Source organism: Pungitius pungitius, chromosome 2, assembly GCF_949316345.1.
Source record: "Pungitius pungitius chromosome 2, fPunPun2.1, whole genome shotgun sequence".
NCBI classification, from domain to species: Eukaryota; Metazoa; Chordata; class Actinopteri; order Perciformes; family Gasterosteidae; genus Pungitius; species Pungitius pungitius.
In genome coordinates, this window is record NC_084901.1 from 2,989,408 (window position 1) to 3,061,103 (window position 71,696).

Consider the following 71,696-nt stretch of genomic DNA (forward strand, 5'->3'; position numbering starts at 1 on the left):
TGACTGTTTTCCACTCAGCGCTCCACACTTCTGCCTCTTCTGCCTCCCCTCTCCTCACCTATCCTCTCCTATCCTATCCTCTTCTCTCCTCTCCTATCCTTTCCTCACCTCCCCTCTCCAATCTTCTCCTCTCTTCTCCTCTCCTATCCTCCCCTCTCCTCACCTATCCTCTCCTCTCTTCTCCTCTCATATCCTCCCCTCTCCTCTCCTCTCCTCTCCTCTCCCCCCTTCTCCTCCCCTCTCCTCTCCTCGCCTCTTGTGGGGACTTGTGATGAGCTGTGAAAGCGCATCGATAGACTCCCACGGTGAAACCTTCCACGTCCCGGTAATGATGAGCATTCTCTTCTTTTCCTTTTTTTCCTGCACACATCTTATTCACAGGCGCTGCCTTTGTGGCCAAATGGGGGGGGGGAGGGGGGTCTGGAGTCACACATGTGAGTAAAAATCTCCCCTCACGTTGGGACCAAATAAAGATTAGAACTCACTGTGATGCTGTGTCTTATTCTAAAGGGTGCACATTATAACCAAAGCTATGTGTAGACCCACTGGGTGATTTAGGAGACGTGACCGGACTGGAGACCCCCCCCCCTGCTTCGCTAATAAACCGTCCCGGTGGTAATAACCGGATCCGATAGAATTTAAATCTAGCCGTGAATGTAAAATGTAGAGCTTGACCATCTCTCGGATTAATAATTAATTGCACCGAATAATTTCCCTTTAGATTTGGTGCTCAAATTTACAGTGTAATTAGTGTAAAATGAAAGGCGCTTCCCTCTGGTGGTTGGTCATTGGCGACGTCGGGGGGGGGGGCCGTGATTTACACTCGGTCCACGCCACCAGCGCTTCTCAACAGACCCTCCTGAGTCGGACTGAACCGTATGGCTCAACTGCAAAAATACAGAAGCAACACATGAAGAAGATGGAATAAATGCAGTGGCGGATACTTTTGAGGGATATTATTTCAATAAATTGATTGTTTAGGAGTACAAATGTTGATTGGAGTTTGGTCATGTGATGGGACGTGATTATGCATGGTCCGATAAGGCTGTGTCCGCTATGCAATGAGTGGCGCATCCCTACCGTTAGACCGTGGTAACGACGTGTCAATGATAAGCTGCACAATATGGGACCACAGTTTACTAATCGAGCATCATCAACTCGTGCTAATAATGTTTACCGAAGGAATAGATCAAGTAAGAAGTAATTTTCCCCTCAACTTCTGAACAGCTTTTGGCAAAATATACTTTTTAAATTTTTGGTCTAGTTCACATTCTGTGGAGCTGATGTGATCTTGGCTTTGCTTCCTCTCAGATGCTTCCAGCAAAGAATCAACACAGATGAACCTTCGCCACAGGGTTCACACTCTCACAAGGCTAAGTACACCACCCCCCCCTCCCTCCCCAACCCCTTTTCCACAGCAATACTTTCCAATTTCCTTTAACGCTGTCTCGCTCCACTTGGCATAATCAATTTCAATTCCTTATTATTTAGAGACAAAGGGGAGCTTGGCTGAGAATCTTTGATCTAGCGCCGGTTTACCCGCACCGCCCTTCATAATTTGCACCAATAAAGTCGACCACCTTCTCCGACCCGCCCTCGCCCTCCACCTGATTGCCTGCGGTTGCTCCCCCCCCGACTGATGGAGCTCATCCCGGGTCAGATTTGATTACTTGTGCCGAGTCGGGTTTCGTCTCGCAGACACCAGCTTTGTGTTGTGTCCGTAATATGAGACACAAACAAATTAAGAAATCTCAAAAAGAAAGCACTTCAGCATTTTATTTATTTTTTGGACTCACGCTATCTGTCATTTCCCACAGAATCAACCTGAATTTGGGGATTGTAACTTAATGACGGGAGCAAACACAAGCGTGTGCACATCTGCTCAGGCAGAAAAGACTCTTGATAGATGTTTATTCATTTTACACGAAAACAAACAGTGTAAAAAGTTTTTTGTCACATAAAATTTGATGTCTGCTCTAATCCTCTCTATTTGATAATAAAACTATGTTCACTCAGAGCTCCCTTTGGTGCTTTGCTTTATCGGTGATTTCACCCCTCGTGGGCAGTCGCCGTCATTTTCAGTTGTCTCCGTATGAAACAGCACCGCCTTATCTAAGCTGGAGACAATTTAAAAGACGGACGAGGACAGGGGGGAAGAATAAAGCTCTGAGAGGGAACACACTTTAAGACCCCCCGCTGTCGGGCCTGTAAGGGCAGAGCTTCCATTATGAGCGCAACACCTGCCCGGATCGGACAGATCTGAAACATGTCATGTGGGGTTTTTCCTCTCTCGGCTCCGAGTGGCAAAAGGCCAAATTGCCTCTCGCTGTGCATTTCGAAATCACAGGAGCTCACATGCTAACCTCTTATGCTAACCCCTAAAGGTTTACAGTAAGAGTGGGTGAACATGCGTTTGGATAATTTGTCTTTTCGGCTAAATCTGCCTTCCAAAGATAATCGACCCAAACGTTATTCTTATTCCAATGGTAGACTTTTCTCATTTTGAAAGGATCGTATTGCTTTATATATAACGTACACGTTTTGGTGATCTAGTCGTTTGATCGCTCTCATGGCAGATCGACATGTTTCAGTCTTGCAGAACTGTTCAAAATTTGGTTTAAGGTAAAAAAAATAGACACTTGGTCAAGGTAAAAAGCAACCAACATCGACCCATCCGACACCTCGCTTTGTAATAATGTAACTAAAGCAACAACGGAGGAATGATATTTGATATTTGTTCCCGGCAATAAAGATTTAAAAAAAGGGTCTGGAATCCCGTCTTTCCAGAACCGACGCGCTTTTAGCAGTTTCCCTTTTTAGAAACTTTTAAACAATCTATTGACGAAAGCTCAGCGATATCTTCCGGACTTAAACGGTCAAAGTCACCTAATTAGCAGCAGCTCAGTCCACACTTGAACATTTCAGGCTGTGCCCCACCGGTCGAACCGTCAAGAGTCTCATTATTGAGGATTTTAATAAACTTAATACCAAAGCGATAAGTATCTGTTTAAGGGAAGAAAAAAAAAAGGCTCAACACCATAAAAGGCAGGTGGGGAATGTTTGTGTGTGTGTGTGTGTGGACCCTCTAACGCACCAACGTGAGCATGGCAGTGTTTTTCGCCGCGTCCTCTCACACAATTGCGGTCGGTGTGGAGCCGCCGCCGCGTGTCTCCGTGTGAGAGGTCCTCGACGCCCGGGCGTGACACGGAGGGCCCGACCCTGCTGGTCCCTGACAAAGCTCCATTGCACATCTGCACTCTGATGCGGCATTCACCGTCCACTCCAATTATCCCACTTATCTGAATAACAATAAAAGCATCTCAGGCAAATGAACACATTGCTCATCTGAAGCTTCGGGCACAATAAGAGGTTGCGGGCTTTATTCTTGAGTGTCACCATTAATGACATATTCATGTATGCTACACCCAGAGCACAGGTTTTGATGCTTTGTCCATCCAATCCACTAATGCCATCACTTCACTTAATTGCCCTCAATTACGACACTATAAAAGAATTGAAAAGAATTGCTAATGAAGCCATTTGGAGACGTGGAAACATCCAAAAGAGGATCCCGGATTGAGGGCAATTAACCCCATAGATAACCCTCTTCGCTCCCTGATCCCCCGTCTTTATACGGAGAGGAAATTTGGGCTTGAAGTATGAATTCATTCTTAAATACTAGACTGACCAATCAATATTTGCAGATTAACTTCTGCTTTTGTGACCATAAACAGGTGACCAAACCGGATTCAGAGTGCTTATGCTTTTACTTACTACAGAGCTGATGCAACATTTAGAATCAAAATCTCATTCTCTTCACTGCTTCCACAGATTTAGACATTGGATGTAAGTGACTTCATGTGATCCACCTGCCCCGGGCCGAGCGAAAGGTGGGTGGACGGCTTCAGGTCATCACTCCTCAACGCCAACGGGTTTCGTTTCTAATGTTCATCCCGCCAAACTCGCACTTTGAAGCGTTTATGGATGAAAATCTGATCCATAAATCGATGATGTTCAATGATTAATACTTACTTAAATATCCCCAGTTGACTTAAACAGTCAAAACCTCCAACTCACTGAGTGTTGGAAAGGTTTTGATGCTTTTCAATCTATTTGTTTCATTTTGACTAAATGGGATCCTGAGGTGGCACGTGCTGTTTTTAGCTGCATAAATACAAACATCACTTAGTTTATAATATGTGTAATTTACTTAATTGTCATAAAAGCAACAACCATCACGTTGGGCCATAATTTGCCCAACGTGATAATTCGAATATTTTGTGTCATTAGCGTTATAATCAGGCAGAACGCAGCTCAGTCAGTGCTATTAGAGAGCTATAAATAACCCAAAATGTTTCACACTGGCGACATCGTCGCGGGCCACAGGCGCTTTGTTCGATAGTTCAACCACACACACGATACAGGTATCGCATCGCTGATACGACACTGATCACTTACGAGGAAATGAGAGAGAATTGGAAGTTTTGGGGGGGGGGGGGGACACCTTTGACATTGGTTACTGCGGACCATTTCAATGCAAGGTGTGTCAGGACAGTGGGGCAGCGCTGAAGCGGAGGATTTTCCTCGCTAATGGCACTGCCAAGAACAAAGACTGATAGCTCAGCGAGCCACAGGGAGCAGCGGGGCACGAGACGCCAGTGGAACATATTTCTAGACGCTGACGCGTGCAAACCGCTCCAAACTGTGAACAGGAGGTGGGGACGGGGGGGGGGGGGGTTAACATGCAGGTGGCAAAGACTGAAATGCAGCAAAAAAACGCAAAACAAACCCTGAAGGGTTGGTCTGCAGTCGCTGTTTCGCGAGCGTGTTTCATTGTCCTCTCCATCAAATTGTTGTTGTTTTTTTGACGGTTGAATGCAGGTGAAATCACCTTCCCTCCCTATTGATCCGCGCATATCTTCTGGAATTGTGTGACCAGCTTGTCGGTGACTTGCCGAACCTGATTAAAAGATAATTCAGTTCCACTACTGCTCGGTCACCTGACTTTGGCATCACGGACTCCACTTGACTTGTTTTGAAGTGTTTTTATGGGAGGATAACGTGCAACACAACTTATTGTTTCGGTTTTGGACGTCTCGTATTTTCAAGGACCATCCTCCCAGTGGTCTTTGCTATTTTTTTTTACCGTGAGATGAAAGGATGCTCCTTCAAACATCTGCTTTCGCTCCAGAAGACTTTTCCAAAAGAAACCCACGGCAGCGAGTGGCTTCAGGACACAGACTGGAGTATTTCATACTTCGGTTCAATCAGGTGGTTCTTCGGGGGTTTGGACAGGAAGTCAAAGTCACCTGAGCGCTGTTCGCAATGATTGATTGTCCAACGATCAATATGCACTCAGAGAAAGCGGTTCCTTCTGACGACAGGGCACCTGAATCAGGGAAACAATGAGGGTGACGAACAGATGTTCACCTGGACTTCTACTGTAATAACTTTAAGTAATAACTAAGCCAAATGATTCAATTGAATTACACCCATTATGTGTTAAGCAAAAAGAGGAGAGAACTGATTACAGATGCCATCCGCCCCCCCCCTCCCCTCCCACCGGCCTCACTGGATCCTGCCCAGGTAAGAAATCAATGATCTCATGTGCACTGCTTCACCAGGAGGCATCATATCTTTGCACACTATTCGTCAAAAAGGTTGAACCATAATAAAGCCCGAGAGCTCTGTTGTGGTCTTCCTGTGAGATGTGCTTCTTCAACTAAACGCCCCAAAGATTTATTTATAGAAAGGAGCACACGGCTTTCTGCTCCTATGAAAGAAAACACATCGCCATTCAATCTTTCGCACACACTCGGAATGCGTTTCGATGCACTTTGGTCCATGTTTTTAGCAACGGGGGAATCCATGAAAAACTGGGTCATTGGGTCATCGGGTCATCAGTGGGAGACGGGTGCGGGTGGGAGGTGCGGGTGGGTGTCACCCGACGCGTCTGTTGGCCCAGGCGGGAGAATTCACACAAACCACAGCGAGATGATGCGTTTCAATGGACAGCTTTTAATTGAGACTGAATCTGGAGCTATAGCTCCAGGAGGTCGAGTGCGGAGGAGAGACGGAGGAGGTGTGTTCCCTTAAAATTAAGTTGGTGTTGCCTGTCCATCTGGACGAGAAGAGACAAACACACACACACACACACACACACACACATGCTAAGAGAGAGTATTTCCCCAGTAGATGTCAGTAAAACATTCACAGCCTCTGTTTCTTTCCCCTCGCAATCTTGGCTCTGTTTAAAATGTAAATATTGTCGGGTCACGCTAAGCCTTTAACACCAGCAGCCCTTTTCTCAAATGCAACCTCGTAATGAATAAGAAAGGAATTCTCCCTTCCATAACAGTGTTTAGAGGGACAAATCTCAATAAGTGCAGCTCGGCTTTGAAGAAGGGCTTTGGCAGCTGTCTTGGGAGTGGAGGGACAATGTATACAACGCGAGGAAGAGCAGGTCTCCATGTGATCTGATGATCAACAGGCTCCCCGCGGGGGCCGTGAATTGGGCGACGCCGAGGGGAGGAACAAATGGGACCTACGCGTTTCTCATTCTCTTAATTGCCTGGTTTTAATTGTTTCCATTTCGAATTAGTTTCAAGAAGTGTCTTTAATTACGTGGAACTGTTTGGTGATTTATTTTGTCTTGCTCCGAGATATTCAGAAACTCATTCCCCCCCCCCCCCCCCACACTGACGGATTTCCCCCCCCGGACATGAGAATGAACACTGACTTTGGAGACTTGTATTTTGGATATATTGTATTTACAGGCTCTATAGGAGAGGAGGATGCTACATGAAGATTTTTTTTTGGTCTTCTTACAGAATAGGCGCTGTCCTCGGTGCTGAAAGTAAAATCTGCCACTTTAAAAAAAAAAGATGGAAATCAGCCCCTTAGTTCCATTACTTTGCTGTTAAAATCTCGTTCTCTACCAGCAGGTAAAAATTATAATGAGTCCCAGTTAAATATCCTCACATTGAGTAAATGTGAAAAGAGTATCACTGCTTTAATTAATAGGCTAAATGCGTTCAATTCCTATGCAAATGACAGGGAGTTTAAATAATGCAATTCTAGGCTCCGGGCCATTTTATACTCAAAATCACACGTTGGTGGACAAACACGGGCTGGTTTCTGCTGCATTTAAAACGCAAATAACGACTGTCGTTATCGTCGAAGAAGTGCCAATCTATGTCTATCTTTCTTGCCCCCTCCCTGTCTCGTTCTCTCTCTCTCTCTCTCTCTCTCTCTCTCTCTCTCTCTCACACACACACACACACACACACACACTCAGTCACACACATATCGTCACACTTTTCCCCCCACCTTCCCACTCTCTCCCTTACAGCCGCGGCGCGTTTCGTCTCCAAAGTCTGTCTCCAGAAGCATGTCCTCAGACATGCAGCCACGGAGCGATGAAGCGGACCAAGAGACGCCACCAGCGTGACAGCGTGAAAGCAGGTGAGCCGATACCTGAGCGTTCTTATCCACCTCCTGTGTGAACTGTAACCTGTTTCTTGATTTAAACAAACAACCCCCCCCCCCCCCAAAAAAAAACAAAGGAATCGCTATTTTTCAAGGCGGTTTATTTTCGCTCTCCCACACCAAGACGTGTAAAGTGTTGGTTCGCGCAGTGGCTGTGAAAGAGGAGAAGTGGATTTGCTTCGGGCATCTGGCTCGACGGAGGGGAATCATTTTTGCAGACACATGTATCATGGTCACGCCGCGCGTAAAAAGGCTAAATGTGGACACTCTGTCTGTTCAGTAATATTAGTTGAGTTGTGTAACGATTGTGTAACTTTATTTTCACGAACATTGAAAACAACAAAGAAACCAGAGGTGACCGTAAAATAATCGGTGGCTGCGTATAATCAGTTGAAATGTCAGGTAAGCTCATATATACATGTATACACATATATGGTTATGGCGAAGCTTTGCACGAGCAGCGCAAGGACAGCCAAATGTTTTACGCATGATCCACGGCTGTCCGTGTGTGCCATATTGCGCATCTTGGAAGCAAAGGAAGTCAGAACTTTATTGCGGTTCATCTAGAAGGAATGGTCTCACTGTGAAATGACGTTAGTGATAGTGTCGTTAGATACAGTCTAGTTATCCAACCAAATAAATTGGTGACCATGCGCTCATAAAATATCTGGTGCACGAGCGCTGTCAACCCTCCTTTCTCAGGATTGTTCACAACATATTTGCTGCCAGTGTTTGCTTTCCATGATTTATCTGAAATGAAACCCCAGTCTGCGCGCGCTCATGCCACTCTATTGCGCGCTGGATAAAAGCCTCCTCCGTGTCATCTCATTCCCGCCTCCATAAAGGAGCGCGTTTCTCCGCAGATTTCCTCTTTTGATTTTCCATCTTTGCTGCAAAAAAGTCTAATCCTCCACCCCGCTGAGATTTAGACTGCTCGCTTGTCTACTCCACTGGACTTCAATGTGTTTGCACAGCGGATGGAAAAACGCGTGTTTTGCATGCTCTGATTCACGCGTGTTCACGTCAATTAAAAAAACCCAGATGATGTGCATTGAGATCGACGGATGTAATCAGAGCGGATTTCGCGTCCTTATTGCGCAGAGGCGCAACTCGACGCGGTGAGGTTTGGCTCAGATAGTGTGATTTGGGGTTTTACGCGCAGAGCGGATCTTCGAGAATCACGCTGGGAGCTTGTTGCCCGTCCTCTGCTGGAGAACTCGACGTTCAAACGATGAAGCTGTGGTTCATCGCGCTCCTTCGGGCTGCGCCTCTTATTTTTTTTTGAACCGTGGTGAAAATGAACTCCGATCGGTAGACGTCTGTGCGGATGAAAGGCGCGGAGTGTGGGTCTCTAGTCCTCCTGTCGTCTGGCTGGATTAACCAGTGCAGTGGGACGAAGAGCTGCTCGTGATGGATGGAGGTGGGTGCTAGTTTTGGATAATTTACTTCACTCTGACATCAAAGTCTGCGTCAGAAGAGCTGGTGGAACTAGCGTGAAAAGTGATTTTCCCTTTTTACCTGAGAAGGAAAATGAAACCACTGGTGGTTATTCGGTGTTCTCTAACATCTACATCTACAGCTTGTTGCCCTGTGATTTATTTTTTATTTTTGATAAGCTTTAAAAAGCTCCAATTCATTTGAGAGTCATATTTAGAGTGTAATATTGTCTCCCAGGGGTTTGAAGGGGGGTGTTTCCAACAGGATCCTAAACGATGCTGCAGATACAGTTCACCTGCAGCACCAACCTGTGCAGAAATGTGAGTCTCATTTGGTTGAGCAGAGTGCGGGTGAGTGCTGCCTCTCGGCTCTGGTGAAGGTCTCCGGCTGTGATGGGGGGGGGATGAATCCATTAAGAAGTTCCTATCACTTCAACGCTCGGTTGTCTTTTGAGGCAACAAGTGAAGGGTTTAGTGAAGGTTCCGTAATGTTTGTGCGCAGAGTAATGCTTGTTTGCTCATCTGCACAAATTAATCCTAATCTAAATTCTGTAATCACAAGAGTAAACAATGTCAAACTGAGCTGCTGTAGCTGAAGAGTACAAATAAAACATATTTGAGTGACTTGTTCCAGACTTCTCTGAGGTGGATACTCGATCGTGACCGGCTCCCATCTGCTCCACCACTTGACAACCGTTTGACAATGTTTTTTAACATGTCAAACCCACAAAAAAAAAAACCCACAAAGGCTTGATGACAATCACTAAAACAAAAGGACCAGAACCATTTCATTACCACGGAATGGTCCTTTCAACGTTATCACATTATAATCATACTATCGATTAAAGAAAATAGTATTATCGAGTGAAACAATCAATTTTCTATGTTAGGCACATTTGGCCTTCATTTGTATCATTTAATGTTTGAGACACATTTCAGTGCACTTTCACATCATTTAGCATCCAACAAACAAGACGTTTTGAAGACTTGTTGCTTCCACGTTTCATCCCCTTTTGACGATGGAACCTCGATGGATGATCGATGCACTATGGCTGACTGGGGGGGGGGGGGGAGGGCTTTCCTTCTTATTGACTAACTTTATTGGTATTGCATCGTGACGGACTCTGCATCGCGGTGTCACTGTGCTCGACTGTGACAGCGACAGACGGCGTGCATCGCTTTGCGTATCGCCTGCGTGATTCTATCAAGTCGCCCAATGCTTGAGTGACAGCAGAGTGACGCGTCTCAGGGGAATATCATCTGTCGTCTGACTTCCCGCGTTTTGAGAACCAACCAAGCCAAATGATGCACATCACCTCTGGTGGAAACCAGACACCCGATTGAGTGCTGTTTTCATTTTCATGCAAATCAACACTGTGTTTTTTATTATAGCTAAATGTGAATAGACACACACACACACACACACACACAATGGGGTAAACGTGTTCACACTTAGAAGCAGAGAGGAGGCGGCTCATGCCAACGCTGCTACCTACAATGAACGCAAACTTATTTCTCAATCTGTTTTTTGGCAGCCGCCGCCGCCGCCGTGGAAGAGCGTTTGAGTCAAGGTTTGCTTTGTGTTAGTTAAAGTTAAATTCAGCCCGCAGGGTGCCTCGATCCGTGGACACGAGCTTCTCGGGCTGCACATTAGCCGGAGCCGTGGAGCTGGCACGCATAGAAAGGAATCTCTAATTACCACGCTCTCAACCCGCAGTCGCCTCTGTCTGTTTTGCACTGAGCTCCTGCTCCAATCGCTGTCCTTTTTTTTTGTGTGTCCATCATTACACACACACACACACGCACACGTTATTTATTTCATACGCAATTAAAAAGCGTTACCTCTGCGCCGCGCCAGCGGCCCGAAGCCGGGGAGTCCGACCGCGTGGGTGTCGGAGGAAGGTGTAATGTAGCAGAAACAAAAGATTGGCTCCGCTGATGTGTAGACGTTTTGTGGGTGAGATGAAAAAGAGATTCTATAACGAGGGGGGGGGGAAGGTTTTATGTAACAGGCAACACGCAGCGTCCAATTGTTGGTGCAGATGGTTGGATGGAGGTCGGGCCCGGGGGAACACTGATGGCGTACTGTACGCTTTCATCAGCCCAGCGTAAAGTGTGTCGGGAGCATGCGTGATTTCCACGGAGGCCGAGTGGCGGGGGGGGGGGGGGGGGGAACAAACGGCTAGCGCGTGTAGCCGCTAGCTGCGCCGCTCATCGTCGCGACGCCGAGTGATTGCGGAAAGGGGGGGCCTTCACGATATGAAGTGCCACTAAAACCACCACCACAAGACGCGCCCTTGATTAGAAAGGAAAGGGAGATGCTTCCTTGAGGGCATTATCTAGCAGACGGTGAAGAGTGAGACAAAACAAAGCCTGTGTAATTGCATTTGTAGCAAAAGAGACGCGGAATCAATGGACTGAGCACTACTTACAGCGTCGTGTTTCATCAACATACAAATAGATGCAGTGACCCTGCAGTGGCTCGTCGAATATGTTCCCTTCGATCATCGCAGGGCGCTCCGTGAAGTCTGTGGTCCGTTTGATGTCTGAATGCATGTGAACACCTGAATGCTGATGCACACAGCAACAGCACTGGGGGCCGCGTTTGTCTGCAGATTGGATGCTTTCGCCGTGTTTGGGCAGCATCAGATATTGGGATGTATTGGGATTTCAACAAGATAGAAATAGAAACCTTGAGTTGAGTCATTTTGGTCGTTGCCATGTTGTTCTTTCGGCACCATGTTGTGATTTGATGTGACCCAAAAGGGTGGAAACGCTTGCAAGATGTTTATGAGCAGCCAAAAATGTTACAATTATCTTTCATGAATAACCTGTACGGTTATTTAGGACCGAAACTCGTCGTGGTGACACTGAATTGCAATTACAGTTTCAATGAACCTTTCCTTACATCTCAGAGGCAAAGAATAGCACAGAATGAGCTGCATCTCCATCATTGTGGCGACTGAGTCGTTTTTTTTGTGTTAATCAAGGCTGCAAATCCTCCTTGGGAACAACTTGAAGTGCGAGATACTCCATTCATCCCAGCCGTGTTTGTCTCTGCTCAACGCCGACATGGCAGAACTATTCATTTCATGTCATTGGTAAAAATCTGAACAGCAGCCCAGTTCGAAGCAGCTGCTGCAGCAGTTCTGCCCTCAGTATCTCCGGAGATCCCTTTGAATGTTCTCTGCTTTGCAAAAAAAAAGCCTCAGGTGTTCCTCAGTCTCGCTCATCCAGCAATAATTCAAGGCAGCCATTCTCTTCTCTTAATTACTCAGTTTCTCGGGGTAATTAGGGCAAGTAACTCCGAGCCCTGGCTGCGCCGCGATGGCCCGGCGCCCCGTGGAAAAACTCATCGGGCCCTCGGTGAAGGAGAGATATCAAGACACGACGGAAGAAGATGTGGGTTAATATGCGAACGGAACCCAGAGTTTCTAAAGTCCGTGGTGTTGTCGACTAAAAGGAAAGAAAAGCACGAAGGTTATGAGAATACCGCTGACGTCGAATTTTATTTCCTCCTTCGCTGCGGGGGGGGGGGCGCGCCGGGCTGTGGTGTAACAACTTGTTTGTGAATGGAAACCAGCGTGACAGGGTGCCCCTCGTATCTGACGGTGCTTGCTGCAGATGCTGCTTGCGTGGGCGTATTTGAAGTAGCCCTGTGCGACTTTTTTTTTCTTTCTTCTTCCTGCTGGCGGGCCACGAGCACTAACAAGCAATTAGCCAACAGGAAGGGCGGTTTGGTTTTTTTTTTTTTTCGGGGACAAAGCGTACAAATCTCTCTTTTTTTTTTCTTCTTTTTTTTGTTTCGACTGGAGCTTTGGCTCGTTCTGTGAAGCAAAAGACGCTGATACGAAAGCAGGTCAATAGCAGCAAAAGCAGAGGAGAACATTTACCTGAGGCGCGGGGTGTACGGCACGCGCATGACCTGCGATATCCCAATTAGACCTGTTTTTTTTGTAGATTTAATGCAGATTAGACTGCGGCGTCCTGTGTCGTTATTAAACGTAGCGAGGCATCAATCCGAGTGCAAATAAACGAGCTTCTGAGCAGCTGACGTCTACTCGAATAGACAAACTGAAAGTACTGCTGTCCTAACCGGAGGCCTGCCCGCATGAACAGGGAGGGGGGGCAATGGAAGCGCGCTGCACCCGACGTCACTAATGAATCACTGGCCCCCTTGCACTCGCATTCTGCTGTACAGTCTGGAGGCGGTTTGCTGTTCTGCTGGTCGGTACGACACCAAATTAGTTTAACAAATACTGGATGGCCTGCAAGATGCTTTGAATGGGAGGGGGTGGGGGTGGGGGGGATGGGGGTTCAAAGTGTGGTTTCGGACATTCTTGCCCTCCTCGGGGGGAGAATTTGAATTTAACGTTTTTTGCTCCATCACGTATAATGTAACGCTGGTTGCATGGAGGAAGGACTCACTGCAGGGAGCCATGTCCAGTGGACCTTCAGGGTCCAGTTTGTTTGATTAGTGTGAAAACTGCACCCGTTTGGGAAAAGTCATCCATGTTTCTTATTATCATCACCATAGGCCCAATAATGTTTACTGCCGGCAGTCTTCGTATTGATCTTCTCTGTCTGAATTTACAATAGTCACAACCAAAAGATGTAGCCGATTGGGGAATGTTTGACACTGAATCAACTCATTTCTATGCTTTTAGCCGCTAAGCATTTTAAAACCCCCCTTTTTAAAAGCACACGGTAGCTTCTGTCATCTTAGGATGCTGGATTATCACATCAAATACACGTTGAGAAACAAGATTCATGGTTGTTGAATCCTCTAGATCTAGTCTAGATAATTCTTTCCAAAACGTTTTCCCTGTGCTTCCCTAAGAATCTGACCAGCACAGGTCCATTGAACCGACCCCTCGCATCAGTGACAGTTTCCACTCAAATTAAACGCGTCTCCTCATTGAGGCACAGGTATGAGACTCAATTCCTTTTCACTCCAATAAAGCAAGGTCATAAAATCGCAACAACTCTGACCTTCTCTTTATTGCCACAGTTATGAAAGATGGGAAAACATTTTGCTGAAGTAGCCCGAGGGTCACAAACTGTATTCAATGCACAGGTAAGAGAGAAAAATGCGACCGGTTACACCCGTTTGTTTCTTTTCTTCATTTTTACCATTCTAAGCTACACCAAGAACGCTCAAAATCCAGATTGGAGCAGCCAGCTGAGTTCATGCAAAGCTCCAGACTGTGTGCACAGTCAACAGATCAACACAGGCCAGCCTGGGATGTTGTGGATCACATCAAAAGGTAAACAGAGTCTAAAGAGGCGCCGACATTATGAACTCCAGTGACAATCAACGTCTGGTGTGTTTTTTTTCTTCTGTGGTTCAGCCCCAGGCCTCAGGTATCATCCTGTGTGTCTTTAATGTAAACTGCAGTGTCCTTTTATGTGGTCAGTCGGTTCAATTTATTGGCTCCGTCCACTCTTGTCTTTTAAAAAACAAACGTGAGACAAAACCCAGATAAAGGCAGTAAAGACCCCTCTGTGGTCTGATGACATTTAGTGAATGTCTGCTTTCTTTTTACCCCCCAAAAAAGATAACTTGTCTTGTTCGGGCTGTGCCTCGAGGGGGGGGGGGCGTACAAAGAAGAAACCACTGGAGTGTGTCGACATACACACACTATTATTCTAAGATTTACAAGAAACGGGGTCAGGAGGTACTTTCCAAGCGTAAACATGACCGGCTTATTTAAGAAAGAAAACGTGTGCTCGTGCGGAAATGACCGAGTCGTCCGAGTCCTGGACGTCTCACTTTCTCCTCCCGGGGGGGCGGACACTCCACTCCACTCCACTCCCCCGAAGTCTGGCCTGACATTCTCAAAGAAGATCCCCGAAGGTCCGTGTAACCCGTTCCAGGTGAACGGTTTGACATTTCAAAAGAAATGCCAGCGAGAGGGAACGTGGGCACCACTAGGTTGGCTTCTCCTATATATTTTCCCCGGGAAAAAAGCCACATCAACCCTCCCCACCCCTCCCCCCCCCAACCCCCCCCACCCAGACGAGCAGCAGACTCTCCGTGTCGGAGCACGAAGCCCCGGCCTGAAATGCTGTTATTTGACTTGACAGGAACACGACAGGCAACAGAGTCCAGAGAATACACGGTGTCAGTGGAAGGCAAACGGACTGCGGGATGGACCCCCTCCTCCCCCCCCCGAGTTGTGATGGCCGCTGAGGCACCGCCGCACGGGTTAAATGACCACAGCGGCCCGACAGATTAATTAAGCCCACCATCTTGTCAGGTATCGCATTCGTCGGGAATTAATCCGACGGGAATGGGATACCCATTTCTCCTCTCGGAGTTAATTGCAAATAATGGTGTCACTTTTCATGGCGCCGCCCCCACCCCCCCACTCCCTCCCCTTGAGAGGAGCTTGTCCAATTATCTGTTGGCTTGTGATTTATTTGGTCACTTCTCTCCTGCTCTCCGTCCCAATGCCAGCATCCTTCATTCACACACCCTGAGTTGCTCTCCCCGTCGTTTCGCTTACCCTCGCTCCTCTCGTCTTCACATCTCCCCTTCTCGCTGCCGTGTTTGCTCCCTCCCTCTCTCTCTCTCTCCAGAGCAGTAATGGTCTGTTTCACCAACGCCGCTTGCTCAATAATGAAGCCGGCGCCCTAGAAAGCCAATGTTAATGTTGACTCTGGGATCTCATTCTGCTCCGAGACACACAGCACTGACAAAACGAATGCGCCGGCTCGAGCCCCGACGACCGGATCCGAGCCCGTTCCTCAGAGACGGGGGAAGATTACACGTGTCCGTAGGATAAAAACGCAAACCGTCAGGAGAGCTGTCCCCCACCCCCCCCCTGACGTGTTGTTCCATCCACCTGGTTGTCAACAGCGCCTGACGAGCTGTCTGCCACGCTGACCTCCCCCCCCGGCCTCTTCGGGAAACCATCTGACAGGTGGAGATGCGTTTGGGCGACCCCTGGCTGACGCACGTGCGTGCAGTGGGGGGGGTGGAGGGGGAGTTTCCTCGGTCTAGAGTCGCCCCACGTTTCTCCTGTCGGTCCGTCAGTCTGGTGGATCCCGTCGGGCAGCCATGCGTGGCTCCTCCTCCATCACGAAGATTGTCTCTGTCTGCTGTCTGCCCCCCACCGACCCCCCACGGGGCTCCATCTGTAATCTGTTTGAGTACAAACAATGCAAACAATATCAGGCCTATGCTTGGGTTCCACCAAATGTGAGCCTGCACATTCTGCACGTAGAAACAACAGCGGGCGTCCAAAGACCAGGACAGGAACCCCCCCCCCGAAGTGGAGATTTTATACGAGGCGCCAAATACATCTGCACAATTTGTTGAGAGAGAGATTGCCATCGACAGAGAGCGGAGGCATCACTCAAACCCCTAGGGGGGGGGTGGTAAGAATGCCCCCGCTTCCTCCAAGTAAAAGCTGTCACTTTGCTTACTGCGGAGAACGTGACCGAGCGGCGTCCCGTCGGCTGCTTGCGCCTCTTCCGCCGCCTCCCTCGATTCTGCCGATTGATGGATTGAGCCGCCCCCGAACCCCCGCGTTTTTTTTTTTCATTGGCCCCCGTGACCGTCCCCCGGGGGGGGGGGGGGGGAGGAGGGGGGCCCGAAATACACGACCCGAAACCTGCCCGTCGGCGACTGAAGTTATGACATCATGATGGTCCTCGTGAGGCGCCGCCATTGTTTTCGAAATGAAGGCACATCAATTTCATGGGCTCCACTGCCCACGGGATGATTTGTGGTTGCTATTATCCTCGGAAATCGTTCCGGAAAATGGCTGCAGTGTGAAGACAGGAATTGGAGATGGGGGGGGGGGGGGGGTGCTGGAAATGGCTCATTGATTGTGTATGTAACCAGCAGGAGCAGGGTCAGTGTACGGAAAATGTCAAATTTCCAAGACAGGAGTTCCGAATTTTCTTTTGGGAAACACGGAGGCGCCTCATAAATGTGACATGCAGGAAAGACGCAAAGAGGACGAGGAGGAAGAGTGAGAGCAAGAAAAGGAGGGAAAAGAGTGACCGTCGACCCATTTACAAAATCAGCATGCAGGCGCCATCCTTTTTTCTTTTTCTTTTTTTTTTTTTCATTTTCATTTCCGACCTTCACTAATTCATTATAAAAACCATTTGAGAGCCGGAACGCTCCGTCTGTTGCCACCTGAATCTCCGAGATAGAAAGGGCTGACTGTTTGACACAATAATTCCAAAACTTGACCGCGCGCAACGACGCATTTAGTTTGGTAATTCACTTCACTGCCGACTTCTAAAGGCCCGATGAGAAAAATGCTCATTAAAATCGCGTCCTCCGTCCGGCAAGTTGAACCCAAACTCTCTCCGTTCCCCTTAAAAGCTCGAAGTCTTCGGCAGCAACACACAAAGAAATGTGCGTCCGACGTGTGGTCCCACGTTGTGGTTGTCGGCGGGGTGCAGAAGGTGTGGGGGGAGGGGCGGAGCCTCTCACTCTGCACACCTGCACTGAAGGGCTTCCACTCACAGATAAAACACACACACACACACACAGCTTCTCTTTTTATTTCTTTAAATAATCGATTCCAAAAGGAAGCACTACGTATTCATTCGAGAGCAGACTGCTGGATGAAACCTCCCCCCCGGGGGGGGGGGGGAGGGGGGATTAAGGAGATGAACAAAGTTTCATTTCAACAAAGACAAATGTTTCCTTATTTTATTCGTTGTTGAATTTGCGCAACGCACATGTGCAGCCTGGAGGCTCGGTTCATAATTATGAGGCAAAATTGTCTGCAAATGGGAGAAATTGTTCTATGTCAGACACTGGAGCAGCTTTGTTGCTCACAAAAGTGAGACTCTCAAGTATAGACAAGAAAACCAGAAGGCATTCGGTCCACATTGAAGTCCACACTGGCCGTCGATCCCTGATAAGGGATTTATTCATGTGTTCGATTTAAAAAGTTCATATTTCCTCTTAATGCTCCAATAGGTATCAAAGAGCAGTGGAAATGTTCCCCTCAATTGCTTCGAAACCCAGAAAATCTCCCGCAAATGAACGGCAGCATGTTCAAGGAGGATATTCAACTTACCAAAGAGATTTGACACCAGGGGGGGGGGGTGGGGGGGAGCAAATCGTTTAGTCTGCTTCGTCTTCATTTCTCTGCTTCCTTTCGCCTTCATTTCTGTAAAGATATCTCCCTCCTGTTCATCCATTCAAGTAAGTCTCCTTTAATAAAAACTTCACCATTTCATATCTGACCTTGAAAAGAACCCAAACCAACCGGCTCCAACCCGAGCCGTAATGTGATTCTTTTTAATCCTTGACCGGATCTCTCAGAGGCGACGTCTTTGATTAAAAATCACGCTTTGTGTGAAGGGAATTTTCATCTCGTCTCCTTCTGAGGGCTCCTTTGCATTGTTTGACTGGCTTTGGGATTTTTTGTGTTATTAGATTGTGAATAAGACAGAAAGAGAGAGGTGGGCCGTTCTTTTTCACGCCTTCGCAACATCACCACGGCTGACACCCCTCCGTGCCGGGAAGACAGCCGCCTCCCCCCCGGGGCCATACCCCCCCCCCCCCCCCCAACGAACGAGGAAGCAGAGACGAGGACACGTTGTTTACATAGTCCCGTCTGGGTGTTTACTCAAGTCGTGCTCAGCTCTGAAACCTCGCCCTTTTTCTTGCTTTGTTCTGAGCATGACCAAGAAAGGGAGGAGAAGAAGACCAACAGCAGAGTTTCAGTCGCACGGATGTCGAGGAGAGGCTGAAAGAGCTGGTCGATGCGGAGGTGGTCGACTAAATCGGGTTTTTCCGTTTTTCTGATCCATTCAAAAGCTCTTGACTTTTTTTCTCACTTACTTGAATCTCAAGTTAATACTTTTTCAGCCTGCAGATGCATTGCAACAGACACACAGACCAAAGGCTGAAGAAAACAGAGTCATGTTTTTTCTGGCAATATCTGGTCTTTTATTTTCCCTTCAGTCACAGGCGACACACAATAAACAAGAAAATGAAAAAAAAAAAACATCCATTCAGAAAGAAAAGTCAACAAGAGAAAAGTGTTGTTGAGTCAAAGAGGCTTCTCAGTGACTCTCTGAAGCTGAAGCCTCGACCTCATAACAGATTCATCACGATCCAATGGAACGGGCACATGCGTCATGCTGTGTCTTTCAACACACCCATTCTCATGATATTGTTGTCTCATATACATTTGAACTACTTTAAATTATTGTCTTTCACTTTGTAGTCAAAAAAACGGGATTCAATGCATCAATTTAATGACCTTTTTTGTGCAATCAACTAAAGTTTGTTCATCTTCTATTCACGACGAAGTTTAGATGTTCTCAACAAACTTGCTCTATCAAATAATTAATAAGTTATCATTCATCAGTTAATGGACTCTATTATGACTTTGGGACTCGAGACTCGGTCCCACCTCTGATAAAAGGTCACGCTGGCTTCTGCAAATGCCTCAAAACGCAGTGCTTAAGTACAGTTTACAGATTCTTGATTGGCGGTTTGCTTGATTAGCACCTGGTTAACAACGGCCCCCCCCCAAGGTCAAACACGTCCACAAATAGCTGTCTTTGTTTGGCGTGTTTGCCTTCAACCTGAGGCTAAACGCACAGGTGCAGAAACCTCCCACTCACTGAAAGCCGGTGGAGACACTGATTGAATAAACTCGTCCCTGCGCTGCGTTTTACCGACTTTTCATTTTGGACGCCATCGCAAAAAAAACCCGAGCGAGCGGATCCCGTCGTACGTATCGGCGCTCCGCAGGTTCTATGGAGATGCGAGGGAGGGGAGGGGGGGGGGGGGGGTCGGCTGGGAGACGGATGCGTCGGCCTGTAAGTGGGCTGGCAGCCGGCCTCCGAGACGGTTACATAATCCAGGCTTTTTTTTTCTTCTTCTTCTTCATCCAGACAGATGACGAAGACACGGCGTAGACGTCCAATGAGATCTGTGACCGTAGTTCAGCCCCCCCCCTCACCTTCCCAGCACGGTGCTGACATCGCAATAAAGCGGCGGCCCACACTTTAAAGGGGGAGGCCGACAGGGGAAACTGCATTAGGGCCCCCTCCCTTCGGAGTGTTTAGAAATGGAAACACGGAAAGGCTCGTTTCGGCTTGGCTTTGCTCGCCGGTCCTCGTTGAGATGAAGGAGTCACGTGACACAGAGGGGTGTTGTGAGGTGAAGTGAATTATCAGTGATTAGGGCTGTATTGTTGTCTGGAGGTGAGGCAGAGTTAGAAAATGGCTCTTTTGAGTCTCCATATTAACAAAGAAAATCAGCGAATCCCCACAAATAAGAAGCATTTTTTGCTTCAAAAATGACTGATGTTGTCAATCAGTGATGCAGATCAACACATCTGATCAAATATAACAGCCGTGCTGAAACTGAAGGTCTTGGATCTCTTTCACGCGAAGGTACTCTGTATTCTGTGCCCGTATTGCTTGGTTTCTGATTGCAATTATCAACGTGGAGGGTTTAAATTCGCATGAAGCCGATGTCTGTGAGCAGGAGAGAAGCCGGTTGGGACCAGACAAGACGAGCCGATTCAGGGGGCCAGTTTTTTTCTTTTTTTTTTAATTTTTTTAGGCCATCCTCGGATTTGTCTCATGCTCGTTTAGCGCTCGCTGTGCCAAAATGCGCCTGCATGAATACGTGCACGGGAGCACCAAGCAGCAGGGGTGCATTTCACCATTCGCTACCGTTTAGAGGATTACATGGTTACTTCTACTCCTTTTTACTCGCTTGAATTTAGCCGTTATTGTAAATACACCTTCAAAAGAGAAGTGTATCTTGTGAGGCTTTTGACCTAATTAAGAGGATTGGCATCCTCTCACTTTGAGCTGCGGTGGTCGCTAGTCGCTCAATCCAAAACTCCTCTCCATTTTGTTTGCCAAAAGTGTGATTAAGCGTCTCCGGGTAACGGACCGAAAACGAGCGGGCGGCACGAGCGGCTTTTTAGAAAGGGTCCATTTTGGAAGCACAGCGGTTAATTTTTCCCGCAGACGCCACGTCGTTATTACTCACCAATGCTAATGCACAATCAATCAATCACATCTCTCGCCCAGTGCGTTTCACACCATTCCACCCCCACATGCAGCCAATCTCCTGAACATTAACTGAAATATGCTCGTCAGGCCGCCATCAAAAAAAAAAAAACCCGCACTGTTTAGAGATTACGCTCCGAAACCGTTAAGTCCCCATTCAAAAGGCCTGAGTACTGCTCGGATCCAGGAGATACGATCGGGCCGACCGTCCGGGTGTGTGTGTCCGGGTTTGTTTTAGCGGTTTAATGAGGTGTAAATGTGATTTGTGATGCGATAGTTATCGGATTGCAGGTGTGACAAGACAAGACGTGTTGAGGCCAGAATCCAATAGCACGCACAATCGCACCTGAATACATTGATGGGTGCCTGTATCTCTACAGGGGGATGACAGCTCAGCTCAGTGTGGGTCCTTGGAGAGCGGCGAAGGAACGCGGCCACTCTTCTCCGCCGTATCTGCGTCGTCTGTGTGTGTGTGTGGGTGTGTGTGTGTGTTTTTGTGCGCGTTTATTTCCGACTTCTCGGACTCGCTCGTCGGAGGAGTTTGACAGCCCTCGGGCGATATTTTAAGCCCACATCGTCATCTGATGAATACTTTTCCTCATCTTGTAATATGTGCAGAAACGCCGGAGGGGGGGGCCTTGGAACTCCTCTCCCCGACCCTTGTGTTTCTGCGATGTCTGATCAGACAAACGTTTTACCCCCCCCCCCCCCCCCCCACCATTAGCATAATACATGTATCGGAGGAGCAGACACAAAGGTTATTAGGCCGGTTCTCACCACGGGGGAAATCACTTTGGACAATGCCTCACACTGCGATGCGTCACACCTCAACGCGTCCCAAAACCTCGGGCTTCTCCAAACCCCTTCTCCCCCCCCCCCCCCCTCCTCCCCCTGGTGGAGGCCCGCTAGTGTTTGCATTCTGGCCATCGGCCGCTCCCTCCAGCGGCGCGTTGAAAAAACAGTTATTAGCGTGCGGGGCCTGGGTTAAGAGATATCTGAACTGCCTCAGCTCCAGCAAGGTGCTCCGGTGGACATTTGCATTTCAACATGAGGTGTGCCTGCTCCTGGAAATATGACTGAGTGCTGCAGCACTCTTGGATAATGGTCTCAGGCGGCAGGGGGGGGGGGGCTATTGTGTATGTGTGTATTGGGAGGTTGAGGACCGTAATTTGCATAGTGTGGACTCAAGCTTCAATCATCTCCATGTAGGAAACGCATTGGGACTGATGGATCCTCTGACCAGTGGCCACATGGGTGGAGCACGTGCTGTTAAAAAGCGTCCCGTTTCCGTGGCATTGGGTTGTCCTTCATGTCACATTCCCACAAGAAAAATGATGTGTTTTCGCAAACAAAAATATCCCCATCATTCCCAAACCTTCAAAGGAACGCCTTGACTGCAAAACCCCGTGAACACTACTTGTTGCTGTTTGTAAGGAGTGGCTTCCTGTGGGAGCTTGAGGAATGATTTGTTCTTCTTCTCTCTTTGTTTTTTTTTTTATTTATTTTTTAACAGTGGCCATGGCTGTTAACCACGAAGGTGGCGCCAGACGCGCCCGTCGCTTCCTCCCGTCAAAGAGAGCCTCTCCGGTGCTTCAGTGAGCGCACACACCACCCTCCCAGCATGCCACCCAAGTGTGAGGAGGCCCGACGGACTGCCTAACACCTGCTGTAAGTGCTCACACACCCCCCCCCCCGACGCGGGCAAGAGATGGCTGTTTGGTGTCTACAGGTCACCCCCCCCCCCCCAAGCCCAACATTGTCGATTGCGTCGTTGCCATCAACGTAACGCACATCTTGTGTATTGTTGTGTTCTCTTTAAAGTGACGGTAAACTACGATCTCCTCAGGTAAGTTTTCATTCAGATGCATTGTGGGTCCATCAGTCTCTTTTTATTCAAAAGGTGCAAAGCACGTGAATCCTTCTCTGAAATACTTTCCCGTGACTTGTTTTGTGCCACGAGATCAGGCGACACACTGTCATGCCAGACTATCTCTGCAGACAAATAGGACGTTGTGTATATCAAAGGGCCAGCACTTATCAACTACCTCACTTCACTGAGTGCGCATGGATATCATCAGTGGACAAGTCATGTGCACACACACACACACAAACACACACAACACTTTCCCTCTTCATAGCGAGGCCGTCCAGAACCATCTGAAATGGAGAGATTGAGTTGTGCGTCTACTCTTCTTTTTTTTTCTTTTCTTCTTCTTAGTGTGCAACCGTCAAAGGACTGTCGGGTCAGTTCTGTGTCGAGCCACACTCCCCCGCTGGCCCGCTACACGTTCCTGACTTGTTTTACCCGTATACGTATGCACCTTCGGTGCCAAACATCATCCATTAGCTGCAACCGGGGGGGGGGGGAGACTGAGCGGAATCCCCAGGGCGATTAATGCAATCATTTGCAGGGCCAGATGCACACGTCAAAAAACCCTCTCCCCCGGGCTCGTTGAATTTTTTAGTTGGACTAATTTACAGGTTTTTATGGATCGGAGCATTGAGTATGGGGACAACACGTCTACAGTGGAAAAGCTTCTTTTCTGTTCTTCTAATCGCATTGTGATACTAATCGAGTTGCTATTTGGCGATTTGATTGAATTACACTCAGCTCTCCACGAGAGTCGCCGCTTTGAGTGAAATTTGTCTCAATTTAAATTTGTGCGATTCAAGCGCGCCTTTCGGGAACTTGAAAATGTCTCAGACAATTCAATTTCTACACATGCAAGTATTTTCATGCCCCCCCCTCCCCTTCTTGTGCAGAGTGATCCGTCTTTGCCAGTGCATTTAAAACATTCAATTACTCCGTAGTTTTTTTGTTGTTGTTGTTGCTGTTTTCAGATGTTTTTTAGCCTCCAGTCCAGATATTGAGTGAAATGTTGATCCGTGTGCCGAGGAGAAGAGATGATGGGGCGTGGGGGGTCGCGGTGGGGGGGGGGGGGGCTGGTATTCAGAGACATTCGGTCGGTGGGGAAGCTGTATTGATCGCACCTGAAGTGACACCATTGAGGAGGCGCTCTTTGACACGTTATCCCTACAAATGCGGCCCGGAGAAGCCGAGCCGATGGACTCCTGGGGGGCCCCCCCCCCCGAGTCCCACGAATCAGTCGGCCCAGCTGTACTGCTTGAGAAATAAGTCGCTGCGTGGATGTGGGGACTGACGGCCTGTTTGATTTGAGATGAAACACCATGGTCAGAAAACGGGCCTCGTGCACATTCCAGAAACTGAATTAAACAAAAAGGGGATCAAAAACCAAATCAAAGGGATTCGGTTGGGCGTAATTCAGCGGCTAGGCGTGAAGCCGATATCGCCTCCCGCCCCCTCCGACGATCATCCATCAGGTGAAATTGCTTTCTTCAAAACATTAGGCTGTCAGCGAAAAAGTAACAAATGTAGCCATGCAGAGCAACACATGATTACAGCGTAATAACGGCCCCCCCGGGGTCGGTGGATCGTGACCTCAGTCGAAGACGAAGCATCGGGGGTGGAGAGGGAAGGCCTCGTTCCCCCCCCGCGGGTGCCTTCTGTCATGTGCCCCACGCTTTCTGTTACAATCCTCATCTAACTGAAGATGCGAACGCCATTTTGAACCGTAATGTTGTAAAGTCTTTTGAAAAAAAAAAAACCCAGATTGCGTCGATTTATCCGGCGGGTCGATCTGACCTCTGCTCAGCGGAATGATCGGCCAACAGTTCGCGGCTCTCATTCGAGCTCCGCGTTCGCTCTGATTAGTGTTGTGAAAATCCATCACTACCATCTTTCAGGAAAATTGCACGGAGGGGGGGGGGGTTTCCACAGGTCCAATCGAGACGTGGAGTGAGAACGGCAATTAGGATCCGCGGCGAAGCAAACGCGATAAAGGAAAAGCCAGGATGAATATTTGGAGTTTGATGAAAGTGAAAGCACATAATAAATAAGTTTTAAAAAAAACAGGTCGGAGCAATGAAACGGTGGTGGAGGGAAAATAGTTCGACATGCTTCAGTGATCTCAGTTTCCTCCGTCCCGCGTTGTCGCCCGTAGGTCCATGTTCCACGTGCCGCATGAGCAATTACCCGTGAAAACCCCAAGAGAGAAAGCTGGCCGCGAGAGATTAACATGCACTAAACGATAAGCACCTGCCTGATGGAGAAGCTGCACACGGAAAGACAAACGCTCAACGTATAGCAAAATCGTTTTTCCCGTAATTAAGCGCAGTGCTTTATCTGTATTGGGGCTTTGTTTAATTATCTCTTTTTGTATTAAAGTCGTTTAATCAAACCACTTTTTCTTTTTGTTTTTGCCGTCACCTCGCGCCGTGGCGGCATTGTTCCTCGCAGGGAGGGACTCAAAGGAGGCTTTAACGACGGAGCGCAGGGAATCCAGAATCCAGAAGGAGACGTCTTCTGTTTGGGAGGGAGGTCCGTGCACTGGCTCTTTCTTTAACTGTTTCAATTTTTTTTCAATTACAGTCATTTCAAATAACGGTGGTTGATTTCGGTCTAAATGGAGGAAGAAGTGAAATGTGCAGAAAGCTGCACATTGTTTGATTGCACTTTGTCTTCTAAAAAGTCCTTCACCCCGAAGACCAGGGCTCAGCTTATGCCTACTGTTGGCAGCGGGATTGAAGCAAGTGGCCGAGAGGCATGTTCCTACTTGATAAGTGAGATGTGACAGCCGACTCGGCTCAGCCTCGGGGGGGGGGCGGGCAGGGGAGGGGGGCTCTGCCTGTATAAACTAATAACGCAATGATGTGCAAATATATTCTGTTATCTTTGTCCTGCGTACAATTCAATCATTGGTATTTACTACCTACATTTTTCTTTCGGCTCCTCATCCAAAAAAACGCGGGAGGCAATCGGGAATTATTTATGTGCATGCATAAAAGTCTTTAATATCGGTACGAGTTCCCCGGTGATATATCTCAGTCATGTTAGGGTTTTTGAACCATCTGGGAATCGAGTCGAGCAGACGTTCCTGTGTGCGGACGGAGGCTCGTGTCCTGTCGCACGTCGACTCGCTCCACAATTAGGGGAATGTGAGTGACTCCGAGGTAGGGCCAGGAATAGCTGCCCCCCCCCGCCCCCCTCCCCCCGAGGCGCCGCTCGCTTCCCGACCCTCCGCTCCTCCCAGTTTGCATTGCCACAGAATCGGGGGGGGGGGGGGAAGACGCGGGGTCCTGGCAACCCGACCAATTAAGGCCACGTATCTTTCAAACGAGGGGCGATTTAATCAAAGCCGTGAGAATAATGAGCCAAAGTAAACAGCAATTACTGGATCCAAGTCATTGATTCTAAGCAAGGGAATATCTCCAAACATTTGGCGGTACATGGTGTCCAGTATTGGTCAGTTATTCACGTTCAATAGAAGAGGCACATAAGAGCGAAAGGTCAAATACAGCAGGTTTACAACACGGGTCAACAGCAATGAAAAGGGATTGTGTTCATGTGAATGTAAACTTAAAAATTGGAAGCATCCAATGTCAGACCAAATATTTGAAAAGCTTTTGTTCTGGCAAGGTGCCGGGTTTGTACAATGTCCCCTAAACATCCACACACTTACTTACACGCCCATGCTCAGTATGCGAAACAATAAATCTCACTCAGTGTTGGCACGAAACATAAATCACGGAGGTGCATAATCATTGAATATCTACATAATTCCTGTGTGGCCTCAATATTTAGACCTCCTATTATCTTAAACCCCGCTCCTCCGTCTTCGTCTCACATGTAATTATGAAATTGAGTCGAGACAGGTCTTTTCTGGCGGGATCGAGACAATACACCAACATCTATTTCGTCTGGCTACGAGTAAACAATCCAGCTCCCCAAAACAAAAGGATGTTTGTACCTAGATGCTGTAAAAGCATCAGTTACATCACGACTGCAGCGTATTTTCCACTGAGGGAAGAGCAAAGGACGCCACTGACTGGCTTTCGCCGGAGCGAACGTGCCCGTCCATTTTTCCAAACTGTGTTTCCCACCAGGGCCCCTTTTAAATGGCTCCGTATATATAACAAATCATCTGATGCATCGGGATAACGCAGCCCGAGGACCTCAAGTGGAATCCTTTTCAAACGCTAATGCGACAGCCGCTGAACTGCGGTCAAAAAGCTGCAGCCTGCGATGGCTCTCTGGGGGACAAAGTGCTCGAGTCCCTGCGCAGATCTGCACAGAACGCTGACACTTTTTACTGAAATTCAATACGTCAAACACCGCACATCTTTGACTTGTTGTCGAGAGAAGGGGGGTGGGGGTGGGGGGGGGCGTTCCACGCATCGACGTTTGAGGAGTGCTCCTTTGCATCAATCCATGTGTTATGGTGTATGTTCCTCGTTTTGTTGTCCACCTGGTAGAAGTCTCGCCAATGAGACTACTCTGAATACTCTGAAATGGTGCCCACCAAAGCTCTGCACGAGGGGACACGCGATTGTCTGCGGTGGTGGTGGTGGGGGGGGGGGGGGGGGGGGGTCGTAAACGGCGGATGGTCGTTGGCGCATTAGCAGTGGGGATACAGCCGCTCACATCGTTACGGCTCATCACTGCTGTTATCATTAGAATATATGGTCCCGTTAAAGCCACGCGCTTCATAACGCGGTACGTTATCCTGGCAGCCGGTGCCGAGAGAGAGAACCACGCGTGTGGAAAAAGGTGGAAAGTTCGATGTCGAAAAGGGGTTCGGAACGTCGGTAAATTAAACGCCGCGCCGTAAAAGTTTTTAGTGTCAAGTCGTCGCTCACAGCCGGCAGCGCTCACACTGAAGACTGCAAGGATTGTGTCCTCCAGAACTGGCTTCTCCATAAAGAATGAAGATTAATGGACTCGTCGTATATATATGAACCGTATATTAACTGCCGTACCACCGGGATCCTTCCCTAACCTCAAAGAAATATATTTTCCAAAATGTTGGCATTGGGGCATTTAAATGCTGATTTTGATTTTAGATACAGAGTTACAAGGAGAGCACAGTTGTTGGTTAGTTTGGCCGAAGGTATCCCCTCCATCGGGTTTCTGATCAAGGGGTCATTGTGATAGTGTAATAAAAATGATATTTGGTAAGACAATAAAAGCCATTTCCATTATGAAACTGCTGCTAGCGTCACATAAGGCCTGATTATGTGAGCTATGTCATCTACAGCTGAGATGCATTTACTATTAAGGGTTAAGTTTAAAAGTACAAACGCAATCCTTTAAGTGGAACTTTTGGACTTTTGCACTACGGTGATTCATTGAATAGTTTAGGTTAAGTTTAACCACCCTGCATTGACCTCGAGTAATAGAGGGAGGCACAGAGTACAGCCAACGGCATCTCCACCACACCCATTCCCTGACTTTTAGAGAGGGAACGAAGAGATGTGTTCCAGGGTCACAGCCCCCCCCCCCCGCTATTTCACACCCGGATAATCGTCCAACTGAAAAATTGAAGTCCTCCAAAAACTTTTCACAATCAACCACCAGCAGTTGAAAGTTCCCTCTGAGGCTGAATAAAACGGACGGACCTTCCCGGTCCAGACAGAAACTCAGGCTTCCCACAGCGGATCAACGTGTCGCCATGAATGCGAGCCCCGTGGAGAGTTCCAGCCATCTGCGCCATGTCCAAGGCGTTCAATATACTGTGCGACAACCCTCCCGTCCTGTGAAGGTTTTTAATTCAGCACATCAGCAGCACTCGGGTCACTTCTAAAAGCACGGAGCGAGCGGCCAGTCGCACAGAAGAAGATGGCTCCCCTTCTTGCCGCATTTCCGCAGCACGCGGAGGCGCGTTTCTCTCTCTCTCCGCCCTCGAAGGGCACTTTTGTGCAGCACATTTGCGAGAATGGAACTAGAATGAAGTGGCTGAAGCACCAGAGTGTTGACACGGGGGGCTTTTTGCATTCTCAAGTCTAAGGGGCTCCGCACTTTCCACGTGTTTTTTTTTTTTCCAACATGGCTCCAGCACCACCCGCCAGCTGTCAAATATTGGCGCGCAGCACCAAGAAGGAGTCGTAGTCTGCGGCCAGCGATCCTCAGCACGGGGACAATGACCAGATTTGGGCCGGGAGACAGGCGGAACATGCCTGGGGTCCTCCCGAATGCGAGGCGTCCGCTTTTGATTAATGCCCCGACATCACTGCGCTTTCAACTCTGGCAGCCTGATAAACTGAGAGAAAAAAATGGCTGATGGATGGCCACTTTCCTTTGAGGTGAAGCTCGGAAAGCGGGAGCTGTTAATGACGTTGATAGACCTTGCGTGCATCTGAGTTTGGGACTTGGTCAACTGTTGGTCAACTGCGACGAGATGGCGGTGGGCCCAAGTGACGGATGCGTCGATTCGTCGAGGAACAGATGCACGAGATCGCTCAATTCAAGCCTTCTTTTAACATTTCAGGTGTCGTTTCTCATTCAACTTGGCATGAAGACACGTGGACGTAACAACTGCTGACATTTGTAACGAATTTGTAAAAAAACCTTCAGAGGGATGACGGGTCGGAAGCGTCCTCAATGCACTGGCTTTGCGCTCACGTGGCGCCTGGGAGGAAAAATCTGTCGCATTTCATCAGAGAATTATCGTTTCCTTTTAGCGTTGGAATAAACAACTAACCAGCACCTCCGGGGGTGGGGGTGGGGGGGGGGGCGGTTCCGTTCTCTCCGCGCTACAGTCAACCTCGAGAGGCCGTAACATACCCTTTCATTCACCCTAAGGGCATGCCAGTTAGGAACATTTACAATGTCTGCCATTGATTTGATGTGATTCCCCGGTGCAGCTGGGTAAATTAAATGTCAAGACAGCCGGAGGGGGGAGGGGGGGGGGGGAGGGGGGGAGAGAGGATACCGGTGAAGTCGACTGTCGTGTCTGGTGAGACGGGACTTCACTCAAACTGTCTGTACTCGCCGCCGCCGCCGCTTGGCGACTGACTGTTGTTTCGTAACCACGAGGAGAAGAGAAATAAACTTGTGCACTTGAGTGATTTTTAAGTGTTGGAAAAAGGCAACAAAAAAAAGCGGGTTTACGGCCAGAAAACACGGTTCCAAGCTGATTTTGAGGTTCGTGCCAGTTTAAAAAAAAAAAAAGGGACTTCCAGGCAGGATGGAACACAGACGGCATTGCAAGGCGTGTTTCAATTTCCCGGAACAGGGGGTTGGGAGGGGGGGTTGGAGGGTGGGTGGGGGGGGGGGGGGGGGGGTCTGCGTCGTGAAACGTCATCCATCAAATTAGGCGGCACTCCAGCAGCCGGCGTGCTGGGAGCCCGGCGGAGGGCACACTTTGCACGGCTCGCTGGAGTTCACCTTTTCCCTAATCTCTGTCACACACCTTTCTCATCTCCTCCCTGTAATTACGGGCTGCATTCAGCAGCGGCGGTTGATTGGCGGCCCGGGTAATCGTATTAAGAGATCCCTCCGCTGAATGCGAGCAACGGGAACATTGTTCGGGGGGGGACTTTTTCTCAGGTGATTAGACTGGCAACGCGCCAGACATGACTCTATTCCGCCGCTCTTTTTTTTTTTGTTGCTCTTTCTTCGTCGTGAATGTCGGTTCACCTTGATCTCGGGTCTCGGGTTGTTGTTGGCTCGCGACCCATTTTTACAGACGTTTTGGCTGAGCACAACTTCTGTCCTTTGTTTAGTTTGCTTTTATTCTTCCCGGCCCGTTATCCTCGTCACGGCCAGAACAAACGGAGAAGGGCGACTGACATTTAAATGTGAAACAATCCCAATATTGCATTTGGATATTGAGAAGATGGCTTCCGACACCGCGATGGCCACAGAGAAATATTTTAGTCCCATCAAACCAAAGTCTATATGCGGGCTGGATTCACTTCTGGGACCGGCGATGCCTGATCGGTGGTGGAGGCGAAAATGCAAGGCATCAACAATTGGAATTGGTTCAAGGAACGTGTTCAGAAAGATTTAGCAGTGGATACGAGGAGCTGCGACCGCTCGGTGTTGACATGAAAGAGCGGGAAAGGTATAGACGCACCCTTTGTCCCATTCATCTCGGGCTGCTGTTTCTTCTTTTACTCATAAAGGTGTGATCTCCAAGTGGTTAATATTAGAGCAGCACCGAGGCTTTGAGTTCCATTATCAGGTTTGATCAAGAACAAGAACAGCTTAAACATATAATATTTAACCATAACTTTAAACCAAACCCTTGGCAGAACCATCAAATACTTGGGTTAGGGTTAAAATATGCACTTCTGAACTTGGGGCAATTACATCGGTGAAATCTGGGTTGAGGAGGAGCATCTCGGGACGACGGAAGCTGGCAGGCTAAAGCGGCTTGGAGGAGCTCTCTGTAAAGAGTGCGCAGCGACCCTTCACGGAAGTCTGGCCTCTCTCCGCCCCGCATGCCTGCTGCAGCTTCCCCTCGCCTCTCTTTGATTACCGCAGGGGTCGTTTCACCAGAGCTTGCAACCATTTTTTTCTTCTTCCCATTTTCATTTTTTCCATACGCACATTGACACAAAAAACATGCAGGATTCTGATGGAGCGTAATGGAGCGGCAACACGTGCACTGGCTTTTAAACGGAGAAAAAAAAAAAAACGGCAGCTTCTTTTTTGAGACGGTCCTCGTTCAGAGCCTCCAACCTGGGCCCATAAATCAAGCTGCAGCCCGCTCAGCCACACAAAGGCGGTGTAACTGAGTGTAGCATACTGATGCCAGCCCTCCCCACCCCCCCGCCCCCCGTCGTCCGGCCGCTGCCTACCAGCTTCCAGCTGGACTGACGCCTGCCAGCGCTTCCACTCACTTACCGCCGCTGCAGCCCCACGCGGCGCCTAGCGGCCGCGTTTATCGGGCCCGCTGGGCCGCGACAGCGTGAGGCTCGAGCGGTTGAAGCCACTCCAAAAAAACTCGCCCGTTGAAAGGCAAAAAAATTGAAAAAAAAAAGAAAAAACACGCACAAAAAAGCTCAAAGACAACAGATTTGAGAAGAAAAAAAAAAGCCTTAGCTGTGGGTTACTGGCTCATCCAAACTGGCCCCGAGTTTGGTCCCAGCTGTTTCCCTCTCGCTGTGCTGGTTTTTTCGACACTGACACTTATCCCCTTATGAGGCACCGAAAGCAGCACAGATCCACTCAACCGCTCACACCACCTCCCCGATGTAGGGGCCGAACGCGCCGTACAGCTGCGCGACGGCGTGAAGCCCCGCATCCGCTGCATTTCACTTCTCTGCACTTCGACGGGGAACAACACCGGCTCGGCGTTTGCTCTCCTGCAAATTGTGAGGCGGGCTGGGGGCAGAAAACGGAGTCGTGACGCGACGCGGCGGCAGCTCTCATAGCTCCAACCTGGGCCCATAGGAGTAAACAGCTCAATAGGCCCACCTGAGAGATGGATGCTTCACCTCCTCCGAGCAGCGGTGATCAAGCAGGGGACCACAAAGCCCTCCTTTCAGCTGCGGCATAATGACGCTAATGGGCAGCAATGCACTCAGAGACCCTTTATTACACTGATTAGGCCAACAACCTGAAATGTAATGTCCTAATCTGATTTAGAGACGGACACAGCTGAGCAGAGAGGGACAGGACAGTGAGAGAGAGAGAGAGCGGCATAATAGGGATGGCTTTTTGTTGTTGACGAATCCAACAAGCTAAATTGCACAGAAGTGGCAGCGTGCGCTTGCTGATATATGCTAAAACGTCATCTGTAAGAGGTTTTTTAGACGTGTGTAGTGTGCATGAAAATTAAGCCCTTTTTTCCCCCCCGAGTGCTGCGGCAGGCAGCCGTCTGCAACGGATGGGTCTGCTCACTCGGTCCCTGGGAGTCTTAGAATTAGCCGTTTAGCGTCATTCGGTCAAAACTGATTTTTTTTTAAAAATGGGTCACCAGCAGTGCCTTTTTCTCACCGAAATGCATTGTTTGCATATTTGAGGTCTAGTGCATTTCCCTCCTTTACGATCATTTTTAACCTCTGCTTTGCATCCATTTTTTGCAGCTGAAAGCCTCTGCTTCTTTCTTTTAGGGTGGTTATGGCTTTGATTCCACCAAAACGTGTGGTCACCAGTGGTGGGAATATGCACTGCGTACTTGGCCAAATATGCATTAAGTCTGGAAATAATCTGGTGAGAATCAAGTAACGTATGTCTGAGTTATGACATTCTTATGTGCTAAAAGTCAGGGTACATTTTTTTAACCCCTCACGACCCTTTATGTGGTTTAATAAAAACTGGTGTTATTTTTAGCTTTGTTCATCACATTAATTAGTAAACCATGAGAGGCTCGTTTGCAACTGAAAGCAGCTGACCAGATAGATACTATATTTAGCTGTCTGAACACACTTCATCACGTAACAGCCTACAATCAGGTCTACTCAAACATGAAATCAGACCAGATGAGCCCTTCAGGTTGTCACGTCCTCCGACGTCTTCAAATGGCAAAGTGACTAAATAATGCACCGTAGCGGTGAGATGGATAATGTGATCCAGGGTTCCAACCCAAAATCAATCGCTTCCTGCGAGACGAGACCTGCCGTGATGGATACCACCCACCCCCCCCCGTTGTGCCGTGAGAAGAGAGTGCCACTTTGCATGTTTGTGTGGACCACAGTTCATTTAGCACGGCTCCACAGGGGAGCCGGGGGGGGGAATCACAGAGAATAAACAAACAAATCAAAAGCATTAAACCAAGCGAACAAAAACAAAGGAGGTTTTTATTTTATTTTTTTCACCTTTCAACCGCAATCATCCACATCCAATGAAACGTCTTCTTTGGTGGACTCCATTATGTAGGGAGGTGTGCAGACTATTATGAACAAAATGGCTGCTGATAATTGATACATAAAACAGATAAAAGTGGATATTTAACACTCTTTTTTTTTCTCACAGCTTTTCAATGGTTTTTTTTTGTTTGCCGTTTTTAATTCACTTCCCCTTCAAGCCATCTACCTTTAATGTGTGTGACAACCCTCGCTGTCTCTATTTCTATGACTGCAGCCACATTTTGCAGCAGCCGGCGCTCAGTCGTTAGAGGATCCAATTAGATGAAACAAGCTGCTAACGACAAAGAGGTTGGGAATTGCAACAAGCCCAAATACATAAAAATATGGAACTAGACATGGAGAGGCATTTTTTTTTAATGCAAAGGCCTTGGCTGGAATAGCAAATTTCCCTGTTCATGATTTAAATGAATATTTTTGGCTGAGGCTTCATTTTTCGTTGAATCTGCATTTCTGACATTCTAGCTAACAGTTATTTATTTTTTAAATAAACCCAAATCTTTGCAAATGTTTTTCGAGTGCATCGCTTACTTCAGACTGAGCGGAAAAATGTGTTTTCATATTTGATGGCAGTTGCCTGCAGATAAAACAGCGTGATTATATCACACTATTTTAATGAATGTCATGTCTTGTATCGTGAAGAAAATACATTAATCTAAATTTCAAAATATCTCGCATCTTTTCAAATAATTGAAAGCAGCGTCAATAAATCAAGAGTTTGGTAGATGGGTAGTGCATGTCTCGTTTCTGCAGCTTGTGAGACCTAATTGCAGCGCCAAGTGGCTGCAGCTGTGAGATCGGTGGGCGGAGTCACAGTTTCAGGCTTTCATCGCAACGCCATTAAAACCACGCGGAGCGGTTGTAGCGCCGCCAGCAGACGGGGGGGGGGGGAAGTTTCGGTTTTCGGACGCCTTTTTCGACCCACTCGCGTCGCCGCGTCCTTCCGAAAGCTTCCATGCTGGGATGTGACTTGTTGAGGTCAATTGGAAACCCCTCGCTGCTCATGAATGCGATGTTGCAGTGGTCAAGGTTAAACTAAAAGAAAAGGCAAGATGCTTCTGAATGGTGTGTAGATATAGAAGATGTAGAAAAGAGTACTATAGTACCAGAGGCTAAAATCAATTTGTCTTTGAATAGCTTATTATTTGCATTCATTTTGAGCTTGACGGTAACTATAAAAGCAATAAGGGAGGGAGCGAAGCTAAAAGACGAGTAGCCATTAAAATCCACTGCTGTGGAAGCGATGACGTAATGGAAAGCATGTATGTTCGCTCGGAGTGGGACGTCCCCCGTCGGTTTCTGCGTCCCCCCCCTCTGTCCCCTCCTGTCTGTCACCACGACGAGCAGAGGCGGATTTTAATATATTCTCTGGAAAAAGGAGGATATTTTTTTTTCCTTTTCAAGCCGGTCAATTACCCATTTTTTATGTAATCGGTGCTCGTTCAAATCGAATTACAACAAAGGGAGATCGAGATCCGCCTTCTTTCCAGTAAATTATAGACATTGACAAAGTTTGAGCGGAGATGAATGGCATGAATTCATTGGAATTAATTTGACTTTGTCATTGTCACTGTCACACTTGCGGAGGCACTCTAACACTCAGAAGCTGTGCTCAATCTGGTGAAAGTGAAGTTTGAAGAGGCTCCCTGTGATTTTTTTTCTTTTCTTTTTTGAGGTCAGGGTTATCCAATTAGGCGGGGAGTAGCAGAAAGCTTTATCCCATTTGTAAAAAGAATCACTTGGAACCAAAACAGCATTTATTATTTATGCCGAGGGGCCTGATCCAATTTGCCATTCAGCCATCCCTCCGCTTGCCATTTCAGTCATGAAGAATTGTCTGGAAGTTGTGTTAGAAAAATCACATTTCAGCCCCCCCCCTCCCCCCCGAGACTTGTTGAAGCTGAAATTGAGTTGAACCAGTGAGATTTTAGATGGGGGGGGGGGCGGGGTCACGTTTGGTTTTACAAGAGCTTATTGCTGTACAAACCGAGTGCGACGTTTTGATGGGAATGTTTGTTAAATGTGAAGCACCAATTACCCACGTTTTTAATGGCGGAGGCTTTTTCCCGTGTGCACGTCTCTCTCTCCGAGCACAAAGAGAAGAGATACCGACATGGAGGAGAGGGGGGGGCACTAAGAAGACCAATTAGACGGACAAAGCCTCCCGCCTTCCCACAAAGCATTGTTTTCCACACGTCCGCAGTCAACTCAGGTGATTAGTTTGGCTGTGTTAAGCACGTGTTTTCAGTCCATTTATTCATGAGGGCGACGCTTTATCGGGTGGGCAAAAAACACCGTGACGTCCGTAGTGAGCACGCCACAACGTTGGCAGTTTGTGTTTATGCCCATTGTAATACTAAGAATAGCTTTATAAATCGTGTGTGTCGAGACCTAGCAGAAGAAAAAAAAAATCCAATCCCTTGGAGGGGAATGCCTCTTGTCTCTCCAAAAATGCTTCTGCATGCGTCTTCCAGCAGCAGAATATAAATGCGCCTCGCAGCACGCCGGCAGCTCCTCTTCCTGTGCTCCTGTTTTTTTTTTAAATGAAACCCTGTGACCATAATGTTGTTTTTCTTTTTTTTTAATAACTTTACAAAACCTCATTTATTAACTATAAGCAATCACTTTTATGGATGGTTATTGCAGGCACGACGGCCTCTCGAGGAAATGCAAATATGTGAAGGGTAGATAGAGCGGCTGGAGTACTTAAAATACAACATGTATAATTAATGCTGACGTTTGTGAAATAAAGTGTGTGTTTAAACGCTTGAAAAAAGCAATGAAAGTGGCCTCCAATAGCGTTTCCTCTGGAGTTTTGTGCAAATGTGGCCTTTGCAAAAACAGTTTTAGAAGATATTAGCTCCCTCTATGATTTTTTTTTGGGGGGGGAAACCACTATTGTACAAATGACAGGAGGGAATACACGTTTGTGCTCCAAAATTGCTTTCTTCTGGTTTGTTAAAACCGAGATAAAGCTCAGAATGAAGCGCAGAAAAACACAATCTCACAAAAAAATGAAGTAGCAGTACAGTACTATAGAAAAGATGTTAATCGTGTGATCCAGAGAGGTTAAAGCATTAGAAACTGCCACTTTCGTAAAGTACAAAAAACATCGCATTAGGATTCGTGGGGAAACTGCCAAAACATTTCCTGATGCTAAAAATGCTAGTCGTGTGTAGCATCACGCCATTTCGACTGGCTTCTCCTCAGCAGATAACAAGTTCATCAAACTGGGGACGCCACGTCAACGGGGTCCCGTCGCCCTGGCGGCGTGACACCCGACGTTTGGAACGAGGTCGACTCCCGCCGAATTGGCGCCCCGTCAGCCTCATTGACAGCGAAGGCGTCACGCTTCGTTGCCCGCCGCCGGCGCTGGCTGCTGCTTCGGTGTCGTCGTGTTCCCGTCTTATCTGCTTCGGCTTGAGTTGCCTCCTTACAAGCGTGAAGAACCGCTGGGAGGAGGCGTGTGGGGGGGGGGGGGGATGCTTCATACATCGGTGGTTCCTGGACGTCCCATAAAGGCTCAGCTGACAGTTCGCCATAGTCTGCTGGCTTTTGGTCCAGCCGGTGCATTTGAAGAAGATTGGAAAAAATTGCTCTAAACCAGAAAAAAAAAAAAAACCTTGGCAGGCCTTGAAGGATCCTCAAAAGGAACGCACATTGTGATGGAAATCATCTCCTGGCACCCTGCAAATAGTAACCTGTCCAAAGGCAACGTATTTCTGCTTTTTGTCACTTACCTCATGAAAGAATGACGGTGCGTGGGGGGAATGTGCAGCCAAATCCAGAAACAATGGAGTGGAACAAATCCAACAACAGGCGGCCACTTTATCTCGCCCCCCCTTTTTTTTTCTTCCTTTTTTGCTATCTTTGTCTATCTTAATGAGCACCGCGGCTTTTCCATCGAGCGCTGGCGCCAGTGTGATACATCACAGGCTGGGGGGGGGGGAGACAGGACGTGATGCGAGGGGAAGCAGGGAGAGGGGACGGGCACAGCGATTAAAAGTGCTTGGACGGGGGTGGGGGGGGGGTACCAGTTTGAGGGGCACCCATGACGCCCAGGCAAGTCGCCCGAGGAACCCGTTGTCCCCTGGAGATGGAGTCGCGTTGCGTGAGGAGTCGCTGGGACACGAAAAGGATCGAGGCACGAAATGGCAATTTGTATTGTGTCGAACATTGTGTTTTATAGACACATGATGCGACATCATCAGAGACAGGGGAACATCAGCGTTATTTGAACGACAAAAATTGTACAACCGAACCGTGAGCATTGTGCCCACGGGGACTTTCTATGGCGACTTGACCCGCCAGATGGTTCGCTCACACGGAACCGTCTGAAAAAGCCGTCATTAGGAACTGTTTGGGAAAACGGCAGGACCTTTCAAGAAACTTGGCAGTTCGCTGGGAGAGCCATCTGTCAACGAAACTCGTCGAGGGCGAAAAACATCTGTTTCCGAAAACGGATAAACCTTCAGCGTCGGCCTCTGCTCGTCTTTCAATGACGTTGCAAAAACAAAAACAAAACAGCTGCCGCGCCGGGTCATTTCTACAGGTTAAATAACCGCTGGTTCCCGTAGCGATGGAGAAACAATCCGTCGTTGTCGCTTGAGCTTCCCCCCTTAGTCATCTTGTCAATTGGATAAAGTGACAATTTAGTGGATAATTCTCTCCAGACTGGAATCGAGAGAGAGAGAGAGACACGAGACTCTGATACAAAGGCCATTTCTGTGTGTACCATCACATGACCTTCCTGCAACTGATCCCCCCCCCCCCCCCCCCAACTGCTGAATACTAACAATGTACTCAACACCTTGTTGAGAAGCTGTTAAACCTTTTTAAGAGTGTCAGACTGGAGTGTTATCCGCACGCTCACATTCTTCCCACTGAGCCCACTCTACTCAAAGGGTTAGTTTGCGATTAGTCATCGGTTAAAATGTCCGGTCACAGAGGCGCGTGGCCCCCCCGAGTCAGAACCACTCACTCTGCAGAGTCTGAGAGCCCACTTGCATGACACAATCTCATTATTGAAAGGGAACCAACGCCACGTTGATAAAAAGGTGACCTTTTTTTTTCTTTTTTTATCTTACTCCTTTTACGGTCTCAAACTGTGCTAGAAATCAAAACTGCTGCTTCGCATATTTCCCCAAAACACCTAATCCATTCTTTCCCCTCTAAATTTCCATAACAGGCGATGCGACAGAATAGGGCGGTTCTGTGGTTCGGGAGCTAAGAGCAGCGTTTAATTGAACAAAGCCTCGGAGAGGCTTGTGCTTCACCTGCATGAGGCGATTACTGAGCCACCGCATGAAGGCAGCAGCCCGGGTGGAGGGCGCCTCGGCGTCTGCGCTGTGTGAGACGGGTAATAAGCCAGCGACTGGCAGGGGAGACTAGTGGGACCGGCTCATTGCCATGCATAGCTTAAAGACGAAGGGACGGCAGGGGGTGGGGGGGGACCAGGGAGCAATATAGAAAAGGAAGTGGGCTATATTGTCAGTCTAATGGTAATGTACGTTACTTGGGAAATGCTCTTAGCTGATGGCCACCATAAGGTGGGACATCATTGTGCCGTATATCATGTGGCACGTGGCAGTGTCCGTGGCCAAGCAGACCTTTAGAAGCGGCTCGCTTTCCTTCTGGATTCTACCTAAATCAAGGCGAAGCATCCGCTCCGTGAGACACAAATCATCAAAAATGGCCATCTTCTTACATTAGAGGTAATTGAATTTGTGAATACACAGATTTAAGCTAAGATATATTTAGATTATTCCATTCATAGAATCACCCTTGCACAAATATGCAGGCCATCTGCTTGTGGAAATATCCTGCAGCACAAATGGTTGGGCTGGCAGCCTCTAATACGTCGTCCTGATGAGCGTGGCTTTGCTTCATGGTGGCTACAAACACTTTTGGTGATCAGTAGAAAAACCTCCGTCGAGTGCCTTCAAACCGTGAGGCAATATCAGCGAGGGTGAAGCAAATCAGGCAATGCCTTTTCCACGTGGATATCGCTTTGAGTCTCTTAGATCAAAGTTGCTGACGAGCAGATCTTTGTGCCTGAATTGAAAAACCAAGCTGATTCCATTTAAACTATAATAAGACGAGTAGCGGCTCATACTCATACTCTCGAAAAGCAATTCCCGAATTAGAAATATGGAAATTGGCTAATCAAAGCCAAATCAATGGAGGATACGAGGCACAGGGTTTTTTCAGTAAAGGGTAAAGTGTTTAATGTGGAGGCAGAGGGCGAGATGGTGAGCGTCTCAGGTTTGTCAAGCCGGCGCTGCTGCAGGGTCTCAGACAATCGACACGTCTCACTTACCTTCCAGGTTTGCTTGAGGACTGTTTTTAGGGGATATTTCCATCTACGTTTGGAAAAAAAGACCTTTTCTATTGCTTTACACACATTTTTAAATTTGTAGACTTGACTCTCGCCGGTTTTTAATCAACAGAGGGCTTAAATATACATTCTGTAATTCCATCTTCAAATGGTCTGTCACAGTTTTTTGGGGGGGGGGGGCAGAGTCGTCGGACGGGCTGCCTTGGCAGAGGTTGTGCATGTGACACTGTCAATTTTTGCACAGATGGCGTCGAGGCTGCCATAGCAAGAACCTGATCTCTTGAGGATTCTCTGAAGAGGCGATGAGGGGGGGAGAGGGGGGGGGGGGGGTGTCGCTGGATAGAGGGCACCTTAAAATGACATTCCTGTAATGCCAAGGATAATTTGTGGTAAATCAGTATGGATCTCATTTCCATGAAGTGGCACCTAAAGGTCACATTGAAAGAATTATGAGCATCTTGCTGTCAAGACGCACGACAATTCATCTAGAGAATTGAAGAGGGAGCTGCGCAGTCACTCTTGTGTTTTGGTTGACCTCATTGAAACGGAGAAGAGTCTTCGCCCTAGACCGGCACACCTCGTTGTTGTCATTTAGAATCAAAAATGTGTTCACGCAAAGACACGGAAATCCTCCAGTGTGCATGTTGAGCTCTCTCCACGCGCATGAAACACGGCCACCTCCGGGGTTCTCTGGGGAGTCTCCGGGTAGTCTGACTGTTTACAGATTATTGCGGTTTGTTTTTACACGCGCTTGAATGCCATTTCCTGCTCGTTAGTTCTCCATTAACTTCATATCCACTCAACACGAGCCCTCCCACGGAGGCTCTGGCTTTGAGAGGCGTCGTCAGTCTACAATGAAGAGGTTGCACAATTACATTAACATTAAGTAAGGTCATTATCAACTATTCCATAAGGGTCGGTTACTTGAAACATTTTTCATGGAGGTTGTGGGACCGTGGTATTGGGGGGGGGGGCAGAGGTGTCAAAAGTATTCACATTCGTTACTCAAGTAGAAGTATAGATGCTAGGTTTTGAAAATACTTTTGTAGAAGTGGAAGTATCGGCTCAAGCTTTTTACTTAAGTAAAGGTATAAAAGTACTGGTTTTAAAACTACTTTAAGTAAAAAAGTAAAAATATTGAAAGGGAAAAAAAATCCATTAAGAACAAACAGTCCGTCAGTCCGTTACAACATGATGGGAAGGTGCCTTCAGGTCACGTGACCTGCCGGATGACGGAAACATGGCGACATTCAGAGAGGCGACGCTACAACCACAGAGGGAGACTACAGTGTCTCCCCTTGGTTTACTACTTCATGGGGGGGGGGCATCACTTTTAAAATGATGGGGAGCGGTCGGTTATCAAAATATTGAACAAATACAGAATCCCTTAGTGTTCATTTCTAACGCCTCGCATTAAGACATACGTCACTTTATTGAAGACGCTGCGCTACTTGCAGGTCGCTGTGTTGTCCCAGATCATCAATAAAGTTAGAAAAAACATGTAGGGCCGACCCATGGTCATGAAGACTCATTTAACGTTACATGGACTTTGCATGAGGAGGAGGAGGCGGGTTCATGTCGCTAAATACCAACTGAGATCAACTTGTACCGCGACCACCGACCTGCCGTCCTGAAAAAGATCCCAGACTGCAGGACTCAAAACAATGTAGTCGAGTACAAAAAAAAAGGTCTTCATTCAAGCAAGGCTCGGAATCAGTCCGAAAGATGGAGGGCCTCCTGTGGGGTTGCACCCCCCTGAGTTCAACACTTTTACAGTATTCGCTTGAGCAATTGCATACCTTTTCTGGGCATGGACCACTATGCTGGAAGGTTTTGGGCTTTTTTTGGAGGAGAACGCCTTGGCCCCCTTTTTTGTTTGACCCACGGTGACCACGATCCCAAGGAGTGGCTGAAATCAGAACCTCTACAGGCGTCAAGATCCTCCCCTGACTGTCTGATGCTCCCGAGTCAGTAGAGAAAGCTTGAGGAAATTAATGCAAATGTTTAATTAGAATTCACCAGCTACAAGATCTGGATCATTTTGTAGCCACGTCTCATCGGAACACCGAGACGGCTTGGTGGGTTTGATGCTTATCGAAATCCATTTTCATTTCCTGCTTTAACATTTCTCCAAATATTAGCTGTGGCCTTGTCGGTCTTGTTGGAGAGTAGTGACACACACTTGGGATAAAACGAGCCAATATTTACCCAAGCAGGAACTTAACCTCACAACGGAGTGCAAAAAGATTCAGAAGATTGTCTCAGTGAAGCAAGAATTCTGCCTTATTTTTACCAGCCATCAATAAATATTCTCCAGTGTCAGATTGCATTGGAAAATGTTGCAGCACCTTTCTCAACAATAGTAAGCCTTGAGCTTTGGATGAGCTAGTGGAGGGGGCCGATCTATTTTCGTAAAACATATATTCATGAATGTTAATATGATTGCGTGAAGTGCTGAGTGGATTTGGACCCCGTGTGGAGCAGCAGTTCCGAAGCAAAAATTGTTTTTTTGCATTCCAGTCATGCTCCTCTACGAACGGCAAGTAAACGGACGACCTCACCCTGCACGCTCCCGCCGAGAGGGGCCAGAAATGAAAATGCATGTAATCATCGAACAGCAGGGGGACAGGTGCTCTGGGCTTTACCTTTTTTTTTTTTTTTTTTTTTGATCAGCGCTCACAGATTGGGAATCGGAGCCCGGACACACAAGGGAGGCGGCCAAATGCGTCAGTCGCATTGCAAACCACACAGCGGCCCACAAAAAAAACAAAACACACACACACAATGTTTCTCGTATTTCGGCAGACGTTCTGGCGACGTTGGACCCGTTTGCTTCCCAGAGGGCACAAGCAATTTTCAGCTCTAGTGAGCCAGGAACACCAAAGTCTGAACACAGGACAATACGCTCATTTAATCACGTCCACCCCCCCCCCCCCCTCCCACCATGGCAGCCACCGTCTTGTCAGACTAGAAAAATACATATATTCATCATTCTTAAGAGTCCTCCCCAGCTCCCTGTATCTTAGGTAGATGGGATACTGTCATTAAAATGGCATCCAACAGGAAAATCTTTAAAACAGGGCGCTAATACAGCTGAAGTTGTACGTTTTTTTTTGTATGTTCTTGTATCATTGGCCAACGATTCCAACGTGGCTCCCAATTGTGGCTTTAAAGTCTCGTCTCCCTTGGCACCTTCTCATAAAGCTGCGGCTGTTCAAATGGAGCGGTGGCGGATTACTGTAGCCGGGACCCGGCTTTTCGGGCTGCGTTGTGGCAGAGCTTTTAGGTGCGGGGCGAGGCTCACGGAAGCTGGAGGTGGAAAAAGAGAGCGTGAGGGGAATTGACTGTTGTGACCATCTACACGGATCCACTTTACTTGCTCTAATCCACTTGTGTCCAGCGAGCCACAAGTGTGTCCCATCGGTATTGTTGGTGTTTTTTTGAGGAGGAATCGGTGGACTAAAACATTTTATGGGGATTAGTCCAGCTTAGCTCCATGCCTAATGCAATGATTAGGGAATTCTGGCACAGCAGATAAGTGAATGTTCACTAGTAACTCAGCAACAGCACTCAGACCGTAAGCTGAAATGTCAAAGTCTTGGACGAGACGGCTCTGACTAACGTGTCCCCCATAACACTTATTCAATTAACTTTGGCTAAGGGGTGATTCATTGGGTTCACATTGTTCCTCTAACATACAGCATGTTGAGTAAGATCGTCTGGACCATATGACGTTAATCACAAGATTTTTAAAAAAGAGAAGAAAGTAGATTCCTAGTGCTTCATCATCATCACAGGATTCTGTTCTTTGGCAAATAAGCCAACTTTATTGAGTCTGAGTTCTACCCTTTTCCACACATTCACCTCTCAACTGAGCAGACAATTTGGTTGTATCATGCTCAGATAAACCACAGATGTTCTCTGAACATTTATAAAAGCACATGTTTTCTTTGTATGCACTTTGTTTGGCAGCATATTGGTATTTCCAAAAGGCCTTTTATTGACGGGCTGAATACAGTCGTTCGTCAAAAGCACTCGCTTGAGGAAGCTGTTGCAGCTTTTCCTCAGTCTGATGACCTCATGTCAAAGTGAGAAGTGATAAGCCTCCAAACGTGCCATCAAATCTGACCTACGGCACCAGAAGCTGCTCCGGGCGCTGTAGCCCAGCTAAAGACCAGCTAAAGACCCAAAGCAGACCAACTGCGTTGCTCTTAATACCCAAAAGGCCTTTGAAACGCAGAACTAAGCAGTGTGCAAATCAAGGTCTGCAACACGGGCCAATGTTTAAGGTTAAGATGGAGAACTAGTGGGTCACTTGGGATCAAAAGAATATTTTATAGTGCCATGAAGGGAATTTTTTGAGCAGACGTTGGAAATGGACCTTTGAAGATAAAATGTCTCCTCTAATTGAGTCAATAATTCCTTTTAAAGTTGTTATTGAAGTCTGCGTTATGTGGTGTGTGTGTGTGTGTGGGCTGTATAGTTAGACTCTCCCCTCTCTCTTTAGGAATATTCCACAGTTTGAAAAAATAAACTGTCTATTACCCGGTAGAGGGAAGATTCTAAACATATGGAATTAGAGACAAAAGAAGAAATTGAAAGGCCACAGGCGATTCATTGTGCATTATGTTGCATGTGAAGCAACTCATTATACATTTCCTGTTTTTTCTCTCTCTCTCTCTCTCTCTCTTCTGTAGGTTCCATCTGAGTAGGAGCTAGCAACGAAAGACCAAATGCCATGGACGTATTCAATTCGACCTACTGGAATGCCTCTGAGGGCAATGGCACAGAAGTTGAGGAAAAATACGAAAGCCCCTACAAGACCGTGGAGGTGGTGTTCATCGTGTTGGTGGCCGGTTCCCTCAGCCTGGTGACGGTCATTGGAAATATCCTGGTCATGCTCTCCATCAAAGTCAACAGGAACCTACAGACGGTCAACAACTATTTCCTATTCAGCCTGGCATGTGCCGACCTAATTATCGGACTGTGCTCTATGAACTTGTACACAGTCTACATAGTGATGGGGTACTGGCCCCTGGGCCCGGTGGTGTGTGACTTGTGGTTAGCCTTGGACTATGTCGTCAGCAACGCGTCCGTCATGAATCTCCTCATCATAAGCTTTGACAGATACTTCTGTGTCACCAAGCCCCTCAGCTACCCAGTCAAAAGGACCACCAAGATGGCGGGAATGATGATTGCAGCGGCCTGGGTCCTGTCTTTCATTCTCTGGGCGCCGGCCATTCTCTTCTGGCAGTTCATTGTTGGCGGGCGGACAGTGCCTGAGAAAGAGTGCTACATCCAGTTCTTCTCCAACGCCGCTGTCACTTTTGGCACCGCCATCGCCGCCTTTTACCTGCCTGTCATCATCATGATTCAGCTCTACTGGCAGATCTCCCGAGCGAGCAAGAGCCGCGTGAAGAAGGACAACCGCAAGCCGTCCGGAGCCAATCCGGAGCCCCTGTCGCCCGGCCAGAGGGGGAACAGCGCGCCGAAACCCAACAACAACAACGTGCCGGGGGAAGACGCGGCGCGTTTGCCGAGCCAGAGTGGCGACGACGCGGCCAGCCAGCACGATGGAAAGCTGCAGAACGGCAAGGGGCCCTCCTCGACCACCGCCGAGGGGGAGACCGAAGGGGACGACGTGACAAGGGAGAACTGCGCCCCCCACGCGGGGGAGAAGGAGAGCTCCAACGACTCGACGTCTGGCAGCGTGGCGGCATCCAACCAGAAGGACGAGGAGGCGGGGGCGGCGTCGAGCGCCGACGCCTGCGCCGAGACGCGCCACCAGCCGCCGCCGCGGCAACGAGCCAAGGCGGGGGGCTCCAAGCTGACCTGCATCAAGATCAAAACCAAATCGCCCAAGGGCGACTTCTACACGCCGTCCAACGCCACCGTGGAGATTGTCCCGGCCTCCGAGCGGCAGAATCACGTGGCCCGGAAGATCGTGAAGATGACGAAGCAACCTCCCAACAAGAAGAAGAAAGCGCCGCCGTCACGGGAGAAAAAAGTGACCCGCACCATTATGGCCATCCTGGTAGCTTTTGTTGCCACTTGGACTCCTTATAATGTGATGGTGCTCATTAACACCTTCTGCTCGAGCTGCATCCCCAACACAGTGTGGACTATTGGATACTGGCTGTGCTACATCAACAGCACCATCAACCCGGCCTGCTACGCTCTGTGCAACGTCACTTTCAAGAAGACATTCAAGCATCTTCTCCTCTGCCAATATAAAAACAGCAGGTCAGCCAGATAAATACGGGCCGCTTAGGAGCGAGAGGTGTGCGCTTTTTTTTTGTTTTTGTGTGTGTCGTGAAAGAAGTCCGTGAGCAAGACTGCAAGAGTGTACATGTGAAATTACTTTCCATCATTTTATTCCTTTTTAGGTTTTTTTTCTTCCGATTTCTCTCTCAATAACCGGTTGTAGCACTCTGCACAAATTGCTTTACGCCAGTTGCTTTCGAGACGTGTCGCGCGAAGGCGGCAAAGGTTGCGCGGTTTTGGCGAAAAAAGCCGAGCGCAGAGCTCAAATAAGTAGGGGGCCGAGTTGATTTGAAAAGATAAAGAGAACAGCGCTAAAGGTCTGCGCCGTGCGAAAAAACACAAGAGTTCAAATGGGAAAATAGGGCTGACTGAATTTCCAAACTCAAAGCTGTTTGAAGTTCTGTGAAGATACCTGTAGATAACTGTACATATCAGTGTATACTCAATGTTCACGGAGTATGTGTCCATCCCTGCCCCCCCTGCTTTCTGCAGGTTAGCGATCCTCATCTACTTCCAACCAGCAACATGGAGAATACAAGGGGGGGGGGGGGGGTAGCTCATTGCCTCTCACCTAGAGGCTTTTCCCATCTAGGATACATCCCATAGATACATGATGGATGTATAAAACTATCAAAGCTGAGCTTCTACACTAATCTCATTTTCTCAATTACTGCTATTGCTGGTGTTTAGCCGTGTGTGGGTTAGAATGCATTTATTTGCTCAAGTATATTCCATTTTCTGCCTGGAGCATTGAAAGATATCAAAAGCAGCATCTTTATAGAAACTTTCTTGACTAGACAATGAAGGGAACTATTTTCTAATGAAGAAATATCCCCATCCACTTCAGACACAGAATCTTTCTTTTATAGACTCATTCTCGTTGCCATAAAATATGAATCTATTGGATGGCAATACACTCGACTACTAATCTGGATCCTCCGTGAATGAACGAATTAACTGACAGCCCGTGGAAAAAGATGAGCTGGCTGTGTCCAAATCAGTGTAGCAGCCCCTCTAAGACTCACACACGTTGCATCTCATTTCTTCTATTTGCTAAATAACCGTGTGGGACTATTTTGTCTTTTTGGCAGGGAACGGAAGCTTTTTTGTCGCTTTGGTCTTCACCGTGAGTAGATCACTGCCCTCGGCCAGGAAGTAGTCCCTCACGTTTGAAACCATTTTGGACCACCACCAGTCATGCGTCATCATCGAGAAGAACCAAACAGCTGTAGGAACAACAGCCGTGAGTTGTGGCTCGATAGGGGCCTTGGCGTCAGATTGTTCAGTCGCACTCTTTGATTGGCCCGCCGATCACTGCTGCTCACGGAATGTCTGGTGTTTATTTCACGGTGGTTTGTTGCCAATGTGGAAAAACGCGTGGCTGGAGCTCAGAACTGTGGCTTATTACGGTCTGTCTGCGGGAAGTCGTTGTGTTTGTGTGTGGGTGGGAGACGTTGTGTGATTGCGCTGATTAGTAGATTGATGTCACAGTGTGTACTGTACTCACTGTACTGATGAGGATTGTGAAGATCTGTGTGTGTGTGTGTGTGTGTGGGAGTGCTTGTGTGGGTACAAATGCTGATGTGTGTTTGCTCCAAGAGTGGAGTTTACTTCTGATCACAAGTCACGACCTTGTGGTTCACATAAGGGCTATTTTAAACGCTACGTGTTTGTTCAAACCACCGCCTTCTTTTATTTAGAAAATTAACAGGAGCGTGTTAATTCTGTGTCAATCATTATATTTTGACGTAAAACATAATAAATACTCCTGTCTCATTTGAATTAGGAAAAAATACAAATGTACTTTTAGACATGTTCCGTGTATTCGCGCGTGTCATCCATCATTTCAACCCATTAGTCAATTCTCAGTCGCATTAATGTGTGCTCACCAGTCGGCGTGATGAATATTCAGGAGCATTTTCCATCAGCAGGATGCCACAGGGGCCGGGGGGGGGGGGGGCTTTGCAAAGAAGAGGCTGTCGCCTTAAACAGAAATCTGGGACAGATCCTATGAAGAGAACTCCCCGTGAGGCTGATCAGATTACGGGACGATGTGGAACACCTACAAAGACGGCCCATTACGCGCTAACATCCTGTTATTGTCTCTATATATGAGGCCATGAACGCAATGTAAATATCACATATATATACATATGAATATACACTCACCGGCCACTTTATTAGGTACCCCATGCTAGTAACGGGTTGGACCCCCTTTTGCCTTCAGAACTGCCTCGATTCTTCGTGGCATAGATTCAACAAGGTGTTGGAAGCATTCCTCAGGGAGTTTGGTCCATATTGACATGATGGCATCACACAGTTGCCGCAGATTTGTCGGCTGCACATCCATGATGCGAATCTCCCGTTCCACCACATCCCAAAGATGCTCTATTGGATTGAGATCTGGTGATTGTGGAGGCCATTTGAGTACAGCGAACTCATTGTCATGTTCAAGAAACCATTCTGAGATGATTCAAGCTTTATGACATGGCGCATTATCCTGCTGAAAGTAGCCATCAGAAGTTGGGTACATTGTGGTCATAAAGGGATGGACATGGTCAGCAACAATACTCAGGTAGGCTGTGGCGTTGCAACGATGCTCAATTGGTACCAAGGGGCCCAAAGAGTGCCAAGAAAATATTCCCCACACCATGACACCACCACCACCAGCCTGAACCGTTGATACAAGGCAGGATGGATCCATGCTTTCATGTTGTAGACGCCAAATTCTGACCCTACCATCCGAATGTCGCAGCAGAAATCGAGACTCATCAGACCAGGCAACGTTTTTCCAATCTTCTATTGTCCAATTTCGATGAGCTTGTGCAAATTGTAGCCTCAGTTTCCTGTTCTTAGCTGAAAGGAGTGGCACCCGGTGTGGTCTTCTGCTGCTGTAGCCCATCTGCCTCAAAGTTCGACGTACTGTGCGTTCAGAGATGCTCTTATGCCCACCTTGGTTGTAACGGGTGGTTATTTGAGTCACTGTTGCCCTTCTATCAGCTCGAACCAGTCTGGCCATTCTCCTCTGACCTCTGGCATCAACAAGGCATTTCCGCCCACAGAACTGCTGCTCACTGGATGTTTTTTCTTTTTCGGACCATTCTCTGTAAACCCTAGAGATGGTTGTGTGTGAAAATCCCAGTAGATTAGCAGTTTCTGAAATACTCAGACCAGCCCTTCTGGCACCAACAATCATGCCACGTTCAAAGTCACTCAAATCACCTTTCTTCCCCATACTGATGCTCGGTTTGAACTGCAGGAGATTGTCTTGACAATGTCTACATGCCTAAATGCACTGAGTTGCCGCCATGTGATTGGCTGCTTAGAAATTAAGTGTTAACGAGCAGTTGGACAGGTGTACCTAATAAAGTGGCCGGTGAGTGTATATATCCATTAGCTTGTTCTTCCTACTTGCCACACACAAAAAAAGCTGTGTTAAAGTATCTATATTGAAGTTATAGTTGCAAAATACACAATGTAGCAACACCAAATTAACTTAAACGCCCTGCAGTCAAAAGCCACTAGTTTTACACCTGAAAGTCGTTTTCCAAATAAAACGTAGCGCGCAGGGTGTAGCATTTAGCTGGAGCTATTGTCCGAATTCAAATACCATATTAAAAAGGGTTAGTTTGAGTGTAGAATCCCCTGAAAATAAAAGTCTTAAGCACCGGATCCAGAGAGGGTTTTTGTTTTTTTCTTCACATTTGAACCAAATATCCTCTCCAGCCCTCCTGCTGTTTGCCGCTCGGTCCGCGTTCATCCCTCCGATGAGACGTTTTCAGCGGGAACCGAGGCATCCATCCAAGTCTCGGCATCCAACCGTCCGTCAGGTTGATGAGTGGAGGCCCGCGTCTGCCCGACATCCGTCACACGTCTCGGCGGTGGGCAGAGAGCCTTTCCGGAACATCTGATTAATCTCCGCTAAGCTGTCGTTTGAGTGGAACCAGCAGGAGACGTTAAGTAGCTCCAGCGGGTGGTCCGGGGGGGGGTCCCGGGTTTGAGCGGCTACTCAGGTGTTTGATGATGGAAGGGCGATGGCAGTTTATCGCCTCCTGGGACCATGGGGGTGGAGAAGAATAAGTTCTGGTATCAGGTGTGAGAGAATGTGAGCCTCGTGACAGGACAGGAACGTGAGGGAGATATAACCCCCCCCCCCCCCGTGAGGTGTACGGCGTGTACGCATGCAGCGGATAAGCTCGCCTTTTTGTAGTCACGGCTACGGGGCAGGTGGGGAGGGGGAAATAGTCCGTTTCTTAACGCATGCCCCTGGTGTTCATCCGACTCGCATGAACATCGTCCGTCTTGTGGTCGAAAAGGATCATTAATGTGCCGTCAGAGCTAGCTGGGCTCCTCTTCACACGGCTAACGTCAAAGGGCTAAACTCCTCCTGGAGGACACGTGACAAGTAACGGTTGTCATGGAGGACTTTTCGGGGCGCTGCTGCTGCCGCTGAGAGAGTAATCTCTGCAATCTTGTGCAGCCGTGAGCGAAAAGGAGAGTTAAATGGGGAAAGAGTAAATTATATATTATATATCGCCAGATTGTACGGAGCAATTTGAAGTGCCTTATCCAGAGAAACAAAGTTGCTCTTTTATCCTAATGTTGTGTGTTTAGCGCGTGTGTGTTGTGGAAGTTGTGGTTGGCCTCGGATGCACGTCAAAGAGCGTGCTCACTTTTCTGGGGGGGGGGGGGGGGGTGTTGTTGTTTCTCAGCTCTGGGCTCCCATCGGCGTCTCATCGGCCGTCGTCTGACTGCGGAGGCAATGGAAGTTTGGACTGAACAATCAAAAAAACATCATCTCACTTCTTTCCACGTAATTAGTCTTCTTAAAAAAAGAAAAGTAAAAAAACGTACAGTATACAGACACAAGTGTGACTTATTTCTATACATGCCGGCTTTTTTTGGTTGATTTTATTTTTCGTATGTATTTTTCGTATGTATTTTCCTGTGTGTGTGTGTGTGTGCGTGCTTGCTGTGTTTTTTTATTTTTACTCTTATTTTTACTCTTTTTTTTCAAACGACACCCTCAGCACGAAGACATCATCACTCCTTCCTCTTTGAACAGGTCGATAGCGACAGGCTTCCAAAGACTCACCCAAACACACATTTTGCGTGGTACTGGAACTCGCATTAAATACATTATATTGCACATTTCGTTGAAGGCGTTTCTTTAATCACTGTACAAAGTACAAATGTAATATAGATTTAAATATTAGCAGCTTACAGCCAGTGAGTTTCTTTTTTTTTTTTTTCAAAATGTAATTTCAAAACTATAAAGATGTGAATAGTATGGGTGTTTCGAATAGATCGTAAGAGTAATGAACATATGTGCTTTTCTGGGGGCATGAATTACCGAGAGCCTTGAAAAATGGATCCAAACTGCATTTAAGGCGTTTTTTCGAGAGTGACTTTTACAGCCAGCAAGGGGGGAAAAGGGGGGGAAAAGAGTGAGGTTGGAACTGCGGACAGGAGCTGAAACTAGTTTCCACAGGCCCAGCGGCAGAGGGCTGAATTTTTGATTTCACCTGTGAACGTGTGAGGCCTCGCACTCGGCTTGAGTCTTACTGGACACACTTTAAAAAAAAAAAAAAAAAACTTTTGCAATTTTATCATCCCCTTCCTTTTTTTTCTTTCTTCTTCTTCTTCTTCTTCTCGTGGAGCAACAAACGCGTCGAGGGTTGAGCTGTTTGACCTGTTCTAAGCTTCAAGGGTCACGGAAACGTGGATCTAAAACAAAACAGGCAACAACAACAAAAAAAAAGAAAAAGTAAAATCCGTAGCTTGCAGCAAGTGTTAAATGTACATACAAGTGCTCATTTTTCATTGCGTATTCACTGTGGCTTGTGGCTTCTCTTGCTATAGGACTTTTTTTTTTTTTTTTTTACAGTCTGCTGTTTTCTTTGTATATATCTATATTATAATAAAGTATATGTAATTCAGATGTGGTACATTTGTAATTTACATACACGTCTTTAATAGCTACTCTCTGAATGTTTCCTCCAACCCAAAATCCCTCAGTTATTCTCCCCCCGCCCCCCCTTCCCTCCCCCACTATGATACTTTCTGTACAGTAACAATGGTATTGATTTCCTCTTTGGTGCATTCTTGATTGATTATTTGTTCTGGACAATGAATCTGAGTGTTATGACACTGTAAGAAGAACTGCAATCCGTGGTTACATTGTGCCGTTTTCTCTCAGAATGGAATTCAAATAAAGATTTATGAAATGTGTTATAATTCTTTTGATTTTATTTTGGTTTTATTTAAGGATGCACGGGGTAAAAAAAAAAAGATATTTTTTGTGCTTTTTATTAATTTATTTTTGGAAACAGGAAACAAAGGAAATGTTAACTTCAATTTAGGACTACAATAGGGAGGACTTTTTTATTTTTTTATAGCCAAGACCTGGAGAGTAAGAAATCACAGGGTATAAATTGAGGTACAACAGAGCAGCAGGAGGGAAACACGCTAAAAACATTAGCACATATATACTAATCATGCACACTCCCGTCACATTAGGTTTATTTTTGCTGGAAATCAAATCAAAATCGAATGTTTTGTTTTTGTTTTGTTTTTTTCGCAAAATGGAATTAAGTGAAGCGGTTAAGAACTTCAATTTCACAACTTTTTCATCACGTTGAGGCATGGACCAAAAACATTTCCATATTATCGGCTAAAAACAAATCCTTTCCGATTTGTCTATTCTGGAGAAAAAATGACACTATTAAACAAATTCCTTTCATATTCATTGTTCCTACCGCTGGCTATTACATCTCCTATGGCAACATACAAGCTGTTCCTTATCAGGTCATAGAAAGAAGAAAAAGTATAACATGTTGTCACTAAAAGTCACGTTTTCACTGGTTTTGGGAAAGCTCTACTGTCGACCTACGGGACACACAAAGAGGAAAACGTCTGGCTGCAGGGCGTCGTTCCGGCCCTCGTCTTCCTTCCTCTTGGGGGGGCGGGGGGGGGGGGGACACGCAACGTCATCAGTCCATTTGGGTGCGATCCCTCTTCTTGCCTTCCTTCTTTTGCTTCTTTGCATCTGCAAGGACAGAGGACAAAATTTTTTTAAAAAAAGACAACGGGTTGCAGCAAATCGTTTCAACTTTGACCTAGAGGTTTTAAATACCCCAAATAAACACAATCCCATTGTGTGTGCATGAGACGGGATCAACCCGTGGCCCCCGCTAATAATCCATCGCATCGGCCGCGTGACGCTATGTCAACATAAATGATATAGTGATGTGATACAAGAAAAATCCTGTATTCATTTGTTTTAAACGGATTGGCTTAAAATTCTTTAAGCAAAAGGCCAGGAAAAGGTGTCCTTATTTAACGAGGGAATGGTTTCCCAAATCTGCAAACTTCCATGAGCATTGAGAGCTCCGTCCATGCAAATACGGAAATGACTCCTTCTTTTCCATTTGTTGGCTTGTTTTCATTTGTATTGAATGTTTTGTCTCCCCCTTTTCCTTTCTCCCCCCAGTCTTCTGTCCCGCTGTGGTTTCTGTCAGCACATTCTGCTCCCGGGAGGAAGGATTCACTCATCTTTCTCCATATGTGGGACACTTTGTGCTGCATTTGCACGTCGCATCCGACAGCCAATCATAATCAGGCCTTCGCTGCCAGATCAAATCCACGCTGATCAGAATCCGACTTAGTGATACTGCGCATAGGCGAGTACAGTTTAATACTGCTTTATACTACCCAACAACCCGAAATCAACTCTGGCTTCCACGTTTTCAAACCCCCCTGCTGACCCCGAGGGGGTCTTGAGGGCATTCATTATGTTTGATCTCATTGTGTCACTCTTCGTTCTGTCTCTCGCACCGCAGGGGTCCGCGTTCCACCTGAGCCAGACGGCGAAGACACGCAACCCTGGATCTCGCGTCGCTCCCTGAGGCGCCTCTTGGCGTTGTGTGTCTGAATCTGCCTCCGTCACAGACACTTGCTGCACTCAGGGGGGGGGGGGGGGGGTGGCCTGGTGGCCTGTTCACAATCGCAGATTTTTGGCCCAGGCCGAGGGTTTGGATCGTCCCTGATCCCGCCGCTGTTGACTGCCGCCCCCCCCCGCAACAGAAAACAAAACACAATTCCCCTTCCTTCACACACCTCATTGTGCACAGGCACCCCCTGTTTTCCATTACCTGGCAAGCCATTTGCTTCCCGGAGCTTATCTTCCAAACGACAGACGTGGAAAATCACGCCGTGCGTCATGCTGAGAGAGAGAGAGAGATTGTCTCTCTGCGTCCCTTCATCTCAGTCACTGCCGTCCCCGCTGCACTGCTGCCCTCTCGCACCTCTTAGACCCTCCGACCTCTTAGTCCCTTCGTCCTCTTAGACCCTCCGTCCTCTTAGACCCTCCGTCCCGACCCGCCGTCCTCTTAAACCCTCCGCCCTCTTAGTCCCTTCGTCCTCTTAGTCCCTCCGTCCCGACCCTCCGTCCTCTTAGACCCTCCGTCATCGTCGTCATCATTGGGAACCCAACACCTCGTCAAGCACAGTTCCAGTAGGTTTCAAAGCGGTTAACGCTCATTTTCCTGCATGATGTAACGGGAGAGTAATCAAAGTTGAAGATCCCTTTAAAGGGATTTCCATTTGGACCGACGTGTCTTTGCCTCACCGTAGCAATTAAAATCAGCAATTTGACATGAGGTTATTTTTTCCTCTTTGAATCCTGTTCACAACACCAACATAGCAATATCAAAACAAATAATTGATGAAGGCCGACTTATTGGAGAGCAACCTTCCTTTTCTCCCACCCGTTAGGTTCCATCCCCCCACAGCTCAGGACAGAATAAATCAATGTGGAAAATGGAGGGAAATAAAACAGTCCTCCAAATTCCAAAGCACTAACTACTTTGTTTGTCATTGCCCTTTGCTCCCAATGGACAAGAGTAATGATCATGACTGCTGGAGGTCTTTAACCCAAACAAATGTCACTGCTGGACATTAGCTCAAATGAGTAATGCCGTTGCTTTTCTTGGAAAGACTACAATAGCAAAACGTTCTCCCTCCTGACTCGCCAAATATGGCAGCCCGGTCGGAGGCCCAACTTTACTTTATCTACATTACAGTAATTTTGGGGAAAGTTGCAAATTTTTGTATGGAGAGCAAAAAAATTCAGGCCTTTCACCCAAGAGACTGGCATTTAAGAGGAAAGTTAATTTATTTTAAGTTATATTAAATGTGCATCGTTATTACGTCACGTAGGTCTGCATCTCAACCCGACCCGGATTCTTTGAAACGGTACCTCCTGCTCAAATTAAAGTTTATTGTGTATGTATGCAAAGGCAGAAACTCATGAACCCATGACTGATGGCAGAGGGGTACATTTAACAGCATCCTGTAATCTTTATTTGCCATAAAGTAAAGGAGAAACTACAGATGGCGCATACAGTCCAGTTCAATCCAGTCAGACCATCCTGCCCACAATGATTTAACGATGTGCTCCACAGTGAAACGTTACAGAGACTCCTCCTTTGAAAGGCAGACGCAGCCCCTCGGGACAAACAGTCGAGACGGACAGAGGTTTAACAGCTGGCCGCACGACATCTGCAGACATCCTGTAGTAAAACCATAAAAAAAAAAAAACGCCTGGTCGGCGGTTTTAAACCGACCCCGGCCGTTTGATGAAGTGACGGCGAGGGTTAAGCAAATGGTGCAAGACCTTTTTTGTGTGCACACCATGTCGTCTGCCGGGCCCCGATAAGGGCGCCGTTTATGACCAACTGGCAGCCCCCGTGCCCCTCGTCACAATCCTGTTTGGACAAGGAGGAGCAGCCGCGGCGGGTCAGATACGCCCTTGTTTACCGAATTAACAGAAAAGGGCATCGCCACACTTGGCGTTGGAGCCGGAGTCGGCTTTCTTATCACCGGCTTCGCACCAGGCGGATGGTGACACACACACACACACACACATATGGTTATTTAATTTTCTCCCATTAGCTCGCTGGCGGCGCGTCGCCTCCACTTGGACGATAACTGCACCATTTTCCTGTCGGACGTGGGACACCCCCCCCGACTCCTGTGACTTTGACGTGACACGCGGACGCTAAAAGCATGTCATTAAAGCTAAATAGTGGGTTAAGCTATTCACCCCTGCTTTAACACTGCCATTCGCTGCCTTCAACTTATCACTTCGGTGGGTGGATTTCCTCCATGGTGCCCGAGACTGAAATAATTTGTCAGGGCTCGTGGGATTGAACAAGGGTGCAATCAGAAAACTGGATAAATAATCCATGCACACTCTCAAATACACCACGACGCACATGCTGACGCTAATTATACGCAATTTTGATTAAAAAAATGATTTCTTAATACAAATATACCGATATTTCACTTAAAATACACAAACATCTAAAATATACAAGTTGTCACCGGGAAGCGGCTCAACTGAATAAACAGAAAAACATCAGTGGTAAACATCCCTTCAGCTATAATTAATTAAACAAACCAACCAGTTTAACATCCCCTGTAACTGTTTACGAGGATTTGACGGGCCAAGAAAATGTTGAAGAGCTTTTTCCCGTAAATAAAATGTCTCTGCATCAGTTTCTAAAACCGACCTAAACTGACATTCTTATCGCTCTATACAACAACAATAAAAAAAAAGCTTTCAAACTAGTCCAAAAAGGCGACTGCGTTGCGTCAAGGGTTCAACTTCGTGTTGAAACAAATCCCTCAAGCTTACGTCACACAGGTCCATGAACAAGTGATGCTTTGGTGAAGCTCTGTTGTGGCTTGTTTGGGCGGTTGTGAACGCCGTGATAACTGTCCAAGACGTCCAAGGAAAGGCTCGTGAAAGGTGCCGTTGGATGGAGTCAGGTGATCAGCCGATTTCCATGTCTCGGGGGGGGGCCTTCTGCCCTTTGTTTGACATCAGGGCCCCGAGACGATATGCAGAACGTGCTTGTAAAGATGAAGTTATTTGAGAGACTGCAGAAAAAAGGAGCTTTGCACGCCTGCAGATCGTTGGTATACACAACAACAGCATTACTTCAAAGTCCACGAGTCCTTGTATTTGCGCCTTGCTCTTCTCAGAATGTGTACGTGGCCTAACAGAACCCGACTAAATAGTTAATGACCAAAAAAACAACAACAAACAGAATACGGCTTGTTAGAGCGTTGTTAAACACTGTTTTTTGTTTCTCGGGTGAATCTCATCAATTTAGGTAAAAATGCAGATATTTCACATCGGGACCTGGATTTCGTTAATAAACTGAGATTTACAGTTTTTTATGTGTTCAAAGGGAAAAATCCTCTCAAAACAGTGAAACGTTGCGTCTTCTGTTGCAGTTGCAGAGGACCTCGACTCATGTTTATTTGCAGGGTAACCCTCTCTTCATCTAGTAGCTCAGATTTATTGGTCTGTTTACCTTGCAGCTTGGTCTTGGGGACCTTCCCACAGGGCTTGGTGGCCGTGACGGTGGTGGCGCAGGTGGCGTCCATGAGCGCCCGCTTCAGCACGCCCGTCCTGTTCTTCTTGCCCGTCGCCGGGTCGCACTCCCCCCAGGCCTGGAAGTCGTACTTGCACTCCCCTGCGGCGCACAACGACAAAGCAGACACTCTTCATTAGGCGCCTGTAACGGGAGAGCCGTCCACCTGGTAAAGCTGGACACAGCGCAGCATCTTTTATGCAAAGAAACAGTCAATTGCAATCAGCCAATGAATGGCCGCCTTTTGGGGCCTGCGGGAGTTGTGAGTCATCCCCCCCCTTTGAATGGTCGTTTGATGAATGCATGTCATTTTTTTTTCTTGGCCGTATCCCTCTTCCTTCTATTAATAGAAGCTGTCCGAGAGCCACTGAGACCCTCGTGTTCAGATTCTTTCCTATAGCAGCAGCAGATGGCGCTTTGCGGTTCTGATCCTGTACTTCCTGTTAAAATGTTAAAGCGCTGAACAGATGAAGTCAGTCAAAAGCAGCCTGAACAACCTGGAAATAATCAACGGGCACCGGCTCGGCAGCAGGGGAGGGAAACTGCTTTCATCAGCACCTCTAATAAATGTGCTTTCATTTGGACTAAACCTCAAACCCTACAGGATGCCAGCCTGTGTGTGTCTGTGTGTGTGTTTGTCCTATACGGTCTTGTCCCTCACATCTCTGTCCATTATTTTGTTTGCCACTCTAGTTCGGGCCTCCCTCGAGGCTGTGGACACTCGTTCGTCAGCCCGCTCTCACATGAAAGCGCCGCCGAGACCCTCCGAGATTCCCCCCGGGGCGCTCATCAGACGGAGGGGAGAGAAGGGTGAGGAGGGTGAGGAGAGCGGGGGACGGAGTTGGGAGGAGGTGGGGGAGTGACAGGACCATTGTTGCAACGAATCCTACAGGGACTCACTGAGCATCCAACTTTAAGAAAAACCTTTGCCTCTATAATTTGTCTCTGGGAGAGAGAGGGGGGGGGGAGAAAGGGAGAGACGGAGGGAGCTTCCTGGGGATGATTGATCTGTCAGTACCTCGCCTTGCCTTTGATCATTTTCAAATTGTGTCTAAGTAGAAATCTTTAACGGCTTTGCTCAAATGTAGACGGACCCGGACTCCGATGCCTCGGAGAAACACGCGTCTCGGCATTATTTATCTTTTTGAAGTGCAAAAAATCCACATGCATGAAATGCAAAATCTTAACAGGTGTGTTTGTATATTTACTTGACAAAATGTACGACAACACTCAATGAGTAGGACCCAATCGCCTAAAAAGTGCAAATGTATAGATGGAAGGACATTTCTCAAAATGAGTCTTTATTTTGCCTATTTCATCTTATTCTAAGAAAGAGACGAACAGGTTGATTTCGCTTGTTCCCTTATTCATCTGCTCCAAACCGGCTGCTTTTTGCAAATCTACACGGCGAGTTAGCTGAACCCGCGGCGTCCCCCGTCACTCGCGGCGGCCTCATGGCGGAGCTGACAGGTCCCTGCAGGACATTTCGGGCTCCAAGGCTCCGTAGTCTCCAGCGGAAAAAACAAAGCAGAAGGATTATTGCGGCGTTGTGTTTTTTTTTATTTATTTTTTTATGACGATGTTCCACTTCTGCTCAGCAGACGATTTAGTTGTGCGTCTAATTAGCCAGCTTACTGGTTCCTATTGTGGGAACGGAGCCATTGTTTTGCGTGAGTGACAGGTCAGCGTGCATTACGAGGGAGCCGTGCAGCTATAGGATGCTATTGTTCTGTGCCCCCCCCAACCCTGCGATGAAGAAGTAGACATTCCCGTCCCCCCCCCCCTGACCTCCGAACTTCTTCTTCCAGTTGCAGGGGATCTTGCAGCGTTGGGTCTTGATGGTCTGCTTGCAGTCGGTGCCGGTGCGCGTCCCCTCCCTCGTGCCGAGCCCGCAGTCGCCCTCGTTGGCCACGCACACGCTCCACTGCCACTCGCCGCAGTCGGACCTGCGCTCCTTCTTTCCTGTGGGGGCAAACCAACGCCGCTTCATTTCGCTCCATTTGTATTTTCTTAAATTTTAGTACCATGAGGCAAATTTACTTTTTGTGGAATTTAAATGAGCTAAATGTTTTTTTTTTTTACACAAGTGGGAGTTATCTGACTTCTTTTAAGTTGTTTGCTGTGAGTTGTTGTTAAATTACTGCATTTCACTGTATTTTCAAACATTGCCGCGTCGAACTGAAACAAACGCAGTTTTCACAATGATGGTGCGTTTTCAAACCTTGCTTCTCCGCTTTGCCGCCTTCGGCCGCCATCACCGTCAGCACCAGGAGGGCCACCACGGCCACCCGCGTCCACTGCTTCTGTCCGTCCATTCTGAAAGAGAGGCGACCCCCCCCCCCCCCCCGCCAGTGTCAATCAATGGCGTCAAACAGAAGGTTGAGAGATTGTGAAGTGGGCCCGACGTGACACACATTCAGCCGTTTTGAGATGAGGTCGCACAAATGTGGTTTGTTTATTACCGATGTTTCTGACAGTTAATTCGAAGGTTCTGATGAACTTATCAGTATCCTCTTCTTTAATTCCTTTTGACTTGAGTAATTTCCAGTTTCATCTCATTGTTTAGCTGCTCGGCCCAAAACTATTCAGCTTGACTTAAGACTTTGAAGAAGTTGACTTCAAATCAGTGCAGTTGTGAGGGCAAGCTATTTCCAGCTAAGGCTATTAAGCAAGGTCAAACCATTCTTGTCCTTGAGAAAGCTATTCATGCCTTCATCAGCTCGAGGTTAGACTACTGCAATGCACTCTACACTGGACTCAGTCAATCACTCATTAATCGACTTCAACTAGTACAAAAACGCTGCAGCACGTCTTCTCACCAACACCTCGAAACGCTCACACATCACTCCGGTTCTCTGCTTGCTCCACTGGCTCCCGGTACGGTTTAGGGTGGAGTATAAGGTCCTGCTTTTTGTGTTCAAGGTCATCCGTGGCTACCTCAACGAATTAGTAACTGTTTACCGTCCCTCCGACTGGACTGATATTGTTATTTTTATGTATATCTGAGGTTTAAATTACTGTTTTTTTTTTTTTAACTGGCAAGCGCCTTGTGGATGTTTGTAAGGCACTCTACAAATAAAATTTGATTGATTGATTGATTGACTTTTGGTTGGCTTAATGCTTGATACATTTTTATTGGTATACAAGCCTATATAGTTGATATTTCAATACGAAATGGACCGATAGAGCCACTAGGCAATTACTCAGAGGATTTTGTCAAACAGGCTTTAAAGAATCCTACAGTAGAAAAAGATTTCACCTGCTGCCTGAACGCGAGAAAGAAGAAGCTAGATGTCGGGGATTAAAGTTGAGCTGTAACAAGATTTGTCACACAAAAATGTGGTTAGTCATCCATGTCTTTGTTTGTGAGAAGCCGCTGACATGTTTAAGTTGGTTTTAAAGTCTTAACAAAAAAACAAAAAAATCAAACATCCTTCATGTAATCAGAGTGAGGAGTTCTGTCCCTGTCAGCGGGCCTAATGCACCGGGATGAAAACCCCCCGCCTTTGAGAGAGGGAGAGGAATCCTGCCTGAGAGGAGAGACAATGTGAGGCCGAAGCAATTAACAACGCTTTAAATGCTTAGATTCCTGCAGACAGTTTGATCCTGGGAGGGAAATAATAAAAATCCATTTGTCATTTTTAATTCATCTTGAGCCTGCAAGTCCTTTAGTCGCGTCGTGCGAGGAACTGGGAATCCCAACTTTTCATTTTCCTAACTTAAGTCTTCACACACACACCAAGTCTGTTTATAAGAGGGTGATAAACCAGGTTTATTAAAGCGCCTGCTTTCTTCTTCTTCGTCTTTAACCTTCACTTGATTGATTCGATATCATAGCGTGCAGGCAAAGCCTGTATACTGTATGCACTATAAACACTTGAGACTCCACCTCGGAGTTTGTTGTGTCAACTTTTTTTTTTTTTTTTTTCGAGACTCCAAACAATTCTTGTCTGTAAAGCCCCAAAATGGAATGGAATGAAAAAAGAAAAAAAAAAGATCAGTGAAACCCGACGGTGAGAAGCGCACAAAAGGTGTTGAAAAACCCAATGAAAAGCACTCAGATAAAGATCGTTTCCAAGAGAAAGGCGCTGTGGCCTTTCTGAAGATAAGAAAACCTTTTTCCTCTGTCGGTTCGCGGAGAAAAGTCTCAGGAAGGGGGACGACGTCGGTGACTTTGAGTGGCTTAGAGGAAAAGAAAAGCAGTGGAATCGAAGGGAACAAGTTCCTCTGCAGCCGTAGAACCGAGCGGGAGGCCAATGGATTAAGACCCTCGCTGCTGGGGGGGCGGGGGGGGGGGGTTATGTCGAGCTTAATACCCATAACAGGCCGCGTTATCCTTCATCGTCACCAACGGAGGGACAACGTCTTCAGACCTTCAGAGGAAGCACGCATGAATTCGGCAAACTTCTCGGACGTGGACCCGAAGGGCTTCATCAATCATTCCCTCGACGTGTCCCCCACGGGGGCTGAAGGAGATGTTTGTAGCAGGATATTGCAGAACCTGAAGGTTTAGTGAGTTCAAACACTCACTACCTTGTAAGAAGTTTAAAAATTGCAAAATCAAAATGATTTATTTTGGTGCTTTTTGGGTGCCCTCACATGCAGTTTGTGACCATCTGGAACAAATAATTTTTTGGGGGGGATTGCGACCATCTGAACCATTCATTACGATACATACTTTTTATTCTGGGTGAGAAAGCGCCTCGTTATTCACCTCTGTGCGTTGACTAACTGATTCCTATGTTCAGCTCCATTTTAGATATTTGTCACACTGTAAAATCATCAGAGGAAAGAGAAATGAGAAAAGATCAAACGAATGTCCTGCATGATTCACTCCAAAGCCCATCGCGTCAAGCATCCGCTTGCGGTTTGGGTGTGAAACATAAAGTCTAAGCGTGAACTCCTCCATTTGGCCCCATCGATCCAGGCGTGTAGCTGTGAGGCCCCCGCCAAGGCGACGGAAGGAGGTGCAAAGCCGAAGCTGCCCGCGGATCGATGGACCTTCTATTGACTCCTCGTTTGCTCCTGCGAGCACACACAAGACCAACCAGCCCCCCCCCGTCCTCGGCCCCCTCCCCTCTCCGCTCTCTGACGTAATCCCTGCCGAGTACACAAAGGAGAATCCATCCATCGGCCTACTGTCTGATCTTTTGCGCACAAAGGCGGGAGGCGATGGAGTCGGCGGGAATAAAGGAATAAGCAGTTTAATGAATCCATTACAAGAGCCCTGAAGGGGTGAGTCACTCGTGTCTTTTAATGTACCGGCTGAACGGAAAACATCCCCCCCCCCCCTCGGACCCCCCCACCATTACATGAGGAATAGATTTGAGTTGCTTTAATCTCAACCATTAGAAGCTCAAAATGCAGTTTTTAATCAGCGAACTTGTCTAAATACATATTGGGTGGGGGGGGGCATGTAATTAGGAAACAGCCCCCCCAGCGTGGCGTGTTAGTGATTAACATCGTCATATAGCACAGACGTGTGTGCTTCTGACAACACTTAGCTGCGCATGGATTATGGGTGTTTTCCTAGTAACGCGTCGATCCCTGGAGGTTACAAAGTCGGTTCTGGTGGAAAACGGCCACACGGGTCACATGGTGTCTTGTTGCTCACATCGAAGCACCTTTTTAAAGTGAGATTATCGAAGCACCTTTTTAAAGTGAGATTTTCTTTTTCGGGCATTTCAGAAAACAGAAGGGAAAAGAAGACGTTTGAATGACGCACGCGTCTTTGTTCACGACAGCGAACAGCGTGTCCTTGGGAAAAGACGGGCAGAGGTGTGTCTCCCCCCCCCCCCCCCCCCCCCCAAAACGCTCCGCCTGCATCGTTGAAAGGGGGGTTTCTCGCCGTGTGTTTCCTTGAGCCTGAGAGAGACTTGGGCACAGATGAAGTGAGAAGTGCACTCACTAGAGGAGGGACCGGAGGAGGAAGAATGTAAAGCCAAGCGTGAAGCTTCAATATGAAAACTAGCATGAAGGGTTGTGTGAAAGCTTACGGAGTTTAATGCACATGGTAAATCATAGGAAAGCTGCTCTGTGTGCATTAGTACTAAGGCCTGCTATTTGAGGACAGTTAATCATTCATTGAAGCGGGGCCACCATTTCTCATGTCTTAAAAGTGCAGATGATTAGCGCAAAATAGACCCACATTTGTGACTTGTGTTCTTTAAAAGGTCAGACAGTGTGGGAGAGAACAAAAACAGAGTGTGTGTGTGTGTCTGTGTGTGTGTGTCTTGAAGTGAGCTCAGCAGTTTGAGAGCTACACGGCTTCTTTTTTTTTTAAAGATAAAACCGCAACAATAGGGATGACAAACAATGGCTCTGTGAGGGCGGCGGGGCAGAAATTGAAGACTTCTATTCATGCACGAGTGCGTCCATCACGCTGATCAAATGGCATGTGAGCCTCCAAACACCCGCTCGGTCGCTCCTGCCCCCCCCCCCCCTCTTCTTCCTCGTCATTAGCACTCACACGAGGACACTGCGAGGCACGTGCTGTCACTGGTACGGCGACCTTCCAGTGGTGATCAATTACCTATTACGATTATAAACCGCAGCACCACAAAACAAGACTATTTTCAACTTCCTTTGCAAAGGCAGCTCCACTCACCACCCCCCCACCCCCCCACCCCCACCACAACCCCGCCTCCCCCCGATCCATATCTATCTGGCTTTGTAATATTTCTTCCATGTTTTCCCATAAAAAAAAGGCTGCACAAAGAGAGCCAGGGGAGCCACACGAGTGGAATAAACTTTCAATAAGGGCTTCTGCTCGGTGGAGACGGGGCAGAATGGTGCAAAAAGAAAGAAAAATAGTTTCAGCAGTGACTGGAGGGGTCAACAGAGGACCTGAGTCCAGCTTAATCATCTACAGTGTGCTGAATACATCACAACGCCACATAAAACCATAAAAAACGTTGGTCTTCACCTTTTACCGTTGGAACGACTACAACACTGCATCAGCATTTTAGTAGTAACAATATGGAGCACAACCTTAAATCCTGCAAAACCTTATTTTGGGGACAAATGTGAGCAGCGATGGAGAACACTCTGACCCCGGCAAAGCCCGGCCGCAGGTGGACGTCTCAGCTCCCCCCCGCCCCCTCCCCCCTGTTTGGGGGCCATTTTTGATTACCAGAAACATGAGTTTTTCATCCCGTCTGTGTGGCCGGCTGGACTTGTGCACTGTGGCGTTTTCCCGGGCCTCTTCCTCCTCTCCAGAGGAAGCCTATTCAGAGAGGCCCCTGTCTGTGTGTAACCCTGTGTGTGTGTGTGTGTGTGTATGTGTGTGTGAGAGAGACAGTGCTCCCGTCAAGAACCCCCCGAGCACCTCCAGTCCCTCGCTCATTAAAGTGCGCTGGATGAGAAAGCCGTCCTCACCTCCTTCCCTCTTTCCCGCCACGTCTCCTCTCTCTCTCTCTCTCTCTCGTCCGTTTCCTTCTGCAGTGACAGCGTGTTCAAGAGACTCCTTAAAACTGATTTTTGGGGGGGCGAGGTCCGTCACCGACACACTGCAGTTGGTTCTGGACGAGAATAAGAATGTCCGCAGCGAACCTGTCGAACCACTTGAATGATAATCCACCTGTGTGCCGTCTCTGAAGCTCACAAAAGAGGTGCATGTTTAAAACTTGGTTTAAAAGTAACTCCAACTCCAACAAGGCAGAACCGACCATCGCCAAAGTACCTCAAGTCAAGTTCTTCTGCTTCCCAACAGACTGAGACATCACATGACTAACGGCTCAAGGACGAGACTCGTGTTGGATTCACCAAGGAAAAAGTTGGCATTGAACTCACTCTCCGTCCCGTGTGTTGTGCAAAAGGGGGATCAAGGCTCCAGGAACAAAAGTTTGACAAAAACTCAAAAACTACCGTCTTTCCTCACTTAAAACCTCACATTTCAGGGGTCCTAAACGGCGCCGTAACAGATGACGTTTTGTCCGCTTCGCTGAAAAAAAAATCGGGCAAATTTTCATTTTCTTACAGGTGGAGAGAAGGACTCCCGCTCGCCCCCTCAGTGTTTAACCTGGACTCCAGTCTGACCTGCCAGGGGCCACCAGCAGAGCTGCCGCCGGAGGAGATAAGGCCTCCGCCGGTTTACCTGTGATCCCACACCAGTTTCTCCCAGACGGCTTAAGGGCACAGCGTACGGCACTGGGATTAACCCAGTCAGTTCTTCTGCTCCTTTCTCTCCTTCTTGTGGGGATTTCTGGGGGGGGGGGGGGGGGGGGCGTTGTTTCGCTTTTGTGTTTCCGGCTCGTTACAGGTGGCTTTCTTTTCCTCGGATGGTTTAGTTTGAGAAAACCCTGCGAGCCCCCAAAAAGCAATATGATTGCAGTGCAACGTGACAGGTGTCACTTAAACGCCTGAACCAGCATGAAACCGTCATGTGAAACATCTCAAAACTGAAAGGGGAAGGGGGGGGGGTCGCTGTCACGAGGCAACAACTGAGAAGAGCGTGGGCTCCTTCCCGCTATTTTGAGGACGTGCAACGTTGTGTTTACGGTACGAGTGGCACACGGATACAGTGCACTGCATAGGTGGCGTGCAGGTTCACCCACCACGCCGGAGCCCACGTCCCGTGAATCACGGGAGCTTTCGCCTGCTTCTTTATTGTGGGGGGGGGGTTTAAAATAAAAAGGCGCCGGTGTACGGGGCCTCTCCAAACCTCTGGAATAGTTTACCGATCCTCGGACCATCGCAACGTTCAGGTCCACGGTTCAGACCCACTATTATTCATTGGTTTTCAATTCAAGTTGAGCTTTGATATCTTGACCTTATTGACCTCAGTTATTTTGTATTGTACATTGTGCTCGGTCTGTGTTTTATCGTCTCGCTGCTTTTTGGAGCTTGTTAAGCACCCGAGGTCGTTTTTTAAACGCGCTACATAAATAAAATTGAACTGAACTGAACTCTGATGTAGAATAACGAAGTTGAAGCGCTCTCGGTTCCTGTCGGGTCGACTGAAGGTAACCTTCGGTCCCTGCGGGCCCCTGCGGGCCGAGGCTCCACGTCTACGCGTGACGCACGTCGCGCACCCTCAACCAACTTTTTTTTGGGAAATAACAACAATAATCTGCCTCCACGGGCCTTCGAGTCGCAGCGTTATCCGTCCAATTTCAGGGATGACTGCAACCGAGCGAGTCTTTAGACCTTTTTTAATCACTGACCTGGGCCATTTGGTGAGAGGCAATGACCAGATGTCATTTTTAAACTATATTCCTCCCAAGGACATCAATCAGTGACCCTTAAATTTGAACCACGTGTGGCCGACACGAGTCACGACCCCCGCGTCACACTCCAGACTTTTCTCCCAAAGTCAGTTGGACAGAGATAAGAAGTTTTTTTTTTCTTCCAACATGCCAGATGGATTTTATTTTCTCACAAGATGAAAAACTGAATATTGAGCGCTCCGTTGATTTTTTTTTTTTCTCCTAGAAATTAAATGGCTTGAGGTGTGAAATGGTGCAGAAAAGACAACAAATAATGTACGATTCAATCGGTATCTTTGCTCAATGCAACCGAACGTCTTCTTCATCAGAAATGAGGGACTGGATGATCTTGCATCTTTGCAGTTTGAATTTTAAAAAATGCTGAAAAGCGTCATTATTTCTTTCTCTGCTAGATCACACCTGTAAAAAGGTGCTGTGTAGTTGCACGGCTTCAACCATAAATGGTCCAAATTGAAAAATAAATCACTCCTCAAGGCTGTAAACAGTTTCAGAAAATGCACATTGTTGTTTTCCTCACTTCTCATTTCCATCACTAAACCAGTGCTTTATTTTACAGCAGCAGGTGGGTGTTTGAAATAAGGTTTTAGTGCTAAACGATGATTAGAATTTTCCCGTCCCAGTTCAATTCTTCACGTGTGGAGGGAGGGGGGGAGCGTCTTATTTCCGATGACTCACCCGCAGACACATTCGCACCTAATTCAGTGAAGTCTATTTTTCTTCTAAATCGAAAAAGCAGAGGACTGTTTTTTTTGTTGCGATATTGGTTTCTTTTGATTTGACTGTCAGTGGAGGGCCCTCATGATGCATCCATCCGCCGTGGCCCCCGACCTCTCATCTGCACTCTGATGAAGGCCCGCCATCAACGTTCCTTTCATGGGAACGTATCGAACGGTGGGGGGGGGGGGGTGTGAGAGGGGGGGGGGGGCTTTCCTCTGCCACTCGCTGTGCTTTCTTTTCACATCGCACAATGGGCGGGAGATTGCTTTAATGTTCACCTTACTTCACTGTCAAACACAATTTGTCTCTTTGTTATCCGGACCACTCAATGCTCCATTGATTGGACTGGTCTATGATATCCATGGCCACCTCTTCACTTTTTTTTTTTTTTTTTTTGGAGCGGATGACCTCATCAGCTACACACTGGCCTCTACTGGGCAAACTGAGCTAGTGCCACTGTGGGGGGTGGAATGGGGGGGAATGGGAAAGCAGAGGAAAGGTAGAGAGACGTGTTTGTGTGGGAGAGGAGAACATCTCGGCGAAGGTATGGTCAGTCCCACTTGGGGGGGGTGGGGGGGGGCTCTCGCGTTTAGCGTTGATGGGGAGTTTAAAGAGCCGGATTCCTCCTTCCTTCCTCCTGCATCTCCTCCCACCTCCCCAAAACACTCTCTTGGCAGCATTTGAATTGACCTGTTCTCTTTCCTGCCTAAATTGTTGAAATGTGCTAGAAGGTGATCAAACGGAGGGGGCTTTTTCGGGGAGCTTATGGCCTGCGGAGCTTCTCCCCCCCCCCCTCCCTCCCTCAGCCAGTGGGCTGTCGAAGATCAGACATGAAAACGGGGAGAGAACAAAGGCTCGTCGGGACTGTTAAAAAGGCGAGCGGACCACGGCGGCCCATCAGAATTCATTCAGCCAAACAGGCATGAAATACCCGACTGACTGCAGGAAAACCCCCTCGAACACGTCGAAGGCTCTTCTGTCCCTCAAGAAGATACGAGGAGCCGGGGGAGGAACTCGACTTTCTCTCCCCCCCCCCGATGATCAATTAGAGCGGTTGTCAACCAATCGGAGTTGAGAGGAAAAAGAGATTCGACGCTAGAACGTTAGAATCTTAAAGCTAACCAGTATGATGTTTTAGTTTGACTCTCGCTTTAATGAAAGAATGAATGACAGAGAGGTTTGTGTTAATAAAGCACTTAAAGTCAGGTGGCCACAAAACCCAAATGAAGGCTGATGTCGTAACGTTTTATGATATGAAATACGCAGATAAGGTGAAACAAATCCTAGATTATTTCAACAGCTGATGATGAAAGCGGAATTGAGACGAGAAGAAACAGAACAGTTAGCTATTAGCATGTCGACTATCTGGTAAACATCTTGTTTTTCTGTGCAACAAGTGAGAAAATCATTTTGTCGAAAAAACTCTTCCACGTCAAAGAACGACTCGGATTCAAAGCTTGTTTACTCCGCTTTGCACTGATGGTGTCAGTCGGCCGGGCTCCGTGCGACCCTCGATGAATCAAGCGCAGCGGCGCGCTATATTCCAGGACCCAGTGACAGTCGCATTTCCAGCCGTCGGGGGGAGGCAGGGCGAAAGTTATTTACCCAAAAAAAGAAGAAAAAAAACCTGGACGGAGGGAGATTGGACTGATCCCTGATCTGTCGAGGACTTTTGCCCCCCCCCCCCCGCCCCCAAAACAAATCACTCACTTTCACTGCGTTGCGTCGGTAAAAAGCGGAGGGAATCGGAGGCCCAACCGTCGTCTGGCAAATGTCTCCCGTCGCTAAGTCTCACCGGACAAAGACGAGAGAGTCCGGCGCGTAACCTGCGTGTGACGCACAGTTCCTCACTAGATCGTACCTATGCACCCGTGGCGTCGCCTCACGAAACATCTCTGTCACCAGACCTGGGCTGTCAATCAAACACCATTGTTCCCAAATAGGGAACATCTTCCTTTAGCCTTTAGCCTTCATCAGATATTTAAACAACTTTTCACACGTGACGTCCCTGACTTGGAAAGAGAAAGAAAGAAAAAGAAAGAGGGGGAGAGCGGTAGCGGTTGTCACGTAATTGGGTGCCGCGGTCTCGGGAGTGTGTGTGTGTGTGTGTGTGTGTGTGTGTTCGAGGGAGTTTTAAGTGGAGAGCAGTCACCGAGGAGGGGACGTACAGCACCACAGAGATCCACCGCCTGAGGTCCTCTGACGTCAGCAGAGAGGGGGGGGGGGGGGGAGGGGGGGGGCTGATGGGAATCCGATACCCAGCATCCACACCGTCTAATTTATTCCACAACAGCATCGACTGCAGCTCGTTTGTCTGCAGCTTCGGGGGGGGACGGGGGGGGACGAGGATCCCTCAGCTAAAGAGGTTGCAGTGAGTCGAGCTGCTAAAAGCGGCGCGGAGGAAAAGACAACAGTGGAAAGACACACACACACCAAGGCCGCTGGCCATTTGCTTAATGCGCTGCAGCCGTGTTATAAAACGGGACATTGAACTGGGATTGAAAAATCCAATATTCCCAATAAGACACCAACACACAAAGGAGAGGGCAGAAAAAGGTGGTTACGAGTGGGTTAATAAAGCAGGAAGCAGATTGCTCTTTTCAAAATATGTCCCATTTTGCCCCCAAAAAAAACAAAAAACCTCACACACAAACACACACAAAGCCATGTTTGCTAATGTGTCCACCACACAAACCCACCTCGCCCCCCCCCCCCTCCCCTCCCATCACCCTGCTGCCTCTGCAGTGAGCTCTTTTCATCCATCAGGGCCGACGATACCGCGTGACGCGATTTACAAGAAAATAAAGGCAGTCGGAGCCGCCGAGCCGGGGCTCAGCTGTGGGGGTCGGTGTGCGGGTCAGGGGGGGGGGGGGGGGGGCTGGAGGGGGGGGGGGGCTCATGCCCACAGCCCAGGGCACTGGACACGACCTTTCAACTTGCCACTGAGCATTAGACCAGTCAGAGGAGAGCTCACGCAGCGCGGACAGGCTCTGTGAACACTGGAGTCTCTCTGCAGAGCGGCGGCGTCGCGTCGCAGCGACGCGTTTACTGACCTGTGGACACATTTCCTCTGCATCCTGCGTGTGCTGCAGTCACAGAGAATACATTTGGATCTCATTCAGAGCCGCAGCAGAGCCCGTGTGATTTTTTTCATTAAACCCGCAAAAAGGGAAATATTTCTAAATGCCAGTCCGGCCTCCGTTAAAAGTGACCATGAAATGTCACGCCCTTAAAGTCAGTTAAGCTGATTGGCTGGTTCAGAAGAAGAAGAAGAAGAAGAAGAAGAAAAACTGGTTCAGAAGAAGAAGAAGAAGAAGAAGAAAAACAACAGCTGCTGTTGGTGCGGGATCAAGCTCCTCTGGTTGTTTAGGGCAGGAGAGCCGAAGATTGAAGCATCAAATTAAGGCATAACTGATTTTCTCTAAATCCCTGGATGATTACGTTTAAAGGTCAGTCGGGTACGTAATTGAACTTTCCAAATGGCAAAGGTTCACAACTCTGAGCGAGCAGGAAACGGCGCTTTAATGCACCTGTTCGGGTCGCTGTCCACCAGGTGAAGCCTCTGGGCCTCAAAACCCGGTGGTCAGCTGGCGTCGGGTGACATCACACGGTACTGGGGGGGTTTTTTTCGGCCATTTTGAATTTGGCCATAAAGGCCGGAGTGGAAATGGCAGGACAAAGGAAGCAAGGGAAGGACAAAAGTGGTTTGGCATTGATGCGGTGTTGCCACTAAATGACTTCATTCAAATGCAACATAATATTCCACCTTTTTGAAGACATTCAGAATTGGAAATGGCACGTTGAAATTGGTTTTGATATCAACAGACGCGTGAAAAACGCCACACAAACATCAGAAGAGACAAACGACTGCATTGAAGGACGCCGTCGCCGTCCTCGTGAATATTTTTTCATGTACGGGTAATTAAATAAGGATTCTAATGTCAGTGATTCTGTCGGATCGTCTCAATGTTCAGTAGCTGAGGCGTAAACTGTCGGGGGAGGGAAGGTGGCAGGTGTGCGTACCGGGGGGGCAAACGTTGTGGGTTCCTGTTGGGTCTTTCTTGTCTGTGGCCTCGCAGCGAGATGTTGCTTC

General features: G+C 47.7%; 2 protein-coding genes across 3 annotated transcripts in view; one reads left to right on the plus strand and one right to left on the minus strand.

Annotated features, from left to right (window-relative positions):
* The first annotated feature begins 7,277 nt into the window (after positions 1–7,277).
* Positions 7,278–46,761, plus strand: chrm2a (cholinergic receptor, muscarinic 2a). 2 transcript variants are annotated; one of them, XM_037460256.2, is made up of 3 exons: positions 7,281–7,464; positions 22,456–22,610; positions 44,649–46,761. In XM_037460256.2, exon 3 carries the CDS (start codon positions 44,690–44,692, stop codon positions 46,205–46,207), a length of 1,518 nt encoding a protein of 505 aa, XP_037316153.2. In that variant the 5' UTR covers positions 7,281–7,464; positions 22,456–22,610; positions 44,649–44,689; the 3' UTR covers positions 46,208–46,761. The 2 variants fall into 2 exon arrangements, with proteins under 2 accessions (XP_062415641.1, XP_037316153.2); XM_062559657.1 differs by lacking the exon at positions 22,456–22,610 and having other exon boundaries at positions 7,278–7,464.
* A 5,681-nt stretch (positions 46,762–52,442) lies between these two features.
* The window catches only part of ptn (pleiotrophin), a 23,938-nt gene continuing 4,684 nt past the window's right edge, over positions 52,443–71,696 (minus strand). Inside the window, exons 2-5 of the mRNA XM_037460322.2 lie at positions 59,881–59,975; positions 59,448–59,621; positions 57,600–57,761; positions 52,443–53,263 (exon numbers count right to left, since the gene is read on the minus strand). Of these exons, the coding sequence (XP_037316219.1) occupies positions 53,208–53,263; positions 57,600–57,761; positions 59,448–59,621; positions 59,881–59,974 (486 nt within the window). The 5' untranslated portion in view covers position 59,975 and the 3' untranslated portion in view covers positions 52,443–53,207. The remainder of the gene's footprint in view (positions 53,264–57,599; positions 57,762–59,447; positions 59,622–59,880; positions 59,976–71,696) is intronic.

Excerpts from the sequence above, each read along its gene's own strand:
- chrm2a (XM_062559657.1), top strand. The coding sequence starts at position 44,690 with ATGGACGTATTCAATTCGACCTACTGGAATGCCTCTGAGGGCAATGGC.